Here is a 72,089-nt window from a genome sequence, read left to right as displayed (position 1 = left end):
TCCAACTTCTTAGACAAAAACAAAACATGTTGATTGAGCCTTGAAAAACTGTTGAGAACAGGGGTGGACAAGCTCGGTCCTGCAGGGTGCAGCTCTCTCCCAGTTGCAGCACAGCTGATTGCAATGAGGGGCTCGTTACTGGGCTTTTTCACAATCTTGGTGATGACATCATCATTAGGCTCAGGTCTGCTGAAGCAGGGAGGGACTAAAACATGCGGGACACCGGCCCCCCAGGACCCAGTTTGGGCATCCCTGGTTTAGAAGAAATATGTATGCCTTTAACTTGAGTTGAATAATATATCCTTTATCTATAAATGATCAGAATAGACACAAGGCTTGTGTTTTCTTCTGCTACTCAGCCGGGCCTGCGAAACACCCGGAGCTATATGTTGAAATAATGTCATCCCATTCACAAAGATGACCTCAGTGTCACATGGTGCATTTAGGTAATGGTGTAATGTAGGGATAATTTAAAAGATTTGTTCCAGATGAATTCCAGCATGTGGAACAAAAAAGCATGTCACTATGTGCGATATGTGAAGCACTCTGTGAAGTTAATATGTACTGCATGTTTTTGGTGAAGTGCTATAAGCTATAAGCTATAAGCATGCAGATATGGACACTTGTGAAAAAAACGTTCCTTCAGCATCACAAACATTTCACTGATTCTGTTCTTTTCTGAGAACTGAAACCACTAAAAGCGCCCAGATCTGATCAGCTGATGGCTTCATCTATCTGGGTCAGTGCACAATGTGACTTTTCATTACAGTCAATTCTTTTTTTTTGTCCCCATTTCATTCTAATAGCCATTTAAATTAAACACAGAATGGATATTTTTTCCTCGGGATTCTCCCCACAGCCTTAAAAATAGACCGTCTCTGTAAAATAAAACAATGATCTTCTTTTACTGAGCACAAAACCAGCTTTGTGTATCAGCAGACACATCCAGGCTTTGAGTTGCAACTATTAACATATCTCACTGCTGAATCATCACCACTTACTGTTAGCAACGGCAAAGCTAAACAATAATTCGTTTTTTCAGTTGGCTCTTGTGGGAATTGTTTCATTTGCACAATAGGCTTACAGAAAACCATGCAGCCATGCAGTTTAACCGTACCAGAAAATCCTCAGGGTGTAACCATTTAAAGTGTCATCTGAGGACTTTCGCTTCTGTTGGCTCATGAAGAGGAGGTGGGAACAGGTTTTGAAAGCATTGTCCCAACTTAACATCAAAATCTACCATTGAACCATTTAAACCATTTTTAACCATTCTAACCGTTTAACAAAAATAACCAATCATGAACTATAATTTCCTTCCAGTGGTTTGAAGCCAAAACATTGATTTTAATTTTAATTTAGCCAATAGAATTGCTACTGTCTCACAAATACCCTTTTACTGTTTTGAATCCTCCTTGTTCAGTTGTTTTTTTGTGCTCATCTTATCCTCATTAATTTCATGATACAGGATGAACTGAGAAGTACAGGGTAGTTCAAAATTAAGGTGTTTTACATAATCATATGTGCGATCACCACTCAATAACGTATCGGCCAATTATAAATTATATTTAATAAAACTTAGGATTTAGGATAAATTATGGTATTTTATCAATATTGTAGTCAAAATCAAAATCCATGCACATTCAAGACTGACAGAGGTAGAAGGGCAGCAAGAGTAGAAGGTGAGGATGAGAAAATATTGCAAGTTGTTTTGTGCAAGTTACCCAAAATGCATGAATACAGTTACTGGGTAGTTCTTTCGACACTTGTTTAGTTTTTGTAATTATTTGTATCATTTTAAATTTACTAAAATGTGTTTTTAGAGTGTGGGCATATTTTAAAAAAAATCCCACTCATTTCAAAACAACACATGCGGTGCAATATATATGTAATATAGTGAGAAAATGACAGTATAAAAACCATCTTCTATTAGTTTACCCAGGTCAGGGTGACTAGAGACACATGTTTTTGGACGGTGGAATTAAAGCTTGAAGAACCTGAAGAAACATGCAAACTGTAGGATTTTGTCACAGTGAGCCAGGAGCATTAAGCCTTCAGCCAGTGTGCACGTACAAAAAAAAAAAAAAAACACACGAGTTTAATCATTTTTGACATTCATTTTTTGTTACTGGTCGTCAGGGAGTGTCCAGTTGATGGCGGTTTTAAATGAAAAGCTTACTATTACCCAATAATCATGTGCTGTTGCACAATGGTGCAGAGGAATTCCTGTGTTATTGCACAATATAATTATATTATTTGTAGTAACAGAACATGGGAGAAGACAAGTTAAAGGCCACATCAGTGTTTATAGATCACAACGAGCCTGCAGATTGAACAGAGACCAACGTCTGACATGTCAAATATGAAGATATATCAAACTACTTTTGTCATTTTATGCATTTTAGTGGCTTTGTCTAGTTACTTTGGTAATTTGGGCTGTTTCTGTTTCGATCGCTCATTTTTGTGAAGTCAACGTGACTTGATTTGATCCAGCCACGCTCAGGGTCACCACGTCCATCATCTACCTGCTCACCCCTCACTAAATACCCCCCCCCACCCCTCTCTCTCTCTGTCACCCATACCCAGCCCACATTCCCATCATTGCTTATGGACCACGGAAAGCCCCTGGTACATTTTCAGAGCTGCTGAGCTAGTACACAGACACAGAGCCTTCTCTCTCTCTCTCTCTCGCTCTCTCTCTCTCTCGCTCTCTCTCTCTCTCTCTCTCTCTCTCTCTCTCACCTTCTTTCCATGGTGCCACTGGCCAAAGCCAGCCATCAGATCACATGCTATGTGCAGCCTCAGCAGTAGAGGAGCAGAGCTATTTGCTGGGGGCACACATGCTGAAGCCTGAATGAATGATTGGCATTCTGGTGACCTCCCAGGATGGCACCGGCCCGCTGGAGTAGAGGACTGTTTTAGGACCGGGTGGCGTGGCTTGTTGCTGCGTCATTCGTCTGTAGTAGGCATGTTGTCTCCGGGGCAGAAGACTGCAAAACGTCTCCACACCTGGAAAGCGCAGCTCAGATCGGTATTTATAGAGGACCTTGGAGCTATTCTGATTAGTTCAGCTTTGCTCTGAAGATGGTGATGAACGACACTTTAGATTCTGCTATTCGGGAACAGTGCAGTACTTTTATTTTTTTACTGATGGATGAAAAATGTACAAAAGTATGTCATTTTAGCCAAGAACTCATTCAACTTTCAGTTGTCAGATGCAGAAACAGAAACAGAAACAGAAATAAACAAATGTAAACAAATTTGGCCGAAAATGGAAAATAAAACTTCATAGTGATAGTTTCCTTCAGATCTGTATGAATAATGTACCTGAGAGCTGACACCAAATATTTAGTCATGAGACAAACTGAAACAGTGAAGTTTTGATGGTACTTATAGAATACTTGTGAATCCTGAGAGCAAAACTCAAAACTTCTGTTTACAGTTGATTCTTTCAGTGTTTTGTTTTAAATTATTACACAGATCGAAAACAGAGTTAAAGTTCTCAAATAGGAAACAATTAAAAAAAATGTTTATGAAGACAAATTTTTTAACGACAGGATTGAAACAGGGGGTTCACAATAATTGTAATATACTAGATGGCTCATATGGCTACTATATTGCATTAAAAAACACATTTATGTTATTTTGTATGAAGTATAAGATCAAGATCATTTAAAGGCAATGTAAAATAAAACTAGATGCAGACACCTAACACTGTTTGATTTACTCTTTTGAGTGTCAAAACCTTCAGTTTAACTCCAGGACCCGAATGCATCCTCTACTTTTGAAGCTTGGGCTCCAAACTAACCTATTTGATAAAGTTTATGGTTCAGGTGGGATTAGAACTGATGTCTTACTGGTGCTGCTATATGTTTGGACTGACTCTATGTCTTATTCATTAAGTCTGTGTTCTCTCGTGTTCTCGCATGTTGTGCTTTTCCCGGTGAACAGACAACTCGTACACGACAATTTTTTTTCAGCATTATTGATTTGAAGGATTGGATTTCAAAGTATACTTGACACATTTGGAAGGATTATTCAGTGCATTTGACACTTTGAGTTGTCCTAGGATCGCTTTTACCATATATCTTCTTTGACTGCTTTGTGCTGTAAGATGCCTTCTTTGTTAATGGTTTTTCAACAATAAAATTGTATTGGATTTTCTTCGTTTAAATCAGTCCAACAGAGAAAACTACCCCTAAATCAAAGACTGTTGTTTAATACCTCTATAATTCTGGAACCTTTGTAATAATCTTTGCTAATTGTCTTATTGTATGGCCAAAATATCAAACTGACCACAAGTCAAACAAAAAAATGAAAGGAGTTGATCACAATTGTCATTTATCCCTGGTGCAGTATTGGGCAACTTTGATGGCAATTTTTGCCTGTGATGGTCTTTTGTGTTCTGACTTTTAAAGTATTTCACGTATCAGTGAACTTCCTAAATTGTTCCTCAAATACTTTGGTCATGTGGCTCTTTTTTTTTTTTTTTCTCTCCCCAGTTTCAGATCTCCTTTCACATTTGAGTGCCTGTGATGCTTTATTACAGCAAAACACAATACACAAGCAGACCTCTCGGATATCATGTCTGAGGAGAAAAATGTGGATTTTCCAGTTCTGCGGGCAGGCCTTTGAGAGTCAACCGCATGTGGTCCCTTTTCAAAACACACCTGAACATCCCAGCTGAGGTCAATGGCAGCAAATAAAAAAAAACAAAAAACCACTTAGACAAATTACAAGAGATTAAGTAGTTGAACACGCACTGTTAAATGTAGTCATTGGTCTTTCTGAGAAATAAATCTGAAGCTGCCGCTGTTTTGTATATTGACTGAAAACATGATGGAATAGGAAGTCTAGGTAAAGATAAATTGGCTTTCTGTGACTTAAAGCTAACTGTATAAAAAAAAAATGTATCTCATGTTTTAAACATACAAAAAAGCATAAAACAATGACATTTTCTGCTCAGAAAGTGGGTTACAGATGCCGAGCAGGGTTCGAATTACAACATGGCTTTCGGGGGAGCCCTATTTTCCGATCAGACCTCTCAAGTTTGTAGAATAGGTATGCCGCATGTTTTTAGAGCTCCCCCTAAATTTTTCAAATTAGGCTTTCAGGGGAGCCCAGCTCCCCTTAGCTCCCCCGTAATTCGAACTCTGATGCCGAGAGTACACCTGGGATGTCCTCCTACTGTTAATATGCTGCTGGATTCACTTTCATATGAGTTCTAATCCTCAGTGGCCGACATCAGTCAACAGTCACATTTTTTTCTCAGAACTCAAGCACGTGAAAAAGTGATCATTGACAATTCTCTGTGGAAAAGTAATCATGCTACTTGAGCTGCTGCGAGATGCTGTAAATAACAAACTAATTACTTGGGAATGTTGCTCTAACATTAAGTTATTATTCCGCTTTGTACGGCCTGTTTTGATGTTGAGCACACTTGCTGAATTGTTGCGGTGACACATTATTTGAGCTGCCAGCTCTCAATGGATCAGTCTGATGACTCAACCGTTCAAGGTCAGGTGATGTTTTATCAGTTGGTTGAAGGAAACTATTCCATAAAATATATGTTGGAACGATACGGCTGTATGTACTCATCCATAGTAATGCTACTTAAAAGTGGCAGATCTTTAATGTAGCTCTCGGACAAAGTAACGAAAAACAAGTTGAACTCCCAATAATTGACAGTAATCAGTAACTAATGCAGTACTGTCAAAGGCAGTGGCATTACAATAATACGTTGCTTTATGACACATTATTTACAACACTGATTGCACATAAATGCATGGGTGGATGAACAGGAAGTCCATCTTTTCAACATTTTTGCACTATTGGTAATTTGCTGCACACACAATTTTATTCCACCCAAGTGTACAATGACAATCAAGCAGCCTTGTTGAAAAGACTAAATACTCAGTTCCTTGCATATTTATTGTGTTCATCTTCCTTAACGCTATGTCAAAGTGTCCTTGAGCAAGGAACCATTTAACCCTGAATTATTCAGGATGGAGATTGAGGGTCTCACATGGCAGTGGCCACTGTTGGTGTATGAGTGTGTGAATGTGATTTACACTGTGAAGTGTATTGTGACGATTGTCGCGGTGACCAAAAAAAAAATGCACCACATGAATGAAACCTAACACGTCAGATAGCTTTGTCATGTAACAGGCCGTCATGTAATTTTAACACGACAGTAAAAGAAGTTGGCTTAAGGCTGATAACAGGACGGACATTTATAAAGTCGTCCGAGATAAGACAGTGCTGCACATCTGTTTTGTCATCTTTGCACACTCAACAGATTCATCTGTTGTGACTCATGTCTGGAGTCTGTTTTCCATGAATGCCTGGAAATTCCCACCGCTGCTACGCGACATGCAGCAACACGCATGGTTTCTTGAGTCTTCCCTTTCAAAACGCCAACCAATACCTTCTTTATTGCCTCCTCTATTAATCCAAACAGGTGTCGGGAAGGAATTACAGTACGTTCGCTCCAGCTTGCCCACTTGCTTCGGCATAATGAACCAAGCAAGGCCTTTGTGAAACGCATGGGAAGCTTGTCGCCAGCAGTTTCCTGAGAACAGGAAACCAGCGGACTGAGGTGCATCTCGTCTTTATCTATTGTGTATGTGTGAACGAGGAAGCCGAGCAGAGATGTGAAAGCCGCGGAGAAGAATCCATCCCACTCTTTCCAGTCCTATCAGTTACGTTGCTCGCCAGTCCTGCCCGATCAGATGACCCCCTCTGCTATTCTCTTTCATTCTTTCCCACCGACCCAGTGGTGTAACCTGCATCCCATCCTGTCCCCTCCCCTCAGCCCTCGGTCTCAAGACACATCCAGTCTTCAAAATACTCACATCCAAAGAGTTTAGCACGTCTGAGAGAACAAAAAGAGAGCAAAAAAAAAAGGGGTGGGGGTAGAAAGTGAGACTGTGTTCGACAAAAAGCCAAGTATCTCTTTGTTTGGGTCTCAGAATAACGACAACAGATGTTTCCCTTTAATATAATCAATTATCTAAACTACGACAACTGAAGAAACCTTCAGCATTTATGTCACATTGTGATAGATAAGTCAAGTTTTATGCATAATCTGTCAAAACTGACCTCACCGCACTGTGATAAGCAGCTTTTTGGAGGGTTTTGCTAACATGATATAATTCAAGAACAAAATGTGGAGCAGCAAATGATTTTCTTCTCTCATTGTATTTCCACTTTAAAAGCTGAGCTGGAATAGTTAAGTTAGTTATAAGGAGATTTTGTATTTTTAATGACGAAAACTATGTTACAGTATTTCCATATCCCAATATAGGTTTCCAGTGAAGTCAGTCAACGAGATGCATAGATAGAAGACGTGAATACATTTTTGACGTCTTGACCACAAAGTTATAATAAAAAAATTGATTAAGAAAAAGGGACGGGGGCACTTAGGGTTGTCTAAAGTCAATTTACACCTGAAAATGTTAAACAAACACAAAATAACCCAAGAAGAAGAGTTTAAAGGAAACAAAACACATTCTGTGTTGTCAGAATGTTAAATAATTGCTGCAGTTAAGGTCGAGAGGAGTTGTATTCAAAAACATCAAACACTGAGCAAAGTGTGACTTTAAAAGCTTTAGGGATGGTAAAGGGATGGGTTTTTTTTTTTTTTTTAGAACAGGCTATGAAACGATCACGTAAATAAAACAGATACTTTCACACATAATGAAAAGTGGACTTCACAGATACCTCCATCCGGGTGATGATGAAATATATTATATGTTGTTCTGAAAAAGTAGAAGCAATTTGGTCCTGATGCATGCATATCATTAAGAGGGTGTGAAGCAAAATTGTGCTGACTAAGCATATCCATGTTAGCCATAGTCGTGGTTGAATCTTGACTGTACAAAACAATAAAAACATTGCAATTTTGTCTTGCAACAAAAGAGTTTTCACACTTACAAAGTGAAAATTCAAAAGTAACTCTTCTCTAATGCCTTCAAATGCATTAATGGCCATTGTAGCAGTGCAATAATACTGTACAGCACTTTAATAAGTCCAACAGAGAAAGACAAGAGTTACTTCTGAAAATAATTTGTGAAAAATTTTTTTTTGTATCTTATAAAGCAACTACATAACTTTAAGGGGAATAGACAATAACTGTAATCTATTACTATTTTTTGCACACTTTGATTGCCAGTGACTGCGAGTGTGCAAACACTACACACCACTGTATATTTTTATTTTTGGCTTTACTCAGAGGTAAAAACGTACAAATTAGTTGTATTTCTTTAGTAGACTTATGTGCATTTAACACCCCCACACCCACCACTAGTATCAACTCAAAATACTTAAAAAAAAAAAAAAAAAAAGGCAGCATCTTTCAATATTTCTATGGTGTCATCCCAGATAGACGATACTTTAGGGTCAAAACATGAATACTTGTGGCATCTTTCATTTTTGTCACAAAGATGGATTTACATTTACTTGAATAGTTGTTTCATTTACAGTAGATTTGTATTTTTGTCCCTAAAATCCAGGAAATTGCAAACCTTTTCATCTGTATCCTTAATCACTTTAATCATAAATCAAAAACAGCTTCATTGTGTAAAACTGCTGATGTAAATGTCATGACGTGCATTTTTATTTTTCTATTTTTTAAATCTTAATCCGCTAAAGAAAACCTGACATTTTAACCTTCAGTTAGTTTCCAATGTGTATTTGACAGCGTGGCACACTGTTCTGATTGACCTTCATTTAATTTGATCAAACAGCCTTTGGACAAAAAATAGAAGTGTATGCCTTTAAGGACTCCCACACACACATTTGTCTTCCTGTTGCTCTCTTTTTGACATATTTATATTCACTCTAACACATGGTTCAGATGGGTAAATTTAGAGATAGACTGTTTGCAGTCTTGTAACTGGTAGTTTGACTACTCTCACCGTTGCCTCGTTTGTGCTCATATTTCCTCCAAAACCTCAAGAGAAATATGAGTTCACTGTATATAGAAGCAGCACAATTGTGTCTCATTCTGCAGGCTGTTCTCAGATCTTCCTTGGCGCCTCTTTTTGTATTTTGAATTCATAAAATATAACTATTGTTTGGTTTGGGTTTCCTGCACACAAGGAGACAGAGAGGAATTTTCTTGTGGCGCACCATTTCAGATGTTCATCTCCTGTAATGACTTTTTTTTTTTTTTTAAAGCATCCATAATTTTCAAAGAGTCTGCCACACATTCCTCCGCAAGTTCACAGGAAGCGCGCAAACAATGGAGGACAAAATGACCAGAGGCGTTGTCGGCCAGCAGACAGGACGACAACGCAGAGGGGGAGCAGAGGAAGTCGTGAGGTGGTGTTAAATGACATGACTTTGAAAAGAAAAGAAAAAAAAAAAAGGTGGAGGCTGTGCTGCTTCACAGTGTGGATCTGAAATGCAAACATGTTCCACTTTGCTGACCAGTCGCCTCCATGTGAGTGCCGCCCATGGAGACTCAATGTCTGCATGTGTGTGAGTGTGTGAGTGTGTGTGTGTGTGTGTTTTTTTCCTAAGGAGCTCCTTTAAGAAGATGGAGCATCTGAAACATGTGGGGAATGTGTGTGTGTGTGCGTGTGTGTTTAATTAAAAAGGCTGAAAAAGGGCAGAGAGATGTTTGTCAATACCGACTCGTCAGACCAATCGGTTTTTTTTTTTACATCTAATGAGATAATGGGCCTGAGGCTGGTGGCCGTCTGCTGGGCAGCCATCATTCACTGTGGCCTGCTTTGCTCTGATTAGACCGTGGGGCCTGACGACTTTATGACCAAAACCTGTTTTTTGCTGCTTTGCACCAAATAAAGTTTGTGTGGAGCTGCAAAACATGTCCAACACTGCTTATAAAGCTGCATATATATAGTTTTGCTATACAGTAAACTGTGGCTTAGGTTCCGTTTATGAAATTTCATGTCAAAAATGTTGAAGTGAATCGTATTAAATTACCCTTTTTATTTGTGGATTTAACCTTTTTTAGTTGTTTCAGCTATATTATCACCATTCTATTATAGTTTTTCCTTTCATTTTTCTTCTTCATTTATCACTTCTTCTACTGATCTAAAGTAATTTGGCTATTTGAGGCATTTTAGCTATTTCAACATATTTTTTTTTCATTTTTTTACTACTCAGCAGCTCTATTCTTTAACCATTTTGACAAATGTTTTTCAGTCTTTCCTTTTTGGACATTTCAAGTGAATGTTAGACATTTTAACTGTTTTACTTTCAACTTTTCCATAGACCTTATTAATTCATGTAGAAATGTCATTTCTTTAATTTAGCTGTAGTTGACATTAAAAAAAATGTGGATTATGCAGATGCAAAATAACATCTGTAAGTCTCTCTATTTCTGTCTGTCACGCCTTCTTCTGCTTGAAGATATGATGAGTCTGTAATGACAAACCTCAACTATTTAAAGGGCCCTCAATAAAAATCTGAGTCTTGTCAAAAGGCCTCAAAATAGCAGACGTTAGGCCCAAGCAGGTAATAAATAGCACAGACACTTTGACGGATTCAAAGGCTGTTATTTAGATTTGCTTTCTCCCGTCTAGGTGGCGAATTGTGTCTCCTTCGGGAAACAAAAATGGCGGCTCCTCTCCTGTAACAGTCACGTGTCGAGATGAGTTGTGGTCTGGCCGATCCTCGCCGCCTCTCAATCTAGCCTTTCATTCCGCGTGCAGCCGAGTCCGAGCAGCGAGTCAGCGTCTGCATCTCCGAGACGCGACCCTGCGAAGCAGCGGCGGGAGCGTGGCGTCCCTGCTGCCTCGCGTCTGTGCCATGTTGGGTACAAAGAGCCACTATGTTTGTAGTAGTGGAGTCAGTAAGACCTCAGATTCCAAGGGACAGCTGCTGCACATGCCCCGCACATGCTCATGCACACATTTCAGGCATGCAACTGCCTCCAAACACACATACGAGACACACGTCTAGTATGAAACCCAAGGGGTATTTAAAAAAAAAAAAAAAAAAAGTTTAGGAATTTTAGGAGTGTTGACTTCCCTTCATGGGATAATCTTGCACTTTTTCTTTACTATTCAGTTCCAATACAGTATTAAATGCATATCTTTGTCATGCGGTCACATCTTTGTTGATTGCATTGTTTTATTTAAAGAACCAGGGTTTTAGTTTGTACCACCCTCAAGAAGCGGGTTGCATTTTGCATTCCTCTAGTTTAAAACAAGATTATTTGCCCCACCTGATGACTCGGGTCTTGTTGATATGACTTTTATGTCCACAAAGGAGGAACACAAACCCCCTGAACACAACAACCTCAGTGAAATAACTGTAAAATGTTCACTTTTCTGATTTATACAACTGATTTTTACAACTACAGTTAGTGCTGTCCACTAGTAATGAGTTTATGTTGAGGGTAATCTTTTGAAATGTACTTTGTCAACCTGGGAGATTTTGACTGGATGGGCAAAGGGTTGGTTGGCCGGCCTTGGACTGTGTTCAACAAGTTTGATGCTAGTTTGTATCTTTGACATGTTGCCTTTACTCTTTTTTTAGAGTTCAAAATGTGTTAAATTTAATTAAATATAATTTAGTGCTATAACCAGGGTAAAAAGAAAAACGTTCAAAAAGGCTTTACCTCTATGACAGAGTATAAAGCACCATTTCGTTAAGTATATGAGTAATAAACTTCATAATTATGCTCTACTTATTCGTAATTTCTCAAATATTTTCTCAGAAGGCCTCCTGGCTGGGTAAAACCCTGAAGGAGGAGTGTTCGGGTGGCACTCCTTCAAACTTTGCCCAACTTAAAAGAGCATTTGTGTTTTCAAACGTGGGATATTTGTCTTCAGACAAGCCAACAAGTCATCACATGTGAGGAATAAGGCTTCCATTCATAAATGAGTAATGAATTCATCATATCTTTCCCAGCGATGAACACTAACAAATCTTAACAAATCAAAACTTAACTGTTTTTGTTTTATTTTCTATTATTTTGACCAAAACGTAAAGTAGCTTCATATAGAACTGACTACAGTGATATCCTCTTCTATTACAATAGGATAAGGTCAAATAAAATACTCCCAGGAATTTTAATCTTGACAGATTGATTGGCTTCCAATCAGGAGGTTTGGGGTTTGATACTTCCATCTTGTCCTTGTCCTTGAGCAAGACACTGAAGCCCAAGTTTATGCCGTAAGTGTGTAAGTGTCCTGCATGTCCGCCCTCGTCGTTCGTGTGTGAATGGCTGAATGACTTAGATCTTGTGAAGCATGTTGAGATTGCTGCAGTGGTAAAATTTGATAAAGACAATTTGAAATTTCACTAATGCTGATGACAAAATCTTCTCATTGCAGCACTATGTTTTAATACCAATAGTTTCCTCATTAAAAATGATAAAATGGTCACTCATTTGTATATATTTTTTTCTTTGGGGGGGGGCTGTAATCCAATTAGGCACTCAAAAACTATATAAAATGTATAGTTTCAGTTAGGTTTCATTTTAAAGGTGCCAAGTTTATGTTGATTCAAAAAAGGTATATGCATCTTTAACATGTATTCTTCTGTGTAGTATTATAAGGTGGACCTCCATCAAATAATCCACTGTAAATGACTGTGAATAGGTTTGTTTCCATCTCTTATTGTTTGCATTTTCTAATTAAATACTCATATTTTGAAGAGTTATCATTCTTTATTATTGATTATATTGACTCATGATAGACAGATAGATAGATAGATAGATAGATAGATAGATAGATAGATAGATAGATAGATAGATAGATATTTAGATAGATAGATAGATAGATAGATAAGATAGACATACATACATACAGACAGACAGACAGACAGACAGACAAAGAAACATAACAGTTAATACACAAAACACTTCCCATTTTAAAATATATCGAACTATGAAATAGATTAAAACTATTTCATGAACTTACTTTTCTGTAAGTGTTTTGGACATGAATTAAAAAGTTTTTTATTTTTTTATTTTTTTAAAACATCGGCTGACAGTTACAACAGTGGCTGACTGTAGAGAAACTTTAGATGTTTAGCTGTGTTAAAAAAAAACGTACAAATATTTTAGAAAGTGAAAAAAAAATAGAACAAAAACTCATCAGGAAGTCTGGCATTCAACAAAAAGTGACTGCTTGGAGACAAAGCAATGGGAGAGCTGGTGGTGGTGGTGGTGGTGGTGGTGGGGGGGGGGGGGGGGTCTAAGAGGTTGGGGGCTGCTCACCATTAAGTCGCTTTATTAAACGCTTTGTGATTCCCATTTATGTATACCCATTGATCAGAATGCGTGTTTTCCAATCCTCGCCATAATGTCTATCTATCCGGACGAGGATCACACAAACTTTACACAACTTTGGCGAGCTGCTGCGTAAAAACCTCCTCCGCTGGGCTGTTCTCCAGAATACCCATCATCTTTCCCCCGTGAACGAACACTGCGGGAATACATGTGTAGAACACATCCAGCCGCCCGGACTGCCTCTTTCCTCCGCTCATTGGCGATGTTAAAGCGCACTGCAGCCTCCCTCCTCCCCTCTCCGCTGTGGTTTTACGCTTTTGATCCCCGAGGGACCTCGCGTTTTACATTCCTGGCATTCCGACCTCAGTCCCTCCTCGGTTACTTATTATCGCCGCCTGCTCTCCCTCCACAATCACTTCACCGAGCAAAGCGAGGGGAGCAGCAGCCCGTCCGGAGGGGCAAGGACGAGGGGTTTGAGTGAGGGAGAAAGAGGGAAAGGAGAACTTTCATGGAAATAAGAGGGATCCGTGTGAATTCAACACCCCGAGGACGACGCTTCTTTACGATGAGCGCGTGAGCTGGTGAGCGGAGCGTCTTTTTCTCTTTCTCCTCCGCAGCAAAGTCAAAACCAAACTGTAAACACGAGAGAAGGGTTTTACTTTAACGTCGCCTGTTGATCTGTGTATCGTGTGGTAGTTAGTTGTGTTTTTTTACAGTGTTAAACAGGACAGTGTGATAGAGGAGTGAAGTTATTTGCCGATGCTGTTTTGTGCGTTTTTGCTCCCCCGTGAGAGCGGAATTTTTGGCGCATGCAATTTTTTTTTTTTTTTGGCTGCTGTGAAAAATGTCTCCACATCTCTGTGTTGTCGCTGTTGAGAACTCACATTTTACATGATATGTCAGGCCATTATGTTTACTTTCAAAGCCTCATATTTATTTATGAGCCATTAAACTTTGTTCGTTATTGTATTTCTAGGATTGTAATATAACACTTGGTTCCGTTATGAAAAGATTTTCATTTAAGTTTGTTTTTGTGTGTGTGTGTGTTTGTGTGTGTTTGTGTGATCCAGGTTCACAGCTGTTATATTGAAGATTTTCACCCACTGATAAAAAGCAAATCCACTGACTATAAGAGGGGCTTACTCCATCCAGCGCAGCATGATGTCATCCACTGAAGAGCCGTCCGGCACCGTCCTGCACCGGCTCATCCAGGAGCAGCTTCGCTACGGAAACCCCACAGACACCCGCACCTTACTCGCCATCCAGCAGCAGGCCCTGCGTGGAGGCAGTGGGAGCAACAGCGGCCCCAGCAGCGGGGGCGACATGAGCAGGAGCCCGCGGTCTTCTCTGGAGAGCCTCACACAGGAGGACCCGCTGTTCCCCCAGCTCACTGCCAGGCAGGAGCCGCAGGGCGAGGAGCACCAGGGGGACTACCTTCACTCGGAAAGTGGCTACCCGCTGCACGGGGAGACCCTGCCGACGTATGAGCAAGCCAAGGCGCACTCGCAGTATCTGGCGTCCCACTGGGCAGGCGCGGGCCCCGTCAGGCAGCTCCACGAGGGGAAGCTCCTGCACGACGGGGCCTTCCACGAAGAGGCCGATTTGATGGAGCTGAAGTGCAGCCACGTGCGGTCACTCAGTGAGCATCGCATGCAGATCTCTCTCGAGAGGAACGATGCGGAGGCCAAAATGGAGGCCATTCGGATCACCTCTCACAGCTACCCCGAGCTTCCTTACTACGTCCCGCAATGTCCTCCCAGCGCAGGGCCGAGCATGGACAAACGCAGCCCGCCGCCAGAGTACTCGGTCCCCATCCAGGGCCAAGGATTTATCCCACACCAGGTGTCGGAGCCAGCGCAGGCTCAGCAGCACAGGTACAAAAACAATCATATCTGTGCCTGTGTGGCTGTTTTTTTTTTTTTTTTTTTTCAGAACTACTTTTACATTCCCTTACATCATGTGTCATATTTTCTTCCTCCTCTTCTTTTTTTTTTTTTTTTTGTAACGAGGGGCCGCCCATTGCTTTCCATTGTGTTTCACATGCGTAAACACATATTTATCAATGTGAGTCACGCCATAGCCCGCATAGCGATTCACATTTCCTCCTCAAAGTACTTACAGGGAAGCAAGTAGGTGTTTATAATGTTTTGCATCCTGCAACTGGATACCTCAACATGCCTGTGGTTCGCCAAGATGCTATAAATGTGTATGTACCTCATATAGAGTCAGCTTGCCTGCATGTGAAAAAAGGAGAATAGAGGGATATTTCTTCACTCAAAAACATATTTGATCACATCCACAACCTCCAAAGTTTGATGTCATGTTGAGTTTGACCTCAACTCATCTCTCTCTCTCTCTCTCTCCCTCTCTCTTTCACAGGTATGTCCAATCTGGTCAGCCAGCAGAAGCCCCCTGCTACAACTCATTTAACAGCCTGCCCCCTGCTGGTCTGGAGGAGCCAAACCAGGTGGAGCTGCTTCTGATGGAGAATGACAGACTGAGGCAAGAGCTGGAAGCTCACAGGGAGAAAACTGGCCGCATTCAGAAGGTAAGGAAGTTATAAACCTATCTTCTATGGGTGTGTTGGATGGGTCAGAGGATCCACAAAAGAGGTGGACTGTCTCATTTTCACATGTCATTTTTTATTTTTTTTACTTACAATCCCAAATAAGCCAAATTTCATTGTCTTAGTTATTAAAAAAAAGAATCTATTCAGAAAAGAAAGTAACAACTCTACCAAGATGATTGAGCTTTGTTGAGCTGATTGCTTTAAAGAAGTTACACTAATAATTAGGGCTTTAACTTGTTGAACAATTATGTTATATAATGGTTACAGTAAAAATATGACTTTTTTATACAGACCCTCGAAAGTGCTATGATTAAAAAAACAAGAAAGAGCGCAGCAATCAGACAAGCAACATTTTACCAAAAAATATCAATATTGAACATCCAACATATTGAGTATCCTCTTGGAGAGATTCCCTTTTTTTCTGCATTGATCCATCCTATTTATTTGATACAGTGGTGCAGTCATATTAGGGCACTCCAGGGGGGCTGGTGGGGGTCAACAGTCTTGCTCAGGGACCCACTGCAGCTATGGGGATTGAACCTGCGAAGTAGTATGTTAAATCTGCTTCACTAACCTCGAGGCCACCACTGCTTGAATAACTTCCATTCACAATTATATGAATGAAGATATTAAAAAAAAAAAAAAAAACCAATCATATGCCCTTGCAGTACTCTAAACTACCCCTAGGGATACTCCAACCACCAGCAAAGATAAAGGATAAATGAAATAAGGGGCTGTAAAAACATTATTGACTGAAATAATAGTTCAATTCAAATAAGTTCTTATCAGTTATAATCCTTAATCTCATGGCATTTACATTCATATGCATGACATAGAAGAAATCATTTCACATTAGAAAAAAAAATGAAGAAATCACCATCAGAACCAGACTCATGGGTGACAGCTTTTCTTAACAAGCAAACACAGTCTCTACATTCATGGGGAGAAGCAATGATCACGACAGTTTTCGCAACTCAGTAATTTTAGCTCACAGCAATAACAAGTCAAATAGAAGTCTATATATGGTTATACCCTTCACACTAAAAATGGGAAGTGGATTTTGCCCAAAGAGGAAACGGTGGCTCTACTCCGACTGACCATCCAGACAAAACCCTCGCTTTCAGCCACCTGTCGATGAAACACAACCCCAGCAGACAGTTGCTGCCCTGATACCCAACCCCAGGCACGCTCCCTCATCTGGATGGACAGATGAGATCAGCAGCTGCTACCTTCATGCCACAGAGGCACAGAGGTCACAGCCTGCTACTGTGTTTACACACTCCTTTCATTGTGTGGCTGGCCGAGTGGAGGCCAGAAAGTGTGTGTGTGTGTGCCTGCTTTAGTTCAAGGGAGGCCATAGATTTTCAGCGCCGGGGCTTGACACGCAGCCAGTCGATTGGGTTGTGACCCCCGTGCAGCTAATGAGTGGGCGGGTGGGGGTCGAACATAAGAGGCTGCTCTGTTAAGGGGGTGGGGGAAAAAGTTCCCATTTTTTTCCCACAACCAAACATTTATTACTGTTATTTTGTCACCTTTTGTGATGGAAACATTGGATATTTACACATCCGCCATGTTTTAAACAGCTTGAGTGACATTTGACACCTCAGCCAATCTTTGTAAAATCCACTCTCTGTTGGAATTATGTCACATGGCCCTTGCCTCGTCTCCTCAGCCTTAAAGAATGATAATTGCCAGGGTTGGAAAGTTTTCTCCGTCAGGCCGCAGCCCTGAGTAAACATGCCTGAGTGACTGTTGTAATGGTGGGTGTCTCTCTTTGCCGTTTCCACAACCCAGGCACAGGCATGCACACCTTCTCTCTGCTGGCAGCCTTCCCAAACCAGTGTGTGTGGGTGTGTGTGTGTGTGTGTGTGTGTGTGTGTGTGTGTGTGTGTGTGTGTGTGTGTGTGTGTGTGTGTGTGTGTGTGTGTGTGTGTGTGTGTGTGTGTGTGTGTGTGTGAGAGAGAGAGAGAGACGCTCTATGTGCCTGTGTTAACTTGTGTTGTGTATGCGCACGCTCATGTGCACTCACACACCTGGAATTGCAGCTATCAGCCCTCAGGAATGTAGATATAAATCAGTCTCAAAGGGAGTGGTGCGGGCTTGAATTCCTTCTCAGAATTATACCCACACACACACACACACACACACACACACACACACACACACACACACACACACACACACACACACACGCAGGTGCATGCATTTTGTGTTTTTTTGGCACTACATGAACTTTACTGCATACATACTTCAAATTGAGCAATGTGCCTAACCTTAACTTAACTCCAACCTTTAACTTAAAGACATATTCACTTTCATTATGAGGTCTTCTTTGTCACCCACAGAGTATAAACAGATTGAGGTCACCCCAATACTAATAAAAACATAAATATAAACATATAAGCACACACACTCGCAGTGCAATCTTTGTGGGGACTTTCCATTGACGTAATAAATAATTTTGCCCCTTACCCTCACCTTAGCCACCACCGCTGAGTGCATAGCTCTAAAATTAACCTTATTAATTATAATGTCAGCCCCAAAGCTACACGTTAACCATAAAAAATATATAAACCTCGTCATTGTCGAACATTTGTGGCCCCACATTGCAGGTTGGATACCACAAGCGTGGTGTGACCCAAGTTTTTGTGCCTCAAGAAGACAGAAATAGAAGGCCACACACACACACACACACACACACACACACACACACACACACACACACACACACACACACACACACACACACACACACACACACACACACACACACACACACACACACACACACACACACACAGAGACTGAGTATGCTGCACACACTTCTAAACGTGCTTGAATGTGTATTTATGTACTGTACCAACATGCATCAATGTCCCTGCCCCTTTCCGGCATGTGAAGTAGGCTAACCAAAAAAAAAAAAAAACTTTTCTTTCCCTTTTCCACTTGTGTGCTCCCTTCCTTCCTCCCCTCCCCGTCTCTTCCTCTCTTTTCTGTGGCCTTGTTTCAGTTGGAGCAGGAGATCCAGCGTATTTCAGAGGCCTACGAGACGCTGATGCAGGGCAGCAGTAAGAGAGAGAACCTGGAGCAGACCCTGAGGCGGAGGCTGGTGGCCGAGATCAGGAGACTGCAGGATTTTAACAGAGACCTGAGAGGTACTAATACAGAAACACATAAGCAACCTCTAATAAAAAAACAAAACATTGTGGTTTAGTCTTAATTTCAAAACTTTGTTGCATCACAGAAAACTTGGAAAATGCCAGAACTCATGTTGCAAAAGAAGTGGAGGCAGCTGACCACAACCAGCACATCATGGCGAAACTCCTTGAACAAAGTAAGTCTGCTTGGCTGAATTCCTCTCCGCGGCTCTGTGCTACATCCTCCTTTTTAAATCAACATGCTTGATTGGACTGGATTACTGCATAGCATGGGGCCCGTTTTGTACCTAAGGCCATCCTATATGCTGGAATTTCACTTGCATAACCTTGGCTTACTCGGTGAGGGAGTTTCAATAATAGGGAATTCAAGCCGTGCACGTCTTTCCAAAGGGAAATGAACTATCTCTAAATCACAGAGGAGCAGTGGAAGTGGTGGAAATGAAGCTCTCCTCTCCTCCCACCTGTTGTGAGCGTGATTTATGTTGTCTGTTTAAGGAACTGGACTCCGGCAGAGTGGTGATGTTTGTATGGCCTTGATGAGGAATGCTGTGTGCTATGTGGGTCAAAGGGATAGGGCAGCTTTCTCTCCCCTTCCTCCTCCTTCCTCCTCTCAGCATTCCACAAGTGTTTCACTAAATGAGGGCCACTGGGCACCATGTCGCAGCTCTGGTACTTATTACTGGACTTATGAGGGAGAATGTGTGGCATGTTCATAGATATTGTCCCTTTTTTAATGAGGAAGGACTTTCCAGACATAAGTCCAAGCATTCACTTGAAGCTAAATCCTTGACTTTAATCCTCAAGCATCAATACGCATTTAACCCAACCACCTCTTTTTCTTTTTTTCCCGTTTGCTTCAGATGAGGAGCAGAACTCTGATCGGGAACGAGTGGAGCGTGAGCTGCAGAGGTTGCGAGCCACGGCGGAGGAGCAGAGCCTCAAGGCGAAGAGGCTTGAGGAGGCCCTGGAGGCGGCCCGGGGACGGGGTCGTCAGCTCGAGGAGGAGCTCAGGAGGAAAAGGGCTTATGTAGAAAAGGTGGAGAGGCTTCAGAGCGCTCTGGCTCAGCTCCAGTCCACTTGTGAGAAGAGGGAGAGTCTGGAGATGAAGCTGAGGACGAGACTAGAGCAGGAACTGAGGAGTCTGCGAGCTCAACAGGTAAAAAAAAAAAAAAAAAAAAAGTTCTGGTACGGTGCTCTAAGCATTGCATTATTTTCAGTTTGCTTCAAATTGTTGCTTTTCTCGTGCCTCAGAGGCAATCACAGCCCCCTGGAGTCACCATGGGCTCCCTCCAAGAGCGCCTGCGTGAGCGTGAGGAGCGAATCCTGGCTCTGGAAGCAGACATGGTGCGCTGGGAGCAGAAGTACCTGGAGGAGAGCACCATGAGGCAGTTTGCTATGGAGGTGGCTGCCACAGCTGCTGCACAGAGGTACAGAGCCTCTGCCATCTTGGAGATCCCATGTAAAGATGTCCAGTAGCTCATTTACATTTGAATTAAAGTCAGAATTATGTTTTTTTTTTTTTCTCACAGAGACACGACCATCATTAACCATTCACCCTGCCACTCCTCCAACAACAGCTTCAACGACGACCTGCCAGTCGCAGACTACAGGAATCAGGAGATGGAGAACAGGTGGGTGCCTTTTCAGTAGAAAATCTTTAGAGAAGTATCACTTCTTTGTCTTGTTATCGGCTCTCTGCTCACGCTTCTGCTATGTTTTTAGGATCCGCGCTCTCTATGCTCAGATCTTGGAAAAAGATGCCGTGATCAAAATACTCAACCAGAGGCTGCACCACGATCAAGGCCGGAAAGATGAGCCAAGCCCCCGGACAAACCTCCTGAATTTAGCGGGGTCTCCTCTCCGACCCGCCTCCTCCACTCCCGCCATCAGCACAACAAAGGGCTGCACCAAGAGCAGAGGTGAGGAGCGCCGTCTCTCCATCCATCTTCACATTCAGACACACGACTAATTCAGAGACACAGTTTGACCCAACACACATGTAGACTGTTGGCCGGGGGAGAACATTCAAACTCAGTCCAGTAATATTTAATTCCCCATAAACACTGTGAGGCAAAAGTGTTCGCCACCACACCACTATGTGGCCTGGAAAAGCATGACTGTGCAAACCGCTGCAAAGCGAGCTGCGTGTAACATTTCCTGTGTCAATATTATTCATACAATCATTGTCATCGTCAATCATTGTCAAGTTCAACAGGGTAATTTTCTCTTGAATGCTTGTTTTGTTTTTAGGTAAAAGCCTGTCAGATGATCAGACTTTGCCAAACCTTCAGTTCTCCACTCAGTCAGAACCTGGAACATTAGAACGGCCGGTGGAGGAACCCAAACCCAAAGAGGCTGCCAGGACAGCCAAGCTCATCAGTGGTGAGTTCTCTGTTAATTATGCTTCGGTTGATTTGCTCACCAGGGCCGATGGTCCAATAGCAGAGCTACAGATTCCACCCAAAAAAATCTTTTTGTTTACATGAAAAGAGTTTTGGCCTGGGCTCACATTGATTAACCACGCTGCGATGTAAGCAGCCAATCAGATACCATCTGCTCAGGTCATAGTTCATAACACGAGCGCTGTGGAATGTGCACGCTTAGGAAATAATGTGGATCTGTTGACTGAGCACAGTGGCCGCAGTGCGCCTGTTTGACTGTGGAAATTGTTTGTTAACCTTTGTGAGTTGACTACGTTTGTCCACCTCTCAGCATTTCTATAACGATCCTGCACCTCTTTCTGTTTCATTCTTTTCCAGACAAGGCAGCGCCTAAGAAGTTGCTGTTGAACCCGTTCAGAGGTCTGGATGAACTCGAGTCGGAGGCAGTGGAGATCTTCATCTAGACAACAAGGAAGTCGATTTTGAATGGACTGAACACTTCTGGGTTTCTGTGAAGAGTGCGTGAGAATAAGATGAAATATTGGATGCAAAGTGGCCGAAATTTGCTGTTTTCACTATTTAGAGGCAGAGCTGGACTCCATCTCACTTATTCTCGCCGAGCCGAGCAGCTGCAGGCAGTTTGCATGGCAGAGTGAGAAAAGAGGTTTGTTCTGAGGTACTTGGACAGTATTGTGGATTGTAAGATGGCAACATGTTCTCAGAGAGTGTGTGCCAAAATATTTATATAAATCTATATTTTTGCTGCTTTCCCCTCCTTAATCATCCCTTTTTTTTTGTTTCTTTGTCTAATCCAATTACAAAGCTACATATTTATCTTATCTGGTATCTACATTCCCCGATTATTAACTTAATCTTGTGCTCCTCTAGATAAATATTCAGTAAGAGGTTATTTATGTGACCAGCATTCCCCGCCTTTAAAAAAAAAGCAAAAAAATCTGGACTTTAATCAAAATAATCTCCTCCCTAATACGTAATGTTATTTCTTTGAAAGACTGCCCTTTGTTGATTAATTTAAGTTGATAACACTGATGATTTAAGTGCTCTTGCTGGTTGTATTTCCTACTCCTCAGTAGCTGGTTCTACACAGGTTTTAAAGGGAGTGATGATCAGTGGGCTGCATACTATATAGAAGGTAATTTGTTTGCTTTGCCAAACTGACACAAGCCTGATGTAAGTTTGTATTTTTGGGATGGTGTTGCATCATGGTGTTGATTTCATCATCTTCATTTATTGGTGCTTTTTTCCCCCTGTTTGCTCCCTCATAGTATGTTTGCATGTGTGATGACATTTTGTGAGTGTGTGTCCTGATGTGGTGACTCTGCTGGTTTCAGTCACCACTGTGGGGCAAAAAAGGTGAAAACGCTGTTTTTGTTGACTGTGAGCTTTGAACTAACAAACAGGTTAATTATTAATATTATTATTATATATTTTATACAGATGTTTGTATTGTTATTTTAGATCAAATAGTGCTTTGAGCGGGACGCCAAAGATGTTTATGTATGTTTGTTGTAAGTTATGTGCTGACAATCACGGTCTTGTCAAGCTGTACACAACCAACCAAGAAGTGTTGACTTCAAATGGACATTTCTGTGAACTTTAAACAAATATGAAGGTTTTTACTGGTGAATTCATGCAACATTTCATAAAAGCAATAAAATATTCCTGAATAAATGAACTGGCTTCTTGTCTTCTGAATTACTGGATATACATGGTTGCCCTTTCTGCGGTGACCAAATTGACCAGACAAAATCCTGTTTCGGTGTTTTGTGTTTAACCCTTTTGACTACTGTCATTGGTAAATAGTCTAAAGTTAAACAGTCTTGTCTGGTCCTTTTTAAACAGGTCGCTTCACGTTCAAGTTAATAAAACACAAGTTGATGTGCTAAAGCAGGGGTGTCTGAGGTATCGGCATGACAGCCGGCCACCTCATTGCTTAAATTCATGTTGGCAGTGTGAGATTACGAATACATGCATAATGCAACAGTGATAAGAGAGCTTTTTTTTTTTTTTAATTTCAGTGTATTTTTCACCAGGACATATTAAGATTGGCTTTCTGTTCAGATTGTTGTCATTTTCTGCAGTAATTGTTTGGTACACAATAAACTATTTATACATATTACTTATCAAGGCACTGTTTTACTAGTCCGGCCCACTCCAGATGAAAATAGAGCTGCATTAGGCCCCTCAACTAAAATGTGTTTGATCAAATTATCTCAATTATTCTCCCACTTTGTATTTGTTTGAAATTTCTATTTGGAGGACTGAAACAAGTATAAATCAATTGTAGTCCTGATTTTTATTTGTTCCTTCAAAAAGCCTGGTTCCTCGCTGTAGTACTTAAATCTCACAACATCAACAGCAGTTTTGGTACATGAAGTAAAACTCTAAGTTTGTAAAGCTGTGTTATCTTGGTTTTGCAGGGTAAATATGTTTTGCAGCTCCAGATCAATTGCAATTCGAGGTATTGGGGGGGGGGAAACGCGGCTCTTTGGACTGTAGAGGTTGCAGACCGCTGATATAGGTGTTCCTCCTCTCTCCCGTTGTCACCCTATCTGGTTCCTGTGCTCTCGTTGCACCACAGAGACGAGTGCTCTTCATTAATGAATACCAGAGCTGCATTCTTTTGGGTTCAACTTTCTCGGGTGGCCTGCTCTCTTGTTCTCTTCTTGCCATGAAGAGCGTGCTTGACATAGATCACATTCTCCCAGGGACACGTAACTCTATATGTGACAAAGGCAGGTTTCTCCCAGATTAGTCGCTAATACCGTTTGAAAATTCTTGTGCACCTTTGCGAACATGAGTCACATTCCTGAGTGCTTTTATTGCCCCCGATAGACTTCACACCCAGAGGTGCTCATGAGCTATATCAGGACATGCTGCTGGATATAAAGATGAGAGGAAGAGGAGCTCAGTGATATCTTCTTCCAAACAAATCTTTGTCACACAACAGAGATGTCGACTTGTACCAGTTTGGGTCGGCTTGACGACACAGACGATGAGTTTGCACGACGCACCAAGACAATGAGAAGAACGGTGTGACTGACAAGTGAATGTTCTGGTGTCATCAGAGTCCATTCACATTGTTCATTAGTCATCCCGTGTGCCTTGGCTTGTTGGAAAATAAAAACAAATCACACAACTGTTGTTCTATATGGCTACTCTATTTTATCCATCATAAACCTTTTGACTTGTTGTTTCATGTCTTGCAACTTTTCAAATTATATTGGCGATTGAAATCACATTTTGATTGATGTACAGTATATGCAGGGTGTAATTTACAAGGCAGCAACAGGAGGATTTCTTCATCTTCTATCGTCTTCATAGACTTCATAGAATTATCTTTTATGAACATACATAAATGACCCCCTCCATTCATCATATTTATTCTTTCTTCTCTAGAAAACACACAGCCTGGATGTGTTTTAAATCACAAGTGCTGCAGGTTGAGAACAGTTTGTAGTTGAAACAGTAAAGTTAGATGTGGATTTTCTCTCTTTCCAACGGTTCCATTTATCTGGATCCATGTAGACAATATGTGAATATCAGTGTAAATATTACTGATAATTACTTGAACAACCAGGATGAGGGCATATTCCACAAAAATATGAGATGACTATTATATATTCATCAAACTCAAAGCTAAATTGGACTGCAAATACTGTAAAATAAGCTGTAGAAACATTTTAATAGATTTCTTCAAATTCACTATTTAAACCTCACTGCCCCCTTTGCCCACAATATAGTGTATCATTATAAGAAATACTCTAAATATGAATCACTGGTTGCATTGTGGCTGTTTGAAAATGGTTGCCAACTGCAATCAGTCATTTGTGCTAGTTTTGTGTACATACTGTGTGTCTTTCATGCATCAATCATGAGCTTTGAGAGGGAGGACAATATGCAAAGTGGGTCAGTTAATATGAGAAATGTAAAGTATACTGTAGGTGTGTTGCAACGCTGTAGATTTGACAAATTCCTGAAACACAAGCAAAGTTCAACACAAATATTTAATTTTCTGATGAACATCGACAAATCATTTTTTGTTTGGATTAAACCTTGTTACCAAACATGGACACGTCTTGTGAAATACAGTCCAACTTCATCTTCATATTGCTCCTGTAAGGAGGACTTATATGAGGTGAAACAGGTGAAACCAATTCACAGAGCCATCTAAGCTCATATCAACATTTTCGCCCTTTATTCTCATACACCTAAGCAGAGTTGGACCGAGTGCAAGTTTCAGAGTCTTTGATAATTGGATGGAGACCGTGCTAAAACACCTCAGCAAGCCTGGACTTGGACACAGAGGATATGAGCGGGTGAGATAGCGCAGATGCTTCTGACAGGAAAGTGTGTATGGGAAAACACAGAGCAGGAACTGGTGGTATGCAATGCCATCAATCTTATTTATGAACTGAGAGCTCTTATCTGGTGTACTGACTGACAACATTGTGAAGACTCGCCAACATTCCTCACTGAATGTGAAAGGCAGCTGACATATTTCCACCGCTTGCCTCTTTTCTCCCTCTCTTTTTTTTTTTTCTTCCCAGAATTGGTATGATGGAGGAGGATAGAATTTAAATGTGAGTCAGAGGGCAAAATTCCTCTATGCTCAAAAAATTATTCAGAGAAAATGACTTTTTCTACACTCTTTGGAGGTCCTTTCTCAGGCTGAGATTGAATGGGAACTTCATAATGAAGCACAGTCACCATGCAAGGAATGGGTTTGTCGCTGCATAAACCGTGGAAATGATCTTCTCACGCTGTGTTTGCGTGTGCTGTCAGAGTTTATTGCCCCGTCGTGAAATTTTACAATTTAACAACGCATTCCTAATAACCAAAGGGCTTTGAAGTTTCCCGACACCCATTGATTAGACTGTTTGTGAATGACATTCATAGAGTCAGACAGTAAAAGGGGAAAGTATATTGTTTTCGCAAATTGTAGAAAAAGTTGTCAAGACACTCGAGTAATGATATCCTATAAGATAAAAACAATACCGGCCCCTGCGGTGCACATCAAAGGAACACACACACACACACACACACACACACACACACACACACACACACACACACACACACACACACACACACACACACACACACACACACACACACACACAGGAGGATACAAATGAATGTCGAACCGCTGTGTTGGGAGATTGATTGACTGACCTCCTCGGGGCAGATAAATGCTGCACTTGATTAATGAACACATGGAATAACTTGTCAGATACTCAGGAGGTGGGGGTCGTCAAAACACCCAGCAGGGGAGTAAATCTACAAATCCATATAATTTTTATTTTCTCCTGCCATGAAGGTCGCAGCATATCTGTGGATGTTGGTCATACATGCATCATTCCCATGGTGGCCAGACGGGAGAGCGACCTGTCACCACCTGCTGTTGTGTCATTCCTATTTGTTCAGGGGCCGTGTGTTTAAACTGGCAGTGGTGACACCCCCCCCCCCCCCCCCACCCCCCCACACACACACACACACACACCGCCCGAGCACATATTTCAGCCACATGTGGCTGCTGTGGACTGAGGCTGCTTCAAGAAACTGTAACTCTCAGGCTTTCCTGTGACCAGGAGGTCGACTTGAACGATGATCTGCCATCATGTATTCCAATGGTAACATCAGTATTTTAACTATCTCCTTCAGCTGAGTCTTCTTCGCCATTGAACTCCTTTATTTCTTGATGCTTTCAGCAAAATTAACAAAGGTCAACTGAAGCAAGAACTACAATATACAAAATAACAGTTGCCAATTTTTGAGCTACAGTTGTTGTATTTGTAAATGACATAGTATTCACCCTCTTTACTTTGGCACAATCTATGCACCCGACAGATGCATTATTCTCAAAATATATTAAAAAAAAACTGAGCCTAAGCTTCAGCATTTTAAAAAGAAAACCACTGCATATACTGCAAACATTTACTCATTAAAATTAGTAGGTCTTGTTTAGTTTACTTTATTTGTGAATAACACTGTTTACTCAAGCAGAAGAAGTCCAAAATAGATATATAGCCAAAGTATGAAGGGGAATTTTTAAAACTAAAAATGGCTGATAAATACAAAAATCTGTGATTTTGATCAGTTTTACAAGATTTTACATGATTTGCAATAGTATAATAGCTGTTTATTCTTACATTAACTGGTATAGATCACATTGCCTTGGAGTTAAAATGTTCAATTTCCATGGAATGGGTGCACTTTAAAAGGTGAATGGTGTTCACATACTCTATGTTTTAATCAAGCTGTTTGCTTTTCATGAGTCAGTGTGATGAGTGATTTACTAGTTCATTTCCCCTCAGGTTACTCAATCAGTTAACATCACTTACTTGGAAGGAAGATGCTCTATATAATCTAGATTTCAGCAGTCCATGAAAGCAATAATGTGTAACTGCAAGACAACAGACAAGAACGCACAATGTGTCACGATATCATCAACCGATAACACCAATAACACTGTCAATACAAACACTCACCAGAGATGGTACTACAGACAATAAACGTTTAAAAGCCACACTCCATAGACTATTAATAATTATTTACACACTCATGAGCTGCAGGACATGCAAAGATGTGCTCCTCCTACTGAAAAACACGCGTTCTTTCAGATGGGAGATAACAGGTAATAGCTGCTTCGCTTCGCAGCTCCATGCAAACACAGGTATGCACACGATGCAGTCATGACACCACAGCACAGCTCACAAGAATAGATGACTAAGCAACTATTCATCCTCAGGCAAATTTGGTGTATGGTGAAAACAGATCAGGAGTAGAAACTGTTTCTTTTCATTTGGACACTTGAAGCCAAAATAGAAAGTATATTATGAAGAAGTCACGTATTTATTATAAATCTACTGTGATGATACCGTGCGAGCAATGAGTGCTATCCCAAGCTTAAAATACTGTATTTATATGACGGTCCATAACTTTCAAAGTTGAAGAGCACCCTCTGCTGGTGAATGTATGAACATGCACGTCTGGACACACGACAGCCTTACGGAAACCACAGGGTTTTTGTGTTTTTTTAAAATCAAATATATCAAATTTGCAGAAAATGTGAATACAACGAATAATATTAGGAGCCTAAATTGAAATTAAAAAAACCTGAAGGTTAAAAACAAATTAACAAAAGAAAAAAAAAAAGAAAAAAGGAGAGGCGCTCATATGGATGCATTTTGCACGGAAATAACCCAATTGTTTAATTGGAAAATTAATATATTATGAACACCAATAATAACTTACCAATCATGTCTTTGGATTGTGAGAACTCTGTGAGAATTCGATAGACTCCACCATGGATCTTCTTGCTGTGAGGCAACAGTGTTAACCACTGCTCCATCATGCTCGCCAATCTCTTAATTTAGTCCTTTTATTTCCAGAGCTACATGTAGCCCAATTTCACCATGACTTGCCCGGGACAGTGAAATAAAAGCGTAAAAGGTCACCAATACAAGAAGCCTTCCACCTGTTTTCAATGTATTTTCTTCTATTGATAAATGAGATGAATACATTAAGAAACATTTAACATTTATGTCATTAAAAAAAACAAAAACCATGTACAAGTGAAAAACGCATTCGTTATACAAGCATACAAGTCTTCCCCACTGCCCTCAGGTCCACAATTGGACACAAAAAGCCACAATTGAAGTTTTTTGTATACATTTCCTGGACGTTACATGGATGTAATATGCGCAAAAGAACCTCTGAGATACCTTAACACCCAACAACAAACTAATATTTGACACCAAATCCTGACTGATCCAGCCCTCAGCGCCATCATACAACACAGTGCTGAATATTAATAATACAGTTTATAGATATTACCTTCAGACAGACGCCGCCACAGACCTGGATCGACTTTTGTTGCTGCTCTTCAGAGTCCCCCAGTTTAATTTTTATTAAGAAATCCGACATTTACGAGGCTTCCCTGTTTGAAATTGAGCGGCTGTCCGATATATAGTGACGTTTAACACTATCGCGCTTCAATGGTGGGGAGAAGAACTGCATGCAGGCCGGCAACTTTCCTGAAGTGATAGTGAAGATTCACCCTCACGCACAAATAAAAAGAAATACAAATGGCTTCATTTTACACATGGTCATGACATAATTGAAAACAAACAAAAAAACTAAAAGGGAATGCATAGGAAAACGCAGCGATTATGACCCTTACGACTAAATTATAAATCCTTTTCAGGAGTCCACGGTATATTTTTTATTTATTTTTTACAGTTTCAGTGTTAACAGCAATAACATGGATTTGCCAAGTACATAAATCAAAAATAACAATGATAACTTTTTTGCTTGGTTGACATCCCGGGCTGAATCTCCTTCTCTCCGGTGTACGCCCTTCGCCAAAACATTCGCACCGGCTCGGGAAGCCCCGCCCACCTCCTGCCTACTGTATGCATTGTTTTCATTCAGCTGCAGCTGCTTGAGTGTGGAGTTATTGCAAAAGTATAAAGTTTACGCTGTCTTGTTAATGTTTTATACTGAGAGTCAGAGGTGGCAGAAATACTCATACAATAAAGCAGAAGCAAAAACACTTGATTAAAACCGACTTTGGTGAAAGTTGAACTTCTTGAGTAAAAGTAAACAAGCTCTGCAACGTACAAGTGTGTGTGTGTGTGTGTGTGTGTGTGTGTGTGTGTGTGTGTGTGTGTGTGTGTGTGTGTGTGTGTGTGTGTGTGTGTGTGTGTGTGTGTGTGCAGCTGCTGGCGAGAATAATAAGGAGTCAAAAGCAGCTGCAACTCAAGGTTATGAGAACTACTTCTGAACAACCAGTTCTTGTATCTCGGGCATCTTCACGCTGCTGTTCCTCGGTTGATCCTGTTCTCACTGCTGTACATGTATTATCTGTTCATTGTTGCAGTGCAAGGTAGCCTGACTCTGTTGTGTTCATTCCTATGATCTCAATTCTACATTTTCCTGACTGAAACCTAACGAAAAGTCGAGAAAAAAAACATTAGAACTTAAAAGACATTAAAAATGCTTGTATGATTGTGAAAAAAAGATGCAGATTTGTGTTGAAAGTGCCACAAAGAAACTCCCTATACGGAATTGTGAACGTGTTACTCTAAAGTGAAGAGGTTGTATTGTTTTCACACTCCTTGTAGTTACTTATTACCTAAAGAGCTGTGAAGCACTTTTGTTTACCCACTTCTCCCTCAACAATAAAACAGATGGTGAGTACAGTGAATGGTAATTACACATGTTGCACACAGGACTTCTGCTTAATGGGACTTTGAGGCAAATGAGGGTAAACGGGCATTCAAACTGCTGTCATTAGGTTGTATGAAGAACAATGAATCTGGACATTTTGGGGGCTCAGTCAAGTGTCTTACACGTTGTTATTAAAGTTGGAAAGTCGAAATAATTGTGGAGTGCAAAGCAACAAATCCGATAGGAATGATCAATAATACCTGTGTTGTTTTTTTTTTTGTATTCTTTATATTTATACTATATATGAGATTAGCTCAGACGTTCTGAATTAAAAATAGGCACATATGGTCATCACAACTCCACACTGTAGAAACAGTGAAAGATAATGGCACAAGAGAATAGACTATAAGTAGATAATCAGATAAACATATATGCAACTATGTAAACATTTCCTGTCATTAAAAAAAAAAAAAAAACAAGAAAATGAAGAGAATTTGGTTCTACGCGTGATTTGGAAGTTTCGTCTGACATTTTCCCAAGTTTGAGCGATTTTTGTAAGTTTGTGAGGAACCGGTGTACGCCCGCCACTAAATCAAGCCTACCCGGCCGTGGATCCGTTTGCCTGCAGCTTCCATGTTTACTGAAGCTGAAACCAGAAGCGCTTCAAGGGAGATTTCTGCTCCTCCACACTTCCTCCTCAGCGTTTCTTCCATGGCTCTCTCCCACACTTCCCACATGGGTGTTGTTCTTGGAGTTGTTCCACCCAGGAGCCCGGTTGGTTGATGGAGCTTCACCCTCCCCCCGGGAGCCACTTGTTTATTCCATGCTGCTGGTCCCGGCGGAGTCTGGGTCGCCATCGCGGACCGGAGCGCAGGAGACCGCGCTGGGGGGGGTGGGTCGGCGGCTCTGGGGAGGTTTGACCCGGGATGTGCTCGGTGGTCGGGTGTGACTCCTGGCGTCGCGGCGTCGAGCGCTTCAGTCTCCCGGAGGACCCGGACAGGAGGATGGAGTGGGTCCAGTTCGTGCTGGACGCGAACGGGCAGCGTCTGAAGGAGTCGTCCTGGACTGAGATCAGCATCTGCGGCGAGCACTTCGCCGAGGACTGCCTGGAGAGCCCCGCCGTCTCAGCCGCCGCCGCCGCCGCCGCCGCCGGGGAGCTGAGGCTCAGTTCCGGCGCCGTGCCGTCCCAGATGGAAGGCAGCACGGAGAAGTGGACCGACGGCGAAGTCCGCGATCTGCTCAGCCTGTACGGCTGCAGGGAGCTCCAGCGGGGAGGCTCCAGGAGGAACCTGAAGCTGTACGCCAGCATCTCGGAGCAGCTGGCGGTGCGCGGCGTCCAGCGCACGGCCAAGCAGTGCCGGGAGAAGATCAAGAAACTCAAGCAGGACTACAAGAAGGTGAAGGACCAGAACATCCGGAGCGGCTACGAGAGGAAGACCAACAAATGGTACGAGGAGATGGACGCCATCCTCGGGCACAGGCCGGAGTACGCGGGCAACCCGGCGGCAGATGCCGCGGCGGCGGCGGAGGCGGCAGCGGCGGCGGCAGATGCCGCGGCGGCGGCGGAGGCGGCAGCGGCGGCAGATGCCGCGGCGGCGGAGGCGGCAGCGGCGGCGGCGGATGCCGCGGCGGCGGCGGAGGCGGCAGCGGCGGCGGCAGATGCCGCGGCGGCGGCGGAGGCGGCAGCGGCGGCAGCGGTGGCGGCAGCGGCAGCCCGGCCGGTGGGAATCCCCGAGCGAGGAGGCCGCGGCTCGGCTACAGCCACAGTAAAGACAGAGGGTCTGTAATCCAGATCGAACTCTCGGTCCACGTGAAGAGTTGTGCACAGGCCCCCTGCTGGGCAGGTGCTGCAAGAACACCCTGGTGGTGGTATTCATCTCTCGATGCATACCACCAAGCCTGGGCTGCAGACGTTTATTGTTTTATCTGGTTGTATATTACAGGATGATATGAATCTTTTTTTTTTTTTTTTTTTTTTTTTAAAGAAGGCAAAGACTGATCTATTTCTGCCACCTCGATGAAGCAATAGATCATTGTTACAAGTTCAATTCCAGTTTTTCATACTTTATCGAGCTAATTTATAAAAAACAAAAACAAAATCTAACTTAGGGATTGGTATGAGGCGGTGGAGTTCACAGGTTCAAATCCTACAGTGGACAGGACACCATTGTGAGTCCAAACCCTTGGACTCACCCAGAACCACATCAGCTCTGCATTGTGAAAATAGGTTGGGTACATGACAAGTGCATGGCGAAGAATTTCCCCATGTGGATTGATTAGTTTAGTTAGTTAGTTAGTTAGTTAGTTCGTTTATGGTACATTTGACATCAGTCTTCATTTGAAAGTTTCTACTATGGTGGTGTTTTGCTTTCGTAAGTTGACTTACGAGGAAAATAGAAAAATATCGCAATACAATTTGTGAAAAAAAAAACACACATTCCTGTCTCCATCTGTACATTTTCAGTTCTCTGATAAGATAAGACAACATCCTTTTGTAGCTCCTTCTGCAGTCAGTTCAGAACCATTTAATAATAATTTTGTAATAATAATTAAATGCTGTGTTAGACACAGTCATTTTTATTGATTGATTTCAGATTTTCAGTGAGATCTAATCTGTTTTTTCTTCTTCTTCTTTGTAGTGACTGCACCAGATGGGTCAGAGGAAGGGATTTTAAACGAAGCACCTTCGGCCAGCAGCACGTACACAGATTGTTCGACTCCCAGCTCTCCGTCGACCTGCACGTGTCCTTCTTGCCCTTCGACCAGCAGCTCCAAGCCATCAACCAGCAACACAAGCCATCCCTCGTCTCCATTACCAAGACCAGGTGGGAGCAAATCTAGTGTACATTTGGAGCAAAGTCATGTCGTGCATTTATGTCTGTTTGCTGAACGTCGCGTAACCAAAAACACAACTGAAAAATGACGTCAACTGTTCCCCATCCTATTTTTGTTAGCGCGCAAGAGAAAGATGGAGGAGTCAGGCCTGCAGCGTTTGGTGAAGCAGCTGCTACAAAAAGATGAGGAGGACCGCCGGGCCAGCCAGAAAACCATGAACCAACTGCTTGCGATGCTCAGGGAGCAGAATGCCAGAGAAGCAGAAGAGCGCGAGCGGCAACGGGCAGAGGCAGCGGAAGAAAGACGCAGACAGGACGCATTTCATAAGTTACTCGGCATGTTGCTCCTTAGATTGACAGAAGCAACGCAGCAACCCACACACCCTACATTGGACTGACGGCTTTCGTTCTGCAGTTCTTCTGTACAGAGAAAAATGTGGGATACATGTATATAATTTTGTTTAAAAATAAAGACATAGAAATTACTTCTCAGTTGAGTATATTTTAGTATATTTGAGTCATCTTCTGATGGTGCATTAAAATGGGAATGGCAGTCATATTTCAAACCAATACATTCTCGGAATCACTTTTTAATCAAAAGAGACACATTTATCTGCATTTGCTACTCCAGTTCTAGCAACAGGATCCCTTGAACAGATTAACAACCGTTTTTAAGATGGAGATTGATAAACCAACACTACAAAGATGTGTAATACTCATGTACACAGCCTATGATGACTCGTATCATTTCCATCCGATGAAAGTGTGTCACCAGGTTTGAATTCATCACCTCAGAGGCAGGTAATTGGTAATTGTCAGCTTTCTATCAACACAACTCTTGAGGAAAATAACTTAATATGACAAGTGAAATAAACAAATAAGTAATATCAAACTGACATCCAGTAAAGATGTGATTATGTAAAGAAAGCAACAGACTAGTAATAATCATGCTATAATAAGTGTCAAAACTAATTTTGAATAATGTAACCAATAATATGAGTCAGGGAGCCATTTAAATTAATTAATTAATTATTATTATTATTATTATTATTATTATTATAAGGCTGTTCATCACAATTACAGATCATGTTACTCGGGACTGAGCTCTTCAGGGTTTCCGCAGATTCATATATATTGAGATAGTAAATACATGAAAAAGTGAAGGTTGAAAAAGTTAAGATTATGTCTGTCTGTCTGTCTGTCTGTCTGTCTGTCTGTATGTATGTATGTCAGGAAAATCTATGCAGAGAAAAAAGGAACAGAAACAACAGAGTTAAAGATGAAGTTTTATTTTTACTTGCTGCAAGAACTGATACATGTGGTGAGTACAAGATCAAGTGGGGAACAGCAGAGAGAATCAGATTTTTTCTGAAGTAAGGTTGGGCGTGCCCCAGATACACAAAGTATTTGTTCAGTGGTCGTTTTCATAACTTTGATTTGCAGCGGCATTTGTCTCCCTATTGTCACCAGCAGCTGTGTGATCTTAAGACTATAGAGATGCAGAGCAGTTTGTTGTACTATCTTTGTGCTGCAGCTCATCTAAGCAAAGCAAACATGTTCCCACCAATGTACAAAACAGATTTGCATCCAATGATAGTGTAAAACTGCTTATAGATTGGATTAGACTATTCATCCCACATGAGGAAATTTGGTTTTATATTTAAATGTATTACATGGTATTATTTTATGTATCATTTTGTGCAATTCTTTGGAGGCTTCTGCTGGGGTAGATTTTAGGCACATGGACACAGTTTGTTCAATTCAAACAATTATAAATGAGAGGTAATAACGCATAGATGTCAGACAGAATATTCACCAAGGCGTCGGTCACATGACCAAAAATCATGAATAGAAACATAGAAATAAATAGATAAAAGTTAAAAGCAAGTGCCATGATCCTTGCATGAATATGTCAAGTTTTAAGGTCTGTTGCAGATGATTACAGTCATTTGAGAAATTTGTAAACTGATATTGGGAAATGAGAAGTAAACAAAGAAGGCAAGGCTTTCGATATGACCAGAATGATGAATCTAGTTTTGTGTTGTAAATATTGAGACGGGACTGTAGATAGAGAGGAGTTCTCCTTACAATTAAATAACTGTTGACCTGGACATTGACGTTTTAATATCTCCATCACACGCAATCCTGTTTCATGTTACCTTTACAATTTGTCCTATGTATACAATTTGTGTACTTTTTTACATTTTGCATTTATATGCTTACATCATGTGAACAATTTTTCTACATTTTACACTTTATGTTGATGCACAAAGAGAGCAGCGCCTGTAATTTCGTTATACTAGCCTGTATATGACATCTAATAACAACAAAGTCCTTCATTGTGTTAAAGTTTAAAACACTACTTTCTTGTGTGATGGAATTATACATGTTTACAGTGTGGAATAATGTGATGCCGAATTACCAGTTCACAATTTGGCAACAATCTTCTTTTTGGATTGTGCTGAGGTAGATTGGGGTTCATAGACAATTTTGTCATTTGAAACTATTTTAAATGAAAGGTAACAGATCACAGTCAAAACACCATAGGGGAAACCACTTTCATTTCCAGTGCTACACCCTACAGTGGGTATTTTTTTTTCTTAAATAATTTTAAAACATTATACAGTTCCAGACAGACATGCCTTCATAAAAAAAAAAAAAAAAAAAAAAAAAATCATGTACCTGTTTTAATTAATTAATTTGTATCTAATATTTGTTTTTATACTATTTTCGTACAAAATTTGATCTCCTTCCTATTTTGTCTGCTGCTCGAAGAAGTCTGATTTCAACCAACAAAGTTTCATTGTTTAATGCAAAGTTTTCTGATTTCACTTGTCTTCCACGTTTTGGCATTGATTTCTTCAGTGACAAGTTCAACCAGATGTCGATTGGATGGTCTCCTCTTTTCTTACATTCTCATTCTCCCAAAAACACTGTCTGTGGTGTTTATTCTTATTTATAAAGTTATAAAGCCTGCTATTACAAAGATCTGATCAATGCTGTACTTCATTGTTGTTACGGCGCACGGAGATGACGTCGACATTGTGCTCATACGTCATCACGGACCTCCCATTTGTCTCAAGGAGCAAATGTTAATTTTTGTCAGTATTACGCTAAAATATCTACACGAATTCCTGATGCTTCTTAAAGTTGTTCCCCAGAAATCCAGCAAATTCGATTCCACGTAGTTTCTCTCTAAAGAGAGAGCAAGAAAAGAGAGCACAAGCTGCATATAGTCTATGTTGTCAGATATCAGGGAGCCACTGAGAGGTTTTAAATCAACCCAAGTCAGAAGGAGGGACACGGTTGTATCGGCATGTGCTCGGTGGCAGGATGTGATTCGTTTCGTCGCAGTGCCAAGCTGTTCAAACTCCCGGAAGACCCGGAGAAGAGACTGGAGTGGGTCCAATTTGTGTTGGAAGTCAACGGGCAGCGCCTGAAAGAGTCATCCTGGACTGAGATCAGTATCTGCTGTGAACATTTCAAAGAGGACTGTTTTGAAAACGTCAACACAGAGACTGTGAGGGTACAGCTGAGGTCTGTAGCTGTCCCATCACTCCGTCCTAAAACAGAGACACATGGACCTGAGGTGCTTCAGGTGAGGCAGATATTAACTGTTGCCTCTTATATTCCAGTGAAATTCAAAGGTTGTGGTTTATTATCTATCTATCTATCTATCTATCTATCTATCTATCTATCTATCTATCTATCTATCTATCTATCTATCTATCTATCTATCTATCTATCTATCTATCTATCTATCTATCTATCTATCTATCTATCTATCTATCTTAGTGTTGCAGTACTCGAGAGTGGTCTCAAGATAACAATATCAAGGTCTTGATCTTACTTGCGTGGATGTTGTGTGTGTTTCTTCTGTGATTGGATGAATAATTTGAACAAAATAAGATATATGTTAGGCAAGCATCAGTGTTGTATTTTCCTGGATTTAAAGGCGGTTTTGATGCTTTGCACAGGAGTCTCAGGAAGCCACTGAACCTGCTTCTCACTCTGAACCAGAAACCTGTGAAAGTGGCAGTTCACAGTTTAAGTCAGAAACAAATGACAAGGCCATTGGTAAGAAGTTTTGATTTGTTTTCTTCCAATCACAAAAAAACATAAATCAAGTAAACATTTGCTCAAATATTTTCTGCTCATGTTGGTGATATACTTGATGTCATTGCAGTTCCAGAAAGTACAGAGTTGGACAACATATCTGACTATGGTCAGATGTTACAGAAAATTGTCAACATTGAGATGATCAAAGAAAAGTAAGTGACATTTAGAGTCAGCTCCCTGTGGTTGTTTGCATTTTTAAAACTGTGATTTAACTGTGTTTATTTTCAACTTTCCAGAGTAACACTTCTTCGGATGAAAGGGGAATATGTAGTGAATGAAAACCAACTCCTCCAATTGTTTAGCAGCAAGTGTCCAAGCTGCGGTTCAAAAATAAAGGTTGAAAGGGTCGTCCATGGCGTGGTCATCGTCTTGAACCAGCAGTGCCTTCAGTGTGACTACAAGAACCAGTGGCACAGTCAGCTTAATGATCACATCTCAGCTGCTCAACAGGTAAAATAACAAGATTTATTCCGGATCAACCATTGTATTCACATATCTCCCTGGACAGATCAGCAGTCTATTAGAGAGCAAACACAGAGATAATGATATATCTAGAGCCACAGCCAATTTCAACATCAATTAACTGGGAGAACAGGGACGCATACCCAGAGAGGACATGCAAAGTCAACATTGAAAAGCCTCACATTCAATAGCGTACCCCTTTTTAATATCATTATGACATGTTTTATTTAAAATTCCGAAGTGGATGAACATGTTTACATTTATATATTGATTCTCGTCATTCAAAATTACAACTATGAAATATATGTTAAAGCAAGTTACACATACTGTAAAAAATAACCATCACAATTATGCTGAAAGTCATAAACAAAACCTACACTACAATATTTTTTATTTATGATTCGTTGTGGTTAAAGTATTATCCCGAGGCATTCATTTGTTGATTAATTAACAAATACAATGTTTATTTCTACATTCACCTCATTAGACAAGATTGATGCACAAACTATACATTGTTGTGGCTACAAAAAAGAGATGACTATGTTTACTATGGGGAGAAAAAAAAATGTTGCGGTGACGGCAAGAATATATCCTATCATATTATCTATCTTTGTTCATGTACCATGGTCAAAATCTTTTACTTTAGTTATTCTTTTTTGCACAACTTTTCAGTTTAATTTAACCTGCTATTGATTTTTGTTTTGTTTTTCATGATTCCACATTAAACAGATGCTGCACTCTTTGGGAATATTCCCATGAAGTCTGTGTTGATGCAGACAGTGATGAAGCCACTGCGACTTTACACCTGTGGGTTTTAAACGGCACTTAATGCCTCATTTACGCACAAATGTAGGGAAAGGGTACAAGGAATGGATTACATTTTGGCCCAGGAGGCAAAAACATACGGCCTCATTTCTGCTTCCATGTTTCATTGTGGAGTAAAGATGTCAATGATGTTGACAGTGATATCTTTTATTGTGAAGAGACAGGAAGTCTGACATCCAACCTAGATTAGGAAATATATTTATTTGAGTGTTGTTGACTTCAGTCACCATGAAGGAAGGAATAATTATTATTAATAATTATTATATATTAATATAAATATTAATAATAATTTATTCCCGCTGGTTTTGGAAATAAAACAGCAGGAAGAGGAAGTTGTAGACCACAGGAGTACAACGACCCTTCTGGAAAGTAGCATCATGGAAGTTCAGGTGAATTAGGACACAAATATTTGTGTTTAAACTGACAATGTTTTTTTTGTGGTTTTTTTCCATTCTTCTCAGAGTGTTTCACCAGATCACACCAACAGCAGCAACACGGGCGTCAGTGAGATCGTCGCAGTCATGGATGAGGAGAGCGAGTCCTTGAAAGAAGCAGACGCGCCGCGTGGCCCCGGTGACGCAGACTCATCCGATGGCGACTGGCATCCGGCGGAAAACGAAACCGAGAGCACGGACGAAAACAATGGACACGATGTTCCTCAGCACAAACACAGCCAACTCTGCTCGGATTGCGGGAAATTCTTTCACAGGCAACACAATCACACCTGTGAGCACAAAGCCAAGCCTTTTTCCTGCAACATCTGCGGCAAGAGGTGCGTCAGCGAGGTTTCCCTGAACTGCCACAGCCGGATCCACGATGTGAACTATGAGCACCACTGCAAATACTGCCACGTCACATTCAAGACGAAGGTGGACAAAGTAGCACACGAGCAGATCCACCTCACTCAAGGAAAGCCCTATAAATGTCCCGACTGCTCAAAGCGGTTTGCCACAAGTCGGCAGCGTGCGGACCACCTGGAGGAGCACAGGGGCCCCATTCAGTTAAAATGTCACATCTGTGGAATCCAGTTCGCACGAGGCTGCTCCCTGCAGAGACATTTGGTCGTGCACACGGGGGAAAAGCCCTTCAAGTGTCCCGAGTGCCAGCGTGGCTTCAACCAGGCGAGCCACCTAAAGTCCCACATGCGCCTGCACACGGGGGAGAGGCCGTACAAGTGTGAGCACTGCGACAAAAGCTTCAATCATAACGTGAGCTTGAAGAGTCACCTCAAAAGCTACCACTCGTCAGGCCCCGCACCCAAACGGAAGAAAAGGGTCTTGAAAGAAAGTGACATGGGTGATGCTCGGCATGATAAAAACAGGACAGAAGAGGACTCGGGGTTTGGTGATCGGGGGCACGAGACAGAACAGGAAGTGCAAACTGAGACGGTGTATGGATCTCAGAAGAAAAGAGGCTTGCGTAGATCCTTAGGAAGGGCTAACAGTAACACAGCAGAGGAAGTGCAAAGTTCAAAAAAGAATACTGCCCAAGTAAAAAGGCGCAAGTCAAAGAACAAATGTTATGGTGAGAAAGAGCTGCCTGAAAGTGACGCATCCGTTGACTCAGTGGAGGAGGAGGAAGACGAGAAGAGCAAGAAAGTAACGCCAGGTGTGAGGAGATCCAGAGGAAGAACAAACACTTCAGACTGTGACTCTGATTTTGACCCAGCAGAAATGAAGAAAACAAAACGCAAATGTCGGCAAACTCATAACGGCTCAAAGAGGCAGAGGGGAGGGAAAAGAAAAAATGAAGTCACTGAAAATATTTAAAGTGGACCTGATATAGAAATGTCATCGATTTGAAGTCTTGTGTCACACAAAGTAGGGCTTTTTCCTATTAGGTACTGCATCTGAGTGGATGAAAATGTGGCCTTATCCTTGAAGTCATGTTTCTTTACTGCTGAGAATGATTGAGCCTGCTGAATGTTCTGAAAAAAATATTTTGTTGCACAAAAATCTGAGAGTATATTTCTGTTAAAGAGCCACGTTTTTATTACCGTGTTTGCTGGGTTGTTGGTGAATGTGATCAACAGTGTAAAGCACTTTGGGTACTGCTCAAGTGGTGGAAAAGTGAAAACCATGAATAAATTATTTAATAAATGACTGTTGAACAATGCAATGTGCTTTTGGGGACTGCAGTGGAAAATTATTGTATAAGTGAAATCCATCTACCGTTTAATACAACATAACATTGTTATAATGACTGTTAAAAGTTATGACGCATATTGACACAATTTTGTTGTTTTTTTTCCAAATGGTTTCTCCCCGTTTGCAAGACAATCAATTGAAATAGCGATTTTTGTCCAAACGGGTCCTGTCGTCCGTGGATGGCCGAGAGTGCCTAAGAACGGATTTTGTTTCCGGGGGGACAATATTTCCTGCCGGACCATTGCAATAGCGGGAGAGCTCAATGGAAGGTAAGTACAGTAAGACGCTGCTGCTGCTGCTGAGTTGTTGTTTTCACAAATCATTATTTGTTACCCTGTTGAAATTGTCATGGCGTTATGTATGTGCTCAGCAGTAAATATTAAAGTTTGTACTTCAGCACGGAACGCCAAAGTCATAACCATATTAGATAATACACTGACGTTTGGGAGAAAGAACAATACTTGAGATCATTATTTCAAAGTGGTAATTGCTTCCAAACTGAGACATTTTGTCAATAAAAGTGACTGCAGGTGCTTCAGTTACCTAAATAAGACATAAAAAACACTACCTTCATTCAGCATTACCTTGCCCTTACCGTCACTAACAGTTCAGCATGTCGTGTGACGATAAACAACCAGATTTCTGGATTCTGGAGTTCTTTTTCTCCCAGTAATAATTTAAAGAGTTACTCAGAAGCGATGGGCCAAAGTTCATTCAACTGAATTACTTACGTTGACCACGAAGTAGTAAAAGATGTAGAGCACAGTAGTAAACAACACTTTAGTTTTATCATTATACACTCCCAGCGGCGATGTATATTTCCCCTCTTCCCATCCTGTAATATGCCAATTGTATATGAAGGAGGTTCCACCATGCTGAGTGCTTGCTTAATGATATATGTTTCTCTTTATTTACACAGTAAAATGTTCTGTCCCTTTTGTGGATTCACCCTGCGTTCACTGCATGCATCGTGCAGTTCGTGTGGAAAGGACATCAAATTCTTGCTCCATGTTGATGAGCCTGGCACAAGTGGAGGTAATTTTTGAAAAACAAAAAAGAATTGCACAGCTATCTATTCATCTGAAGATGACTTTTTTTTTTTTTTTTTAAAGTAAGACCATAGAGTAATATTTTATAAATATAGTGTATATAAATTAATCTGAATCTGACTGGAATACTGGATGTCTAAACGGGATTATCTGTGCTCTTTGTCCTCATGACTTTTAATTTAGACCCCGAAGAAGAAAGCACAGACGCTGCAGGGAAATGTGCAGTGAAGACATACCAAACGTTCCGTAGATTAAAAGAGGACAGACGGTCATGCTCCAAAAAGAAAAAGGCACAAGGGCGAGGCAGCGTAAAGGTAACCTGTCTTTACCGATGTATAAATGACCTCAATCATTTTGTTGACTTCAATATGTCGCTATTTGCATGTGTGTATGTTTGTCTTGTCTCTGTCTCTCCACCAAGGAGAATGGATGGTTGAGTCTGAGAGTCAGTGTTATTTATTGTTTTTGGTTGATATAGGTTTTATTTATTTAGGATATTAAAATGTCTTTTTCACACTCCAATAACACATTTTAAATATTCTTGAGAAATAAAACTTTCTTGCCTGTGAAAGGGTACACTCGTATTATTATGCTATTTTATCACAATGTTAGTAGAAAATTGTCTTAAAACAACATTGACAATATAAATAACAACATTTGTTATTGTGACAGGCCGACCTAGTTATAGTTCATTCTGTCATTTATTTGCACGGTGTCAGCGAACCTGTTAACACTCGCCTTCATCTTTGTTCTTCTTTAGATTTCAGTTGCTCTCATGGAACTGAAGCATGGAGTGCTAAAACCTGTCCGAGGAACAGTTCTCCAGCTCGTTGTCACACCAGAGATGGATGCAAAGCAGTTGCACAAAGTTGCTGGACAAAAAATTAAAGACTTCAATCCATATTGGGAAATGGATCCCTACTTTCTTCTCTACCCTGATGGTACAGAGATAATTAATATACCGGGGACAGAAACGCCCTTCACTGTGAAAAGCTATAAGAAGGCAGTGAGAAAGGAGTACCAGCGCATTACAGTGTACATTTGTATTGCTGCTGATTTTCTTGGCTCCTGTAAGTGACTCTGAAACAAAAATACCAAACGATTGGAGCTTTCTTGCATTCATTTGTCACTCTATGGCCTTAATATGTCTGATCTTATGTCTCACAGCCCAGGAACCAAACTCACATTCAGCCCAGTGTGATTCAGACCGAGAGGGAGTCATTACAAGCAGAAGTCCTGCAGAAATCATTTCAGCTGATACAGTGGTGAGTGCAACATTTTCATTTGGTAAATTTGTAGGTTATTCATGAATACTGAACAAAATAATAATAATTGCAATACAAACTCCTATTTTTAAATAGCTGGGGGCATAACGTCATATTTTTTAAAATGTGCATAAACATTTTGTTTTGTTGACATAAAGGCTTTAAAGCTGTAGGCATGTTCAGACCGCCGTGCACTTCCTTTGTGGTTTCACTTCAATTGTAGCCTTTGCAGTTGCATTGAACCTTCTTGGCCACTTTACAGCCCAGATATTTCCGATTCCATTTATCTTTTATTAGCTCTTGTTACAGAAGAGAAATATAAAGAGGTGAACTTTGTACAGCTTAGAGAGTATTTACAATGTCATTCATTCCAAAGCATGTTACTAAGATTTCTCCAGGACACCCATGACTGCAATATGTGACCTCATTTCTGGATGTCTGTGTATGTGTGTTCCAGATTCAGAAAGGAGTGCAATGTAAAGTTCCCAGTCCCGCTGTGGAAAGAGAGGCAGGAGGAACAGAGAAGAGGCAGCCAGACGAGGACCAGAGTTCACCAGAAAGTGTTTCCAGGAGTCCAGCTAGGTGAGGAGCCATTCTGGGGAAAATCTTTTTTTTTTTTTTTTTTAATCTGTTTTAATGGTGTTTTCATCATTTATGCTTTTATTCTATGTAAGGTGACCTTGGCTGACTTGAAAGGCGACCCCCCAAATACAATGTCGTAAAAGAAGCAGAGCACACTTTACACTCCCCATTTTGTTAAGTCAGCATTGATGTATACTTCCCTGTCTTACCTTTCATGTTAGCCCAAGTAGCTCTGATCTGGTAATTATACATCTAGGAAGGTCCACCACGTCGAGTGCTTGCTTAATGATACACATTTTTTATTTTATTTATTTACACTGGGAAATGTTCTGTCCCTTTTGTGGATTCACCCTGCGTTCATTGCGTGCATTTTGCAGTTCGTGTGGAAAGGACATCAAATTCTTGCTCCATGTTGATGAGCCTGGCAAAAGCAGAGGTATTTAAAAAAGAAAGAAATTCACAGCTATTTATTCATTTAAAGATTACTTTATTTCTTTCTCAATAAGACTAGAGTCCATAGACTACACTATATAAATATAGACTGGAATAATGGAATCTGAATCTGACTGGAATACTGGATGTCTAAACGGGATTATCTGTGCTCTTTGTCCTCATGACTTTTAATTTAGACCCCGAAGAAGAAAGCACAGACGCTGCAGGGAAACGTGCAGTGAAGACATACCAAACGTTCCGTAGATTAAAAGAGGACAGACGGTCATGCTCCAAAAAGAAAAAGGCACAAGGGAGAGGCAGCGTAAAGGTAACCTGTCTTTACCGATGTATAACTGACCTCAATCATTTTGCTGACTTCAATATGTCGCTATTTGCATGTGTGTATGTTTGTCTTGTCTCTGTCTCTCCACCAAGGAGAATGGATGGTTGAGTCTGAGAGTCAGTGTTATTTATTGCTTTTGGTTGATATAGGTTTTATTTATTTAGGATATTAAAATGTCTTTTTCACACTCCAATAACACATTTTAAATATTCTTGAGAAATAAAACTTTCTTGCCTGTGAAAGGGTACACTCGTATTATTATGCTATTTTATCACAATATTAGTAGAAAATTGTCTTAAAACAACATTGACAATATAAATAACAACATTTGTTATTGTGACAGGCCGACCTAGTTATAGTTCATTCTGTCATTTATTTGCACGGTGTCAGCGAACCTGTTAACACTCGCCTTCATCTTTGTTCTTCTTTAGATTTCAGTTGCTCTCATGGAACTGAAGCATGGAGTGCTAAAACCTGTCCGAGGAACAGTTCTCCAGCTTGTTGTCACACCAGAGATGGATGCAAAGCAGTTGCACAAAGTTGCTGGACAAAAAATTAAAGACTTCAATCCATATTGGGAAATGGATCCCTACTTTCTTCTCTACCCTGATGGTACAGAGATAATTAATATACCGGGGACAGAAACGCCCTTCACTGTGAAAAGCTATAAGAAGGCAGTGAGAAAGGCGTACCAGCGCATTACAGTGTACATTTGTATTGCTGCTGATTTTCTTGGCTCCTGTAAGTGACTCTGAAACAAAAATACCAAACGATTGGAGCTTTCTTGCATTCATTTGTCGCTCTATGGCCTTAATATGTCTGATCTTATGTCTCACAGCCCAGGAACCAAACTCACATTCAGCCCAGTGTGATTCAGACCGAGAGGGAGTCATTACAAGCAGAAGTCCTGCAGAAATCATTTCAGCTGATACAGTGGTGAGTGCAACATTTTCATTTGGTAAATTTGTAGGTTATTCGTATCATTACTGGATGTCTGTGCGTGTGTGATTTAGATGGGAGAGCGATGTAAAGTTTTCCGTCCCATTATTGAAAGAGCGGCAGGAGGAACAGAGAAGACGGAGCCAGAGGACCCCAGTGAATGGGAAGGTGTTTCCAGGAGTCCAGTCAGGTAAGGGGCCATTTTTGAGAAAAAAATTAATTTTAAAATCTATTTTTATGATGTCTTGATCTTTTTTGCTAATATTCTATATGTAAGGTGAACTTGGGTGACTTGAAAGGTGACTCCAAATACAATGTACCTGTATAAAAATATCTAGGAGCTTAGACTCTGATATAATGGAGTTGATGTTCTCTGAGAAGCACTGAAACAAACATCCTTATGAAAGCTGTATTGTATTCTGAAGTATGCACAGATGTTTCTCTATTCCCTGGCTACAAACTAGCGAAATACTCCCTTCCCCAAGGAAAGCCTTATCTGGTGGGAGTGGAATGCTGTTTGTCTGAATATCAAGGTGAACTGTCTGTGGTTTCTGAAACTCAGAAGCTCTATTGTGAGTGAGTGCTTCCAGCCCCTCCCTCCTCTGCTGCGGTCAGACGCTCTGAGGGAGACTCATCTGTGACTCTGTTTTTGGTGTTTATTTAAAAAGTGGCATCAGCAAGAGAAAAAATGCACAACTGTGTGTGTGTGTGTGTGTGTGTGTGTGTGTGTGTGTGCGTGTGTGCGTGCGTGCGTGTGGGTGTATATAGTTATATATATATATATATATATATATATATATATATATATATATATATATATATATATATATATATATATATATATATATATATATATATATGGTTATATATAGTTTTATATATATATGTGGTTATATATAGTTATAGTTTTATATATATATATATATATATATATATATATGGTTATATATAGTTATAGTTATATATAGTTCACGGCCCACCGGAAGAGGTTGCACAAACCGGAAGCGACTGTTTAAAAGCCGGAAGTGATCGCGTTCACCCGGGAGTATGAGTGAGCCATATGTCCTGTGGTGGAGTTTGAAGCCGCGGTTGCTTGAATCTGTCTACAGCAATCTTTGTTGTCCCTCTTCCATGCAAAGGCAGTGTCTGTGAGTAGTATGGACTCGTAGTTTTCAGGTTGTTTGTTTCCAGGTAGTGAAACAGCGTTTGTGTTGAATGGACGATATCGTCGCTACTTTCGGCTCATATGCTCTGAAAACAAACGCACGTTTGTCGCTGTGTATGAGAGAAACAAAACACTCGTTAGGTAAACGGTCCGATTGAGAAGGAATATGAGCCACGAGAAAGTTTATTTCAAGCGGTACAGAGGCAAAATAGTGATGGAAGTGAGTGGGATCCGTCATGCACTTAATTGAGGGTTAATGATGAAATACATTTTAAAAAGTGTCTCAAGTTGACATAACAGCTTATTTAAAGATTATTTACTCAAATAATAGCATTGTACTTTATAGTCAGGTTATTTCTGCCTATTCTAATAGGCATTCTACATATTGTATGTAGCAAATAGCATGTTTTCTTGTCAATTTGTATATTCATATATGTGTTTTAAGTATTTTGTGTCACAACAGCATAATGCAAACTTTGTTTTTTGTCAATGAGCAAGCAGGCAACCTGTGAGGACAGTCACTCATGCTTGCTATTGTAAATTTTGCCTTGTATTGTGTCTTAGCTTTTTCATTCAGCATTTCAAAGTAGCTGTATGTCGTGTCTGGCCACAAGCCAACACCAATAAACAAGTACAGAAATGACATTGGAATCGGAAAAAGCAGGGGCGATTCACTTTGGTTTAATATTATTATTATTGTTGATTTTATGAGGCTGTAATAAACTCCTCTCTACTGGCAAGTATGAAATGTACAAATGTATGCATGTGTTCTCCCAAAAGGCAACTTGAGGTTAGTATAAGGACAGAAAAGGAAGCAGTACAAACTATTTTTGTTCAATTTGGACAAGGTGGGGGTCTGCATGATGTCATCATCTCATAATACACTTGTTATATGTTTAAAACCTCAATCACTTTTTTAATCCCTGGGGAAATTCTTTAAAGGACCCATATTATAATAAATCAACTTTTCTGTGCTTTAAACATCATAAAAGTGCTGTTGAGTTCACAGTGATCTTTCTCTGTTCTAACTGGTGGGGGAGCTCAACACCTTGATTTAATTTGATGACCTGTCACAGAGCTGGAGAAGCCCCGCCTCCAGGAAGATTGACATGCCCATGAATGTGCCAAGGAGCACACTCAGCCTCTTCTCAGTCGATGCTCGCTTCACATTGAACGCTGCTGTTTTTGTTGCTGTCGATAGCTGTTTTCGCCATCATGTCCACTTGGAGAAAATGTGTTTTCGGGTGCAAGTTTGTGTCCACACTATTTGGCTTGCCGAAAGAGGAAGCACAGCGGCGAACGTGGCTGGACTTTTTTCTCGCGGACCTGCCTCAGAAATCCGCAAAGAATCTGTTTGTTTGCGAGCAACACTTCACCAAAGACTGCTTCCAGAACTACGGGTACTTTGAAACTGGACTTACTCAGAAGCTCATCTTGAAACCTGCTGCTATTCCCACAATAAAAGACGCTAACGAGGCGCCGAGAGGAGGAGGAGGAGGCTGTGAGCTGGGCTGCAGTCTCCGTGAGGGCGGAGGAGGCGGAGGAGCTGAGAACCACCCGTTTCATGAGAGGTGACATCAGCTCAATCCAAGAAATAGCTATAATTTCACAAGTTTTGAGTGTTGTATACTGTATCACCCAGATTATTATCCCACATGAAGCATAGGATGGACTGTGAAACTATAGCGAAATATGGGCCCTTTAATAACGCAGCACAAACAGCAGTTTTGCATTGAATCGGCCCCATCCCTTCTCTCCCTACGTGGGTTTGTTTTCACCGAGTGACCGACTCTGGTCCAAAGGGAAGTGACGACACAGTGATGTCCAGATTCACCTAATAAGTAACCAGATAAGTTTCATGGACCTGAGTCTGTGTCATGCAGTGTCTTGGGGAAATGTTGTGCTGCTTGAAAAGATAGCCCCCCAGACGGATCAGGCTTGGTGTGAGCCGTACACACACACACACACACACACACACACACACACACACACACACGGTCAAGCTTGTTGTTAATGAATGCCTTGCTCATTCTACATAGTTCAGGCTCACATGGAACTGCAGAATACATTTATCCAGTTGTATTCTCTTTCATAATTTTGAGACAATGTGGTTTGTAAATGAAAATCTTCTATGTTCCATTCACATTTTATTGCTGTCTGACCATCTTTAGGGACGTAGAGATGAAAGCGGAAACGGGGATGTGCTCGGTGGTCGGTTGTGACTCGCATCGTCGGAACGTGCAGCGGTTGAAGTTACCGGAGGACCCGGAGAAGAGACTTCAGTGGGTCCAGTTTGTTTTGGAAGTCAACGGGCAGCAGCTGAAAGAATCGTCCTGGACCGACGTCACCATCTGCAGCGAACACTTCACAGGGGACTGTTTCATGAACACGAGCCGGGCGGCTGGCACGGTGCAGCTCAGACCCGGTGCCGTTCCATCACTGTGCATCAAGTCTGAGGCAGGCCAACCTGCGAAGAGCCCTGAGCATGTGGTGAGTCTGCCGTGACCCACTTCCCTCCCGTCTGCATCAGACCACTGAGATTCCCAAAATCCCACACGTGCGACTACATTTATCATCATTTCATCCCATCTCTCGACATGAAACCTGCTAACAAACCTGTTTTTCGTCAATCTAAATGAAATTTCTAAATAGAATTGCAGTTACTTGATATGTTGATTGTATCTTCGTTTGCAAAAAGGTTGATGGTCGTAATATAGATGAATAGCACTATATATATTCGATTGCAACATGCATGTCATCAGACCACTGAGATTCCCAAAATCCCACACGTGCAACTACATTTATCATCATTTCATCCCATCTCTCGACATAAAACCTGCTTTTTTATGTGGCTGTAACTGCAGTTTACATGATCTCTCGTCAAGACCAGACTTGAAGCAGACCATATATACAGATGTAGTTTTTTAATATTAGTCATTTAATTCTATCTCAGTTCAGAAAACTTGATTTGCCTTATAAACGGGACATGCTTTGGTAGCACTATAAGATAGAAATAAATGTTTCTGTGTGCACTTCCTCCTAAGGTTGTGGTGAACTTCTTTTGTAGGAGCCTGCTGAGACCTCAACTGTTGCTGAGACTCCGTGTGGCGACTTCAAAATTGAAAATGCAGCTTCCTGCTCTGGAACATCACAAGATCCTCCAGCAGGCAAGAAAGTTTACATAGTTTAGAAATGAAAAGGTTTTCACAACGCCTTTGGGGCTTTTCCACTAACACTTACTCAGCTTGACTCGGTTTTAAGGCTTTTCCATTGCGTGTTATTTACCTGGCGCCAGTTACTTATCAAGCACCCACGCGATCACGGTTCCACGCGAGCCGAGCCGAAGACGTGACGTCGGCAGAAGGCAGGTCACGACTTGGCCGGAGCGCGACGACACTAGTTTAATCAGGAGAACAGCTCATTCATAAGAGTCAACTACCATGCTAAGAACACAATCGCAACAAGACAAACGGAACAGAAATGGATCCACAGAAAAATCAACCTTTGGGAGCAAAGAGGAGGTTCTACGATATTGTCATGGAAAACAAGCGAAGCGGAGTCAAGTCGAGTAGCTCTAAGAACTGTGTAATGGGAAAGCAGTATAAGTCGTCTACATGTGAATCAAGGAACTAGTTTGTGTGTAACTTCTCAAAACCTGGCTGGGTCGAAGTCTCAGTGTCACATTCAATGAATGTTTCAGGTGGGGGCCCCTCCAGCCTTGTTCAGATGCAAGCGAAAGAGCCGACAACAGAGGCAGACCAGGAAATGTAAGTAACACAGTGTGTGGAAAGTTTCCTGTGGGACTGGTTGCCATTTTGCTTTTTAGATAGCCAGGTCATCTATTTTAGCCATCAATAATAGATGTATATAATGCAAGTCAAAGATTCCCATGTTTTACTCCAGACAAACTTTAAATAATTTAGTCCAGTGTATTTTGCCAGACCAGGGAAAAAAACTAAAGCAAAAAGAAATCTATCGAAAATCTAATTATGAAACGTACAATAAAGTCACACTTGTAGCACTGTCTGACCACCTTTAGGGACGTAGAGATGAAAGCGGAAACGGGGATGTGCTCGGTGGTCGGTTGTGACTCGCATCGTCGGAACGTGCAGCGGTTGAAGTTACCGGAGGACCCGGAGAAGAGACTTCAGTGGGTCCAGTTTGTTTTGGAAGTCAACGGGCAGCAGCTGAAAGAATCCTCCTGGACCGACGTCACCATCTGCAGCGAACACTTCACAGGGGACTGTTTCATGAACACGAGCCGGGCGGCTGGCACGGTGCAGCTCAGACCCGGTGCCGTTCCATCACTGTGCATCAAGTCTGAGGCAGGCCAACCTGCGAAGAGCCCCGAGCATGTGGTGAGTCTGCCGTGACCCACTTCCCTCCCGTCTGCATCAGACCACTGAGATTCCCAAAATCCCACACGTGCGACTACATTTATCATCATTTCATCCCATCTCTCGACATGAAACCTGCTAACAAACCTGTTTTTCGTCAATCTAAATGAAATTTCTAAATAGAATTGCAGTTACTTGATATGTTGATTGTATCTTCGTTTGCAAAAAGCTTGATGGTCGTAATATAGATGAATAGCACTATATATATTCGATTGCAACATGCATGTCTGTCTTAAACTTCTTTGGTGCCATCTTGTTTTCTTCCTTTCTTTCCTTATTTTATAGGAGCCTTCAGAAACCCCAACGGTCGATGAGACTTCATGCGACGACTTCAAAATTGAAAGCACATTTTCCTGCTCCGGAGCGTCACAAGATACCTCACCAGGCACGGACGTTTCACAGACTGGTAAATGAAAAGTGGTCTACATGTGAATCGGGGGAATATTTAGTATTTTACTACTGAAAGTTTGGGTCGGCTGACGTCTCGGTGTCACATTTCAGCAGATGCTTCAGAAGCTGCCCCCTCCAGACCCGAGCCAACAACAGAGGTGAACCGATACATGTGAGTAACCCAGCATTTGGAAAGTTTCCTGTGAAAAATCTCGAATGTATCGTTACAGACCATGTGCTTAAAATAATAATGGTAATATTCATTGAATGTTCGTTTGATTGGATATGTATATCGGATGTGACAGCAGGTGTGAGTATTTGCTGCCATCATGAAAGTTGAAGCGGTTTCAACATGGCCTCCTGACTAAATCTAGACTTATTCATAGCTATAGTCAACAATTAAAAAAAAAAAACACATTTTTATCATTTGTGCATGAAGTATAATTTCATAAAAATTATTTGTAAAACAAAAAAAAAGTGATATGTATATGTTCAAAAGGTTTGGTGATTATTTCCTATTTCATGTATTACAAGCAGTGAAGCAGGTCATTTGGACTTGACAGAACAAAATGTGTATTTAAAGACAATAAGGGAGTTTAGCTGAATAAGCTCAAGTGGACTTGGTTTCATGTCTGATCAAATGACAATATGCACTGAACTATGAGGGTTATTCACAACAAACAGTTTAGATTTAATTAAGGTGGATGTAACAAGGGTGACTTTAGTTCTCACTCGAAAAGAATCCTCTAGTTTCCTCTCCAGTACTGCAAATGTACACGACTTATTTTTGTAATCTTGTTTGAGGACTCCCAGTAAACCCCATAGTTATAATAGATAGGTAGAAAACCCCATTATCAGCGAACACAGTCCTGACAACACTTTGAACGAGGTCTGACTGTCAGTAACGTTCTCAAACTATCACCTGAAGCTTTGACACACAGCAGCTTTAAATCTCTGTTTGCTTCCCTTTATAAGATACGTGTGCTGTTCTTAGCATTTTTTTTTTCATTTGATTTAGCTGCTTTGGTGCTGCTTGTTGTCGTTGGTGCATAAATCTTTTCTTTCCGTGTTAATTTTGTCAACTAAAACTGACTTTTTACATACAGTTAAGTTTTGATGTCCTCGTAACAAAATGCTAAACATAAAATGAGCATAACAGTTAAGCTCTAATGATCTTCTTTTGATCCCTTTAGAAGATTGAAGGTTTATTATTGCAGGTTGTAATTCAGGATTTACAGAAAATAAACACATTTGTGAAGAACATGATTGTGTATTGCTCTTTTTTTTTGTAACAGGCCTTTGACAATTATTCTACAAGAGTAATATGGGACATTCTTATTTTCAGTGATTAAACACATGGTCATAGGTTTGCTTACAATGGAGTTTTTACTACAGTGACAAACATCCTTTTGCAAAATCTGTTACCGTTTAGCAAAACCATCAGAATACATCTGTAAATAAATGTGACTAGTAGTGTGACAGTTTTTTTTTTCCCCCTCTTCATGATGCATTTCTTTTTTTACCGATAGTCCAGAAAATACGGTACTTAAAAAGACTGAAATGAAGCTAAAAAAAAAAAAAAATCACACTGAAACCAATTTCCACAGATTGAATTTTATAACTTGAGCTGAACTTTATGAGTTAATCAATTGTCGTTCGCGCAAATACAGAGCTCATTGCTCAACTAATTCATGGCAGTAATTCAGATCAGTACACAATAAGACGGACCGAACTGAGTGATGGGTTACTTTTCCTTATAGGTAGTTATTACATCCGCCAAGGACATAATACAATTATCGGCGTATATTTGTTTATTCATTTGGAGTAACATATCAACAAGCCACAAGCCCAAAAAAAGACAATTTAGATTTTCATAACTAGTAAAAAGTCTCGTCTTTACTCTCTATTTACCTTATATTTGAATGATGCTTATTCCTCATTTTAAATCAAGTTTAACCTTTTCACATCGGCCTTTATTTGAGTGCCTGTGATTTCTCTTGTGTTTCAGTGGTGCGCTTCTGCAAATGAAAGGAAAGATTGTGGTGAACGAGAAGTGCCTCTTCCAGTTGGTTGGGCGCGTCTGCCCGTCCTGTGGCAGTAGGTTGCAGATCGAGAAGGTCACGTGCGAGGCGCTCCTCGTCTTGAAGCAGCGGTGCCTGAAGTGCAACTACAGCAACCAGTGGAAAAACTTGGCCGACGCCAAGATCCCGGCAGCAGATCAACGGCCGGTGGAAGGAACTTCAGAGAGTCAAGGGGTAACTCCACGCTTTTGTAGAAATCCATTCATCTTTTCTCCTCGCTTCATCTGACTGATAGAAATACGTGAAGTCAACAGATACAAGCACCAAGCCAGAGGCACGCTCATATATAATATAGTTTAATAAATGGATAGACGAGTAGAATACATGGAATGAATGTGATTTCAAGTAGAATTGAAATCACCACAAAGTGGCGCACAACAGCGCTCATTAGAACCACCTGCCGTTTTCTTGAATTTAAAAGCTTCCACAGCATAATTTGTCTTTTTTGTGTATTGTGTAGTTGTTGAGCCATTCTACCGCTGTAGTGACTCGTAACAGTTGATGAACCACAAACTGATTTTGCAGATAACTGGCGAAATCTGAAGTACATCACCAGGCTTGTGCACACGCTGTTATTGCAGATATTTTCAGAATTTATAAATGCATATAAGCACAAATTGTATTGATGGCCACAGAACAATTTAACAGTGCAGGAAATGTAGAAAACTACCGTGAGTTACTTTTATGGCGAAGCTCAGCTTGAAACTTCACATCACATAGACTGTATATCTGCTCAATACTAGTTATTCCAGGTGTGAGGTATGATGGAGAGGAACCTCAACATACATGGGAGTGGCATCAATGCAATTCGTACAGCTTTTGAATGTCATCGTCTCCTTCACAGGCCGAGTCGCCAGCGCGCAGCAGTGCAGTTGTTTCCAAGATTGTCGTTTTCAGCGACGAAGAGAGCGACGGCCCAGAAGATGTGGAGGAAACCGACGAAGACGGAGGCGGTACAGACGGGGAGTGGGAACCCGTGGAGGACGTTTGGCTGGCCGAGGAGCTCGCCGCGGACTCTGACGAGGACGGCGGCGACGACGTGGAATGCCTCGACTCCCAAGGTGGTCTCGTCCGGGAGCTCTGTGCGGAGTGCGGAGCGTTTTTTGATCAAAGAAAGCCTCACACGTGCGTGCACAAAGAAAAGCCCTTTTCCTGCAATATGTGTGGCAAGAGGTGCATGACGGAAATGTCTTTGCACGCTCACTCCCGGATACACAAGGACGACTACGAACATCGCTGCAAATACTGCTGCGTTACTTTCAAAACCAGGGTGGACAAACTCGGGCACGAGGACACCCACCAAAATACAAAGGATCCCTACACGTGTCCCGACTGCCCAGAGACATTTGCCACACACAAGAAAAGAAACAATCATCTCCTGACACACCGAGACCCGGATGAGCATCAATGTAGAGTTTGTGGGGTTACTTTCAGATCGGGGTCCACTCTTCTGAGGCACTCTTTAGTGCACACAGGGGTTAAACCGCACAAGTGTTCAGTTTGCGATCGCAGCTTCACCCAGCCTTCCCACCTGAAATCCCACATGCGCCTTCACACCGGGGAGAGGCCGTACAAGTGTCGGCGCTGCGACGAGTCCTTCAATCACAATGTGAGCTTAAAGAGTCACGTCCAGCGTTGCCATGCGTCGGGCTCCGGGGGCAAACACAGGCGCCTGGAAGGTTCAAACGAGGACCACGGTGCTGAAGACGAGAACAATACTGATCCAGACGTTGAGTTTGACAGCGACGGCGAAGCGGAGGAGCAGAAAGTGAAAGCCAGGAAACATCCAAAAAGAAAAAAGAGGAGTACGGGCAGGCCGAGAGGACGGCCGAAGAAAAGTGCAGCAGAAGGGTCGGGTCAGGCAGAGGAAATGGATGCAAACCTTCCGAACACGGCAAAATCAAAGCGGAGGCGGGCGAAGAATTCCACGTCCAGTGACGAGGAGAGCCAGGAGGATCTATCGGATGAAAACATGTCCTTTGAATTAGAAGAGGATGAAGACCAGGAGGTACAGAAACACCGAATTCCACCAAAAAGAACGAGACGACACAGCGACTCTGATTTCAATCCGGAAGAAGAGACAAAGCAACGGAAGTGCAGCAGCAGCAGCAGCCGGAGAGGCGGTAAGAGCTCAGGCAAACCTCGAGGACGACCAGGGACGAGTGTCGTGGTCTGAACTGTTTGAATACAGAACAAGAGATCAATCGAGCAACTGCACAAGGCTTTCCAGAAAATGTCCTCACAGTCAATTGACACAATGGTACATTCAACTCCGAGTGACAAAACACCATTGCAGCTCAGGTGATCTCAAATCGTCTTTTGAAAAAGATGCGATGAATCACTGAAAAGTGTGTTTTTACAATTAAAGATTTTTGTCACACATCTTTGTCTTTCATCTTTTCGTTAAGTAAAGCTTTTTTTTCCCTCCATCATGGAACATTTGTGCCCTCAGGCAATGCATCTAAATCTCATTGATACATTATGAACCCTAAAGAACCCAATAAGTAACTAGTTGAATTAACCCAGTGGTTCTCAATTATGTTCTGTCATGACCCCCCTGGAGGACAAAAAAATTTTCAGCCCCCCCCCCCCCCCCCGAATTGTACGACCATTGAGAACCTGATAATATTTATTTATTGATCTGTATAAACCACTGTATGAGTTGCTGCACCAGCATTCTGCATACAATCGCCTGATTATCAAAATAAATTAATAAAATGAGCTGGAGGCCCTTTTTTTATCGTTCAAGCAGGAATAAAGACACTAATACTGAAAGTTGCACCTGCCTCACGCCCCCCCTGACACCCCACCACACCCCCCCAGGGGGGCTCGCCCCACCATTTGAGAAGCACTGAATTAACCTGACATGCATGTTTTCAGCTTCTCAACCAGGTCTTATCATTGTACACAGACTGGGTTTATTAAGTGTGTTTGGCCACACTGGTAAGTGAGATCTCTGCTTGTGGTCAATGACCTTACTAGTCCTATTTCAACTAATTTACTGCAACAGGATTGGATTATTTCTCACAGTTTTAAGTGTCCAACTCTCAAATATCTTTAAAAAGGCTTTCTGAATGCGCGTGTGTAAGAAGGAAAAAAACATAAATCGGGATCCACATACTGAATCTCTTGTATTACAAATTCATCCTCTTTTCTACAACATTATTTTCCCCTGCCAATCGGTCTCCCTCGCTTCTGGATTATATTATGTTCTTTTGCAGTAATATATTTGGCTCACATTGTGATATTCTGCTGCTTTTACTATTTATGCACACAGCTACTTGGCTGCCTGTCGGATCATTTATGTCTCCACTCCCTGCCAAAGCATAACGATTGAGCAGGATTGGACTTTTAGCACTTTTCTCACAATTCTTGAATTTCCATTGAGAGCAGGCATCCAGGTTTAGATATTCTCCCGTCTCACATCAAAACCTCCTGAATGAATCCATCTACTTACATGTTGATCCTCCGGCTCTGTATGTGTGCGCCAGCGGTGAAGCTTGCTCCAAGGCGCAATGTTTTTTTTTTTTTTTTTTCTCCTTTTAAGTTTTGCAGATACTTCCTCAGCCCTTCTCTCTGGGATCGAACCAGCCTGTTGCAGGATAAGCTCCATCCTTCTCAGTGGATTAGGTCTTCTGATGTTTGGCACATCTAAACACGGCGTGTGTTCTGAGATGTGACGTCAAATAAACTTTGACCGGCTTGCAAACTTCTCGGTTTGTTGGCCGAAGGTGATGAAGCTGCAGCACTGCTGGATTTTGTCACATTCGCCAGAGGCTCAGTGTTGATGTAGCGCTCCGTTCTATCTTTCAGTTGCAAAAGCTTTTCATAAATGTGAAGAAAGGTTAAACCAAATGCAAAATTAACACGTTTGGATCACTGGTGTCAAATTCGGGGATCAGAAAAAGAATGTCAACTATTTGTCAGTTGAAATTTTCTACATTTAAATCAAATCTGCCTTCTGTTCATTGTAGTAAATTTATTGTACAAATGTATTCATGTTAAATGCAAAATAATTGAGTTTTAGATTCTAGAATGTAAGAATATGTCACACAAAATAATAATAATTGGTACAAATTTACTAACAGCAAACTACAGATTTTGAGCGTGTAAACCACGGGGGTGGGGGGGGGGGGGTTCTGAATTTTGGCTTTTTTGCAAATAACTGTATTCTGATGCAAGCAATACAACTTACCGGTAATCACATTGTTGGTAGAAAACTAATACTTAAAATTTACATTTGGAAGTGAATTCAAAGGTGGTGCCAAAACGTTTGGTTTGAAAGTATATAAAGTAACTTCCTGTACTATCTCTGTACTATATATATACCATGTTAGTAACATACATTAAGTGTCCTGCATCACAGATTTCAAGTTTGGTCAGAGGTTTTTCACATTTTATTTTTGTTCACACCACCTGCATCAAACTGCTTCCTGCTATTACTCCAACTTAACCTTTGCAAAGTCGTCACAACCAGTTCTGCACATACACAAAGATTGTTGATCATGATTAGAATATACCATTACAAGTGAGGTATCAATTGGTATCAATGATGTTTCGAACTTTAGAGCGGAAGTTCTCTCCAAGTCATTGATAGAAGCTGCAGGCAGAGCTGCGTGCTAACTGGCTGAAGACTCGCTGTGTGTTTTCATCAGTGTGACGTTTTTAGAGCTGAGATGGAAACTTTAAATGAAACAAAGTAATGGTCAGAAACACACACATCTTTCACCACAACCTCGAATGTTTTAAGCCTTTGGAAGTCTAACATGTGTCCCTTGTTGTCTGTGGAATTTTTCACATGCTGAAAAAGTCCAAAATGTTCAAGGGTGTTCAGAAGTTCATTCGCACTGTTATCTTCTGGGTTATCACAATGAATATTAAAATCACCCATTACCACAGCATTTAAAGTCATGCTAAAGTCATGAAGGAAGTTTGCGTTGTGTTGGGGTGGTCTGAAGATGGATACTGATATCGCCAGACGGGAAGTGTTCATCTGAAGCCTAACATGTTTAAAAGAGTCAAAGTTTCATTGTTTGCATTGATACGTATCATACAAAGAAGCTACTCCACCTCCTTTCTTCAACACTGGCCTCGTTGATCGTCTGATTGAGAAAGATACCTTCACATTAACACCCTTAATTGAAGGTAAACATTCAGTGGGGGTCAGGTGGGTTTATGTCATCAAGGAAAATCCAGATGAGACAATATACAAAGTGAGACATGTGGCAAAAGGTCATAGTCAAGTTGCTGGTGTTGATTATGATGACACGTTTTCACCTCCTGCTGATATGACCTCTGTACATGTCCTGTTGCAGCTCAATGTGATTTAGAACTACATCAGATGGATGTTAAAACTGCATATCTGCATGCCTCAATAGACTGTGAAATTTACATGGAGCAGCCTGAAGGATTTGAAATCAAGTAAAAAAAAAAAGAAGAAGTTGGTGTGTAAACTCAATAAGTCACTGTCTGGTCTGAAGCAATCAGGACGAAATTGGAATAAGATGCTACATGATTTCCTTATTGAAAGCAAGTTTGTCCAAAACACAGCAGACTATTCTGTTTACATTAAACAATCTGACAATGAAAGGGTCATATTGATCATTTGGGTTGATGACCTTATCATTGCAGGGAAGGATTGTAAAATACTCCAAAGTGTAAAGGAAATGTCGGGTGCAAAATTCAAAATTAAAGATCTTGGAGAAACAGGCATTTCCTTGGCATTGATTTTGCCAATGGGAAATAAAAATGTATCAAAAGAGATAAATCTCCCAAATGTTGGAAAGATTTGACATGATGAACTGCAAATGAAGATTAAAACCATGTAAAATGAAAATGAAAGTTGACAATGAGGGTGAACCTGCTGATTTAAAGAAATATCGAGAAGTGGTTGGCAGTTTAATTTGTATTCGACTAGACCTGAATTTTGTTGTTGGTAAACTGTCACAATACCTTCTCTGAACCAAAACAACAACACTGGGTTGCAGCTACATGTGTGCAGAGGTATTTAAAAGCTACTGTGGACCAGGATTTGTGTTTTAGGAAACAGGATGCCAAACTGAAGCGTGTGGCCTGTAGTGGTGCAGACTGGGCAGCGGACCGGAGTGACTGGCGCAGTGCTACTGGCTCCTGCTGTAGTTTGGCTGAGAGACGGCCCATAGCTTCCTGGAAGTCTCAGAAACAGCCCACAGTAGCTTTATCCACGTGTGAAGTGGAATACATGGCTTTGTCAGCTACTGCACAGGAAAGTCTCTATCTTGTACATTTCTTGGCTGTAACAGACGATGGGGTAGAATATACACCTGTCACTAAGACAACCAAGGTGCTATTACCCTTTCTAAAAACCCAGTATGTTGCCAACGGTGCAAGCACATTGATATTCAAAATGATTTTGTCCGATCTGTACTCGATAATGGCAAAACACATGCACACACACACACACACACACACACACACACACACACACACACACACACACACACACACACACACACACACACACACACACACACACACACACACACACACACACACACACATTTTTAAGCACAAAAAGGGATTGCTGTTTGGTTATGTTATTTATTTATTTTTTTTACCTTGAACCTTGTTGACTTAATTTTGTAGAATAGAATAGAATAGAACTTTATGTATATAGCACCTTTCGCAGACATGGTCAGAAGGTGCTTTACAGCACTAAAAACAGAAAAAACCCAAACAGATAATCTCATTAAAAATATAGACGCAAGAAAAATATATAGTTAAATGTATGTAAAATTGAGCAACCCCAGGTTAGACGTCTGCCTGAATAAATTTTTTTTTAACTGTTTCAGAAAAGTACCACAGGAGTCAACAGGCATCAGCTGAAGTGCTTCAGAAGCCTGGTATCTATTGTTGGGGGGGCAAGTATCAGAGCCTCTGTTTTACTTGTGTTTAGTTGAAGGCAATTTCCAGACATCCACATTTCAATGGCCTGCAAACAGTTGTTTTAAAATGGAAAGTTTGTTGCTCTGTTTGGGTTTAAAAGAAAAATATAACTGAATATCATCTGCAGACAGATGATAAGAAATCACACTAAATTGGCTAATCGTCTGACCCAGAGGCAACAAATACAATGAAAACAGTAATGGGCCCAGGACAGATCCCTGAGGGACACCACAGGAGAGAGGAGCTGTGCTGGACATGAACTGGCCCACTGAGACAGACAACCTCATGCGGGGGAGGTAGGATAAAAACCAATTTGGTGAATATCTTCTTTTTAGGAGGGGAATAGATATTCTAGTTTCTTACATGTCAGAATTTGACAGAGCTTTTTAGTTTATATTTGGAAACCAACATCTGATATGATCAAGCAAATTAAAAACTTTCTATCAGGCGTTTTAAAAAGATCAAGTGTTTTATCCTCTCAAGACTCAATTACACGTTTTTGAATTTTTTTTCTAATCTATTGTTTTTCTTCCTCTTGGATCATCAGCCTCCATCTCATCTCATTTTGACCCCAACCCTTATCTTCCAAGTGTTCTCGATGTCCTTCACTATTTTCACTTCCAACATCCTCTGTCCTCAACCCACAGGTCTTACATTGCAGGTGCTACTCACAGCGACGCCACTAGATGACGTCCTTGTGCAACAGATGCTGTTCACACTCATTTTGATGGTGGAGACTGATGGAGATGCTGCAGTACCTGTGCTGCTACGCTTTCTTTCTCAAACCACTTCCTCCTTCCGTTCTTCCTCTCTCCTGAAGACTTTGGTCTTCTTTCAACAGGATGCAGGTTTCCCTCCCACACAGCTCCTCCGAGGCGACCACCCAGTCTTGCAGATATGAAAGAACGTAGGAGTGTTATATAGGAGCTGAGATGCCCTTGTCAGAGTGGGCTGCTGAGGCATGCACAATTTTTTTTTGCAGCCTGTCATTTATCACATCACAAGGACATCACTCCCATTTTTTTTTTTTTTCTATTTTCTTAACCTCTATATTTTTACAGGACCTTTCCTTGTCGATCTGAGTCTTTCTTTTCTTACCAATGCTCTCCATTGTTTTGTAAATGCCTCTCCCTCTTTGGTTTTCATGATCTGTGTGTATTGGAGATGCCAGGTGAATAATCTGAGGTGATTTTCAGTGTGAAGATAATATTTATGTGGCACTACAGAGATACTGAGCACTGTAGATCTCTGCTGTTTTGGGTTCCCCCCATTTCTTACACTGTGCCGGACTGCCAGACAGGAATATTTGGAGAAAAGGAAATGACAAGAACTTAGAAAGTAAGATGCATATACTGTGTATGCACGCAGCTGGAGCATATCCACAAGCTGCAACTGTTTTGCTTGTATAGTTTCCATATTTGCTGAAGGAGTCAGATTTGAAAATAGGTTTACCCTCACAGGAGCCCACCAAACACCATTAGCCGGGCAGATAGGTATGCACCTGGGCCAGGTGACATTTTCTCACCAATTCCCAGACAGCATTACTCGCTTATTTATTGAGATGCACCGACTGTTAGGCGGTTCTGCTTGTCTGGTTTCTGCCGGGAAAAGGAGCAGCACTAGATTTGTTTGTGGGACTGTTTGGTAATAAAATGTCTGACCGTTTATTTCTTTTATTTACAGTTTCCTCCAGCTATAGCAATGGTTATGACAATCCCATAATTCACCTGTAGAGATTCTGTCAGTACCTGCACGAAGTGCCTCTCACTCTCACCATCGCTCTGGACTGTATGAACAAATCAAGTAGTTTTAGTGTTTTCTTCCTTATCAGCAACGTCATACAGTTCATCAAATATAAATCAATACTGTGTCTTCCATGGAGGAAATGCTTGTAAATGTACGTTATCTTAAAGGATGAAGTCTTAAAATATGAAAGGGCTTGGGCCAACAATGTAAAATAATGCATTTATGAGGTTTGAATGATTTTTCAGACTCTTTCTCATTCTTTGCTTCTTCTTTTCAATAGAATCGAACTCATGGACACTTACTCACTCTCATGCATTCATTTTTTCCCCCTGGGTATTCCTCCAGAACTTCTATAGCAGGCATTTGGGGTCAATTGGTCACTCTAAAAAAATGCTCTGAGATGTGATTAGCTTTCTGTGTTTGCCCTTCGATGAACTGGCGACGTGTCAAGGACGTATCCTTCCTTCACACATGGTCAGCTGGGACTGGCACCCTATGACCTTAACCTGGAAAAAGTAGTTTTGAAAGTGAAGGGATGAGTTAAAATACATTGAGAGATAAAATCTGAAAACAATCACAAAAACGGTCAAACTTATTGGATCCGGTTTTCTTACCCTCTTCGTGTTGACGGAGTAGTGAGCAGCGCTGAAAGTTTATCTCTCGAAATTGCAAAAATTGCCTTATCCAGTAAGTTCATCTCCTTCGGATCAATTTATCCATTCATCTTCTATATCACTTCATCCAGCTTGATCACACAGAAAAGCCCTTGTCTGTATTTGAACCCCTTGATGTACTCTGAAGTGAAAATGCAAGCCAACACACACCATATGGCATTTTATTCATTCATTCTTACAGATACAGGTTGTTTTCATTACCGAAACCTTTCTACTTCTTCCTCACCTCCTCGCTCACTAATTTCTGCCGCTGAGGTCAAAATTTCATAACCTGTCTTGGAGTTCCAACCTTTCTGCTGACATTTCCCTCATTAAAAGGTCTCATTAAGCTGACAGCGGTGAGAGAGAACCACAGTTTTCCCTGTAGAAAATATTTCAAGCAAAGCATTGAGTTTTAACTAAAACTGAACCAAACTCATAGATTACAAATGTCCAATGCTGGCATTTCATTATGTTTATTTTGGTTTTATTTCAGTTTCTGAAGGATTTTGTTCAGTAGAATTGTGAACTCTACATATTTGTTAATTGTAAAAACCAGTTTAATAGTTATTTTAAAAGGCAAATATTGATTGTGATGTATTTTCAGATACTTATTGGCTTTTTTTTATTGTAATTAAATACATTTTCTTCTTATCATCTTGCAGAAACAAAAGACAGCAATAAGCTGCCAATCTCATCAGATCCCATCCTGAAAACCAACAAAAAAAAAAGAAATGATGTAGAACGCCAAGGGATGGACAGATGAAGGTCTTCAAAAAAATGAGGCAATAAAATATTTATGTCGGTGGAAGAACAGAGGAAAATCAATATGCAGAGACATAAGAAAGAAGAAAAGTTAAGGTCATGAAATCCGATCACAAATCTAAGGTAAAAGTGGAATTAGGTCCTTCAATGTCGTTGTGAGTGGCCACAAAGGTGAGTTGTAGAAGCTGAGGGAAGATTTCAACAGTTGTAAAGACCTCAAAATGTACTTTAGACCTGACGCTGATGACAGGCCTTGAATCCATCTTCTATTTATCCCGCTGAGGGTCATGGGGGACGGAGCCGGTCCCAGCTGGTTCTGGCTGAAAGCAGGATAAAGCCTCAACGGGTCGCAGGTCCATCGCCGTGCAGACGCACACCGACAGTTCCCACACTGAGAACTTTCAGACCCCACACAGAAAGGCTTGCACACCCGAATTCAAACTGCGGCCCTACGAAAAGGTCAGGAAAGAGTTTACCCATAACAGGGATTTGTCTCGCCTCAAAACACCTATTTCCAGTCAATACATATTGAAGCCAGAATGTCTAAAATTTAATACTCACGTGATGTAGTCTGCTTCTTTCAAATCACATTTTCTTTCAATTCACATTTTTTTTTTTTTTTTTTTGCCAAATACATTTATTCTGTATGATTTACTGTACATGGAACAAACTATAAATAGCCATGGTGAAATCGTGATGGCAAATTTAGAGTTAGGTTTTCATTTATTTCTATATCTGACTGAAACAGACTGTGCTTCACATGTCATATTGACCTAGAAAATCTATGTTAACCATAACTTATGTCAACCATAACTTCCTCCGGCTCTTCCTTCAGAGGTACAATATAATTTCAATTAATTTAACACCAACACAAGTTTACACACAACTCAGTAATAACTCAAATCTGTATTTTAAACCTTTAAAAACATCCTGGCCTTTCATTTAATTCGTATTGTTCACTGTACTTTAACCTGTGGGGCCATTTAATTCCACTCTGTTTGTTGTCCTTAATGTTCTAAATGCTTGTTGTGAAGCAAACGTCCATCATCTCAACCTCCGAATGCCTTTTACATTTGAACATGCATTGGGTTTTTTTAAGTCCCCCAATTTACCGTACTGAAATCTTTAACATTTACAGTAAGACACTTGTACTCACAATATATTCCCCAAAGTACTCTTTAAAGTCATGGAACCCCCCCCCCCCCCCCCCCCCCCCCCCCCCCCACAAAACTTAGAAATAAATAAAACACAGTTATCGGAGACACGTTTGACAGTAAGACACACAACTGAACCACATTTAGCAGAAAGGTGCATTAGGAAGAGGTTGGTGGTGTAGAAATGAACGCTTGTGATGTTATTGTTAGGATCAACACCAAAGTCTTACCAAGATTGTGAGTTTGTGAAAACATCTGAAGACTGAGGAGTTTTCTTGCGAACTGACAGACTTTAGTCTGAAGAGAAACTCTGAGGAGGTCATTCACTTTAGTTCAATAAATTTGAGGTTGTTAATAATGGATTACATACATTATGCATTATGTGTGTTTATTTTCAGAATGTGCTTGTGTTTCACTGGACCTGCAACTTCTTCTTCTTTTTTTTTTCTTTTTTCTTTTACAGGCCCAACTCATTCAAAAATCAAATTGTGGCCTCTGTGGCCCCTCAGCAATAATGAGCTCCACACCCCCAGTATTAAAATGAATATTAAGATGCTGGTAGTTTCAACAGCTCATCTTCAGCCAAGGTCATGTTTACTTCCTCAATTCCTAAATATTGTAGGTAGATAATATCCATGAAACTGATCGCTATCTGAACACACAAAACACTACAAACATTGTGCTCAATTGGATGCCCACAGATGCACTCGAGTGTCCCTCAATGCTCCACAACTTAGCAGCAGGTCCAAATTTCTTTTTTTTTTTTGTCAGTTTGAGGCTAGTAACAGTTTCCCAGCTGCCATTTCAGTTTTCATCCACTGATTCAGAAAGATCCCCTTTTCCAATGACAATGACATTCACAGTGAAGACCGAGAGTTGTCATACTGTATTTATCAATCACATGGCATTTGTATCGTTATTTACCGTGACCCCTACCTCCTAATCCCCCCGTCTCTGCAGAATTACCCCCATCAGCGCCGCAATCACCCGTTTCCCCGCTGTGCAGCCCGGCTGACTGGCATGGATTAGTTTGCTCCCTTCTCCACGCTGCCGCATTGTCAGTCCAAAACAGCAGGGACTCAGACGCATGTCAAGAATGTCAGCAAGTTGGGTTTTTTTTTTTTTTTTCTTCCCCGAGTTGGCTGATGTGTTAGATCTTAGCCAGAGATGAGCATAAATTTGATGGGAGAGGGACCGAGAAACCCCATGCCGATGTCATTTTCCAATTTACATCCCCATGCAATACGAGTGTCACCACAAGACACCTCACATCATCTCTGCAGGTGTCATATCGTCAGCCATATTGTTTACAGCAGGAAGACATGCGGCCCTTAATAAATCTGCATGTATTCACTGCCAGTGTATATGAAATGAAGAGTTTTGAAAGAAAAAAATAGACAATATATAGACAAATGAGTTAATAGCCTGCAACAGCCGACAGGTGTGTCATGGCCTTGCCCTAATTCTCTGTCTTATCAAATTAATTTGGGTCATAGAAAAGATAACTGGAATCGAAACATTCAATCGCATAACACTGCCGCGCCTTTTATTGTGGAGGAACAAGCTGATTGTTGGAGGCTCACATGAACCGCTGCACAGTCGATGTTCTTCAGCTCCAAGTTTCCAGTGCAAAACTAATGATACCTGACGGATTATATCAACAACCAGCATATTGCATTCATTCAAAGTCCCTGTGCCTGTTGCTCACCTCAGCAGGGATAAAACCCTCAGACACTGCTGATAGAGAAAATATGCTGCATTAGAGATACTGGGGGGGAAAATCATTTTCTATCTCATTCATAATATAACAACATTTACCACTCAGCTGCATGAATACTAAATCAATCGAGCTGTGATTGAAAGAGCAAAAGGCATTTAAGTTACTATTCATGCACAATATAAATGGGAAGAGGATAATGATACAGAACCTGCATTGATATTTTTCACATGAATCACATTTCGGATGTCATTTAAAATGTGTCCAAGGATCTTGACATGGAGCTCTATAGATCCAGAGACTTTTTTACTTGACTACACAAACATTGCTGAATTGCATTTGTGAATACTAATGCCCCCCCCCCCCCCCCCGAAATAATTAGATACTATTATTATACTTTTAAGACATAATAAAATACAAAAAAGGCCTACTATTATTACACCTCTATATTCCACTACTACCACTAATAATAATGAAACTGTTCAAATTATGTTACACATCATCATATCATTAATCATTAATCATTATCAGTAATATATATGTTATACATCTTGATCAAAATCTGCTGTCAATATTAATGGACCCCTATGCATTCTCCTTCATGCATATAAGCTAACTAAATACGCCCAGACTTTCTTAAAGATGCCATCGACTCTTCTGACATATTCTTTATCCTTTTCACATCTCCGGAAAAACTGTGATCACTAAAAATGTGACCACCTGATAACTAGAGTTCAGTAAAGCAGCTCAATGAAAAATTGCAGCACAACAAAGTAACATTTCATTAACAGTTTCACCAAGAAGGCAACGCCATCAGCTCCGAATGAACTACAATTATAGTAGTGTCCCACCTTCGTATGAGAAAATGAAGTGAAACAAATAAAACAATAACAGCATGTTTTATTGTGACAAATTTAGATTCATTGTTTCTTTCCTGTAATCACGCTTGACAATAATTTTCTTAAACATACCAGTAGATTTTTGTCAATTTATGGTGCATTTGCAGAAAAGACCATCCTTCCTTTTTTTTTTTTTTTCAAATCTGTGATTCAACAAAACACAGCAAATAAAATAAAATAAAGGCAAGAGTAGTTTAACTACGTATGCAAATGGATACTACATTTACAGACAGTTGTTCATGTTTGCAAGATCTGACATCATCATCCTCTTACTTATTTTCAGTCAACGGAGTCAAAGTATTTAATGAAGCCCTTTAAATGTTAATCACTTGGTTCTTTACAGGCGCACACGTGGAGCAGCAGCCTGGAGGAAATCAGAGGTGACAGAAAACCCCAAGTGGCTGTGACACTGGCAGCCGGAGAGGGAGAGGGAGAGAGAGAGAGAGAGAGAGAGAGAGAGAGAGAGAGCTATCTGAACAAGATGACTGTTGCTCCAAACCAATACAGGCATGTTACATTCTGCCCTCCTCGCAGCAGAGTAAAGAGTAAAGAGTAAAGAGTCCCTCTAGGATCCATACACTGTTCATGCATAAATGCTGTCACACATCTGTTTGCAACTGTCATTTGAATTATGAAAAAGCTGGAGATGATTCAATTGCCACTCATTCTGATGTCTGTATACGTATTAGTCACTCAGGATATAGTTATTCACTGATTCTGAAGGATCTATGATGGAGGACAATGGTACGCAAGAAAGTAGATTATTGAAGTTTTAATAAATGTGTTCATTTCATTTGAAATAAGATAAACTAATCGGCGTACTAAAGTACACAAAGTGCATATTAGTTGAGTTTTTTGTCGCACAATATAGCTGGATTTTGGTTTATTATAGCCGTGGCCACCTGTTTGACATAACTGAGTTAGATGATGCTCCTTTATACTGTTTTACAACAATTTCCCCTCATTTTGTCTCCGTTTGCTGTGTGTCAGCTTTATTTATAATCTACACTATGTACTTTTAAATGCATTTAAACCGAACTCAGTGCTGAAAAACAAAGATTCAACAAATTTGTCGTTGCTTGATTTTTTTATTTTTTTATTTTTTTTAAAGTGTTGGCTTCATTTGTGCATGCACATGGAATAAAGTCATTTATTGACTGAATCTTTGTCAGATACCGTACATTACATAAGACGGATTATACCTGGATTGGTCATTAAAAGTTAGTACCAGACAGTTATGAAAGCCGGAGGATGAACCCCGTTGACTTGAGCGTTCCCTGAAGTTTCATCTATATATATATCACCACCACGAGTGTTATTTCTTCAGAGCCACTTGCAGAACCGTATTAAACCGGATTCATTTCCTGAGGGGGCGATGGTCGATTTTACACATTACCTTCCTTAGTCAGTGATCTTAATTCTCTCTGACATATGTTTTTGGGTAATGATTCACTTCCAGCCCAGTAATAATTACAGTCACAGCTACCTATAATGTCCAACAAATTCTGGTAGCTTCTAGGACGTTAAATCCCTGACACTACTGTCTTTGTGGGTTAAGTTAAATTCACAGGCTTCATTAAGTTAAATTCATTCAACTGTTCCCTGAGTTCAGTCTGTGGAATATAAGATACTGAGTAGAGGTGCTTCCAAGGCCTCATGAGACCATGGCATACGCTAGTTTTCTCGGCCTCCTCCGCCTGCACAATTAGAAGAACATAGAAGAATTATCCTCTCTGACCATGAATATCAGCTTCATCTTTTAGCAGCACTTTTCTCTGTCCACCACTTACCATCTCTGAAAGTCACACAAGGTTGTTTCTGTTGGATAATATTAAAATTCCTATTAACACCAATGTTAATCTCTCTTACCTCACACAGCTTACTGTGAGTGTCCTTTTCTCATTCTCTGTCTTATTCATTGTTGCTCCTGATTTTAGTTTGCTTCACTCTGTTCTTTCTTCATGTGTATCACTCAATTTTTCCCCAGCTCATGCATATCCATCTCTCATCATTCCTTCCAAAGCAAAGCTTCACCGAAGAAGTAATTGTATTTAGTTGAGAAAACATGCTGTGCATTATTCAGCTCAAAGAATTCTGTTTGGGTGGTTGTGTATTCGCTGTAATATACTGCTACAGGGATCCTGAATTTTCTTACACACCAACTTGGGGGAAATTGTCATCTTTGTTGAGAAAATAAGAGTTAATTTATGGTTAGGCTAAAGTATGTTTGAGTGTTAAGTGAGTTTGCAGGAAACCAATGTAAGTGAATGTAACATTATCGAATGAAGACATGAACACGTGTGTGTGTGTTTGTGTGCGTGAACACCTGCTATAGACGAGTTAGCTATTCAGAGGTCACACGAAGGATGCACCATTGGAATCATGAATATGTATAAAATATCATTTGCTTTCAAAGAAGGGGTTGTCGGGCTAAATACCCCTGCTGAGTACAGATAACAGTGGCGACAGTGGCGGGGTTATCTTCCCATCTCACTGCTGCTGTTCTAGTGCACGCCGAGCATGCCAACTTCCAAACCTCATAATAGAAATTCTGCTGCTCTTGCCAGTGCACTGGTAATACTACTGTGTTATTGTACTCTGAATAGAGGTGAACATGGTGTGGACATGAGGGGATGGGTCCGCTCCAAACAAATGTTCAGTCCAACCTTCAGAAGGATTCTCTGTTTTTTTTTTTTGGGGGGGGGGGGTAGGAAAATAGGCTCTCCTCGGGAGAATCACTCTAAATAATGTTACAGGCAATAAAGAAGAAGACATCAAATATTTCCTGTTCAAATTGCCCATTTCCACTGCTGCCTGAAGATGCAGGTACACCACAGCTTGAATGTTTTGCAGAAGGCATGAGTGATATGGAGAGCTTGAATATTATTTGCTCTGAAATGACACCTTTTAAAGACCCCTGGGTTGTTGTTGTTTTTTTTCCCCCCCAATGAACCTCCACCAATGTCACGGTGACGACCTCACGGCAGAGATACTGCCGTCCCACCGCGCCAAGAGCGAGGGAAGGGATGTGATGCATCAGACACATTATGGTGTCGGTACAGCGGCAACTCCATCAGCCCACGGTTCCATTAAGCCAAGGACAAAGTGCACATCCTCCTCTGTGAAGTCCATTCACAGATCATATAAAGGGATATATGGCGTGTGTAATGGTTTTTGATAAGCAGTCTGGAATGATTACCACTGACTCTGGTTGACCTTGTTGCCATAACACTGGTTTCCAGTGCATCGATTTCCAATAGACTTGTGTGAAGCCAGACGTTCGCTTCAAAACTCAAAGTAAACTTTCCCCAAGTCGCAACGAGCTTTCAGGTTTTGAGGTGAGTTTGTCCGATCCTGTACAAACTGTATGATCTGTACCTGTGTGTAGCTTCTGTATTGATAAGAATACATAATAGTAAAATCCCTCTTTTGTTTTCTCAGCAATCCAATATATTTACCGTACAAGCAATGTTTTGCTTGAATGTGTTCCTCGAATGCCACATGGCTCCCAGAGGCATTGCGACAGGGTTTCTGCTTTTGCCTTTTGAACATCCCAATGAGTCACGATTGCAGTGATAGTGAAAGTTTGTTTTGGTCCCAAAAGTGCAGCCTTGAACTTAACGTGTTCACACAAAAAGTACAATTTGAACAAAAGGACTAAAACCTCAAAACAGAGTACAAAAGTTAGAGTCACTAACAGCAGCCAAATAAACTGTTTGGTGGAAAGGGTTTTTCATAGGCACAAAACCTCATACTCACATCCCACGAAAATAAATTAACAACTGAGTCATGAACAAAATGTGTCAACATTTAAAAGGGAGATAAACTGGATAATTAAAGAAACACTATTTTCCTTCGTCTGTGCCACAGTTTAACAAAGTACATCAGCTACACTCCTCTGCAATGTCAAAACATATGTTTTCTTTTGACTATTGCCATACTCACACTTCCACTAGTGCAAATCATTACAAATGATTGCAAAAACACCTTTCTCAGGTGTCATTCACATTGAGAAATAAAGAAATGCTATAGAACTAACGTGAGAGAGGAAAAAAATCCATTATACTGTAAATCCATTATTTTGTCCCATTATTTAGTTGTATAGCTTGTGCATGTTGCATGCTGTGACTCTATTTAACAGGTGACTGGTTGCTGCTTCACTTCAGGAGGATCAGGAAGAGCCACCCACCGCCACACCATGTGGCCAATCTCACTAAATTACTCCCACATGTCTGGTCGGATCAAAACATGCACACGCTTAGTCATTTATTTGACAGACCAATGTCATTAATGAAAATGATGAGCCCTCTATAGGTTTGTGTAAATTTAAGGAGATGATCTGTGTGTGTATGTTCGTATGTTCAGGCAAACTCACTCCAGTCATGAAAAAACACACGTCGAGCTTTGAAAATAATAATATTAACCCTTAGATGCACACGTGGGGTCAAAAATGACCCCACGGGTTGTTATTCTTCAACATCTTTAAAATGAAAAGTTGTAATATATTCATATTCCAGGTATTCCTCAAAAAACATGTTTGTGACATGAGGCCATTTGTATTTGTATTTATTTTTTGTCAAAGTTGCATCAGAGGTGTGGGACAACATCAGATGTGTAAGTGGGACAGTATTGACAGTCAAAGTTGCATTAGATGTATAAGATGATATCAGATATGTAAGTAGGACTGTCAG

General features: G+C 40.9%; 4 protein-coding genes across 5 annotated transcripts; all 4 read left to right on the top strand.

The window, feature by feature from the left end:
- Positions 1–13,557: 13,557 nt before the first annotated feature.
- Positions 13,558–23,005, top strand: LOC308135460 (angiomotin-like 2a). 2 transcript variants are annotated; one of them, XM_080503467.1, is made up of 11 exons: positions 13,558–13,788; positions 14,278–15,081; positions 15,587–15,755; positions 18,787–18,931; positions 19,021–19,110; positions 19,795–20,090; positions 20,186–20,361; positions 20,512–20,565; positions 20,657–20,853; positions 21,185–21,316; positions 21,694–23,005. In XM_080503467.1, exons 2-11 carry the CDS (start codon positions 14,366–14,368, stop codon positions 21,777–21,779), a joined length of 2,061 nt encoding a protein of 686 aa, XP_080359593.1. In that variant the 5' UTR covers positions 13,558–13,788; positions 14,278–14,365; the 3' UTR covers positions 21,780–23,005. The 2 variants fall into 2 exon arrangements, with proteins under 2 accessions (XP_080359593.1, XP_080359592.1); XM_080503466.1 differs by having other exon boundaries at positions 13,560–13,788; positions 20,464–20,565.
- Positions 23,006–31,154: 8,149 nt separating this feature from the next.
- Positions 31,155–33,829, top strand: LOC308135698 (uncharacterized protein). Its single transcript, XM_080503788.1, has 3 exons — positions 31,155–32,289; positions 33,150–33,335; positions 33,465–33,829. The coding sequence occupies exons 1-3, from the start codon at positions 31,437–31,439 to the stop codon at positions 33,740–33,742; spliced, it is 1,317 nt and encodes a 438-aa protein (XP_080359914.1). The 5' UTR covers positions 31,155–31,436; the 3' UTR covers positions 33,743–33,829.
- A 2,831-nt stretch (positions 33,830–36,660) lies between these two features.
- LOC308135549 (uncharacterized protein) lies at positions 36,661–49,862 on the top strand (the record flags this gene model as incomplete). The annotated part of the gene is made up of 14 exons (XM_080503598.1): positions 36,661–36,870; positions 39,212–40,358; positions 41,043–41,166; positions 41,817–41,932; positions 42,130–42,260; positions 42,707–43,016; positions 43,114–43,211; positions 43,669–43,793; positions 44,171–44,229; positions 44,423–44,553; positions 45,000–45,245; positions 45,582–45,697; positions 48,844–49,162; positions 49,740–49,862. The coding sequence occupies 14 exons, from the start codon at positions 36,661–36,663 to the stop codon at positions 49,860–49,862; spliced, it is 3,255 nt and encodes a 1,084-aa protein (XP_080359724.1).
- Positions 49,863–50,390: 528 nt separating this feature from the next.
- On the top strand, positions 50,391–55,803 carry LOC308135277 (uncharacterized protein). The gene is made up of 6 exons (XM_080503177.1): positions 50,391–50,439; positions 50,712–51,030; positions 51,355–51,475; positions 51,571–51,631; positions 53,468–53,714; positions 54,385–55,803. Exons 1-6 carry the CDS (start codon positions 50,399–50,401, stop codon positions 55,714–55,716), a joined length of 2,121 nt encoding a protein of 706 aa, XP_080359303.1. The 5' UTR covers positions 50,391–50,398; the 3' UTR covers positions 55,717–55,803.
- The last annotated feature ends 16,286 nt before the right edge of the window (positions 55,804–72,089 follow it).

This window comes from Blennius ocellaris (assembly GCF_963422515.1).
Source record: "Blennius ocellaris genome assembly, chromosome: 10".
NCBI lineage: Eukaryota > Metazoa > Chordata > Actinopteri > Blenniiformes > Blenniidae > Blennius > Blennius ocellaris.
Note: the sequence above shows the minus strand (reverse complement) of the source record. Positions and strands in the feature narration are given on the sequence as shown.

Coding starts and splice junctions, on each gene's coding strand:
- LOC308135460 (XM_080503466.1), top strand. CDS start 14,366: ATGATGTCATCCACTGAAGAGCCGTCCGGCACCGTCCTGCACCGGCTC. Junction 19,111..19,794: donor GGCGAAACTCCTTGAACAAA/GTAAGTCTGCTT, acceptor CGTTTGCTTCAG/ATGAGGAGCAGAACTCTGAT. Junction 20,566..20,656: donor AATCAGGAGATGGAGAACAG/GTGGGTGCCTTT, acceptor CTATGTTTTTAG/GATCCGCGCTCTCTATGCTC.
- LOC308135698 (XM_080503788.1), top strand. CDS start 31,437: ATGTGCTCGGTGGTCGGGTGTGACTCCTGGCGTCGCGGCGTCGAGCGC. Junction 32,290..33,149: donor AGCCACAGTAAAGACAGAGG/GTCTGTAATCCA, acceptor TCTTCTTTGTAG/TGACTGCACCAGATGGGTCA. Junction 33,336..33,464: donor GTCTCCATTACCAAGACCAG/GTGGGAGCAAAT, acceptor TATTTTTGTTAG/CGCGCAAGAGAAAGATGGAG.
- LOC308135277 (XM_080503177.1), top strand. CDS start 50,399: ATGCAAGCGAAAGAGCCGACAACAGAGGCAGACCAGGAAAT. Junction 50,440..50,711: donor ACAGAGGCAGACCAGGAAAT/GTAAGTAACACA, acceptor GACCACCTTTAG/GGACGTAGAGATGAAAGCGG. Junction 53,715..54,384: donor GAACTTCAGAGAGTCAAGGG/GTAACTCCACGC, acceptor TCTCCTTCACAG/GCCGAGTCGCCAGCGCGCAG.